This window comes from Lytechinus pictus, chromosome 14 (assembly GCF_037042905.1).
Source record: "Lytechinus pictus isolate F3 Inbred chromosome 14, Lp3.0, whole genome shotgun sequence".
Lineage (NCBI taxonomy): Eukaryota > Metazoa > Echinodermata > Echinoidea > Temnopleuroida > Toxopneustidae > Lytechinus > Lytechinus pictus.
The window spans coordinates 6,746,738-6,818,826 of NC_087258.1; positions in this window are offsets into that span (position 1 = coordinate 6,746,738).

Consider the following 72,089-nt stretch of genomic DNA (forward strand, 5'->3'; position numbering starts at 1 on the left):
CCGCCGCGCACAGAAAATTCAAGCCATAGAAGTCGTGGACCCAAGAAGTGAGATCCCAGCACGCGCGACCCACTAATTAGAAATCCACTGCCAAACGCGGTTCGTGGTTAGTATACTAATACTAACCTCGCAATACGTACTAGTAGTATACTAATACTAACCTCGCAATACGTGTGAGTGATTTTGGCCAGGAATCAGGGTAATCACTGCTGAAAATTTGTCTGGCTTCATGACATCGGCATCATGGTGTGTAATTCTGTGTATAATAAAAACTTAAACATTCCTCTGAAACAGCAGATTTTCAGCCATGGTCCATACCACTCAGTGCTCCTAAATAATTTAATCGCCTGCCTGAGTCCTGACCAGTTTTAGAAATCTGAAGAAAAAATCTGCTGGAATTGTGCCACTCACACGTATTAAGTATACTAACCTCGCACCACGAACCGCGTTTGGCAGTGGATTTCTAACTAGTGGGTTGCGCGTGCTTAGCCTGGAGGCGTCTGGGATCTCACTTCTTGGGTCCACAACACACGACTTCTATGGCTTGATTTTTCTGTGCGTGGCGGCAATGATTGTGCAAAAACATTATTTCTAAAATAGAAACTTTTTAATTTTAATAGTAGTTATGCCAAAATGCATGATTCTAAACTTATATCAGATCTGTATCTGTCATCTGACCTGAATGCATCGTCAGAACAAGTACAGTTTCCAAACATGCTTACCTTGACTTTTGACTGGATCAAACAGCGTAGCCTGCAACATGCATCGGGAGCAAGTGAATGGGACCGTGCAGCTTGGAGTTTTTCAATAGTTAGTAGAGCAACACAACGAAGACTGTCGAGTGGACAAAATCGATCTTTCCAGTTCACAATTCAATAAAAAACGGGCAAAATAACACAGTTCTGGTTCCCTTATAGTCTGAAGTTGTCGAAAACAGAATTCGGATGTCACATTACATGAAGAAAACGGTAAATTCGGAAGATATTGAAGAGGTCAGTAAGGTGATTCAGTGTATTATGCACAGAGGGATGATGAGCTCGATTATTGTGTGACGTCATTATTCTCGACTGTTTTCACTGCGTGAACTCATCGGTCTGGGGGCGGCTGGGGGGCTTAGAATGGTCTCTAATAATTTCATTTCTTGCATTTCCACGACATCAATAAGACTTTTTAGTGACATATTTGTGTATAAAAAGACAAGACCTTTCCATTCATATATAATTTGTCTATAATCATCACAAATCGTGAATTTTCTTTGGATGTATACTTTAAAGAGATATAGTGCATCTTTGTACATTGATGATAGGGTCAAGGGTGGACAGCATTGACCTGAGAATTTATGTTTGTTTTTCTCATTTTAAGATTATGACATTTCAAAAACAGCCTTTTGTTTATTTTGATTTAATAGGTCTCTGTATACTTAGGGCATGACAAACAACGGAAGTCAATAGACTGCGAATTCATAGATATTGGAAAATTTTCTTTTGAGGACAATGAGTTTTGTTTAAAATTATGTTCCATTTAAAATAATTTGATATACATATTTTCATTTCAGACATGCCGAAAGTGGACCTCTTTACACTGACTGAAAGTTTGTATTTCTAACTCCTCTTTAAAACTTAAAGTGTATGACATATCTTGAAAATACCCTAATTTGTTATGAATTTAACAAATCATAGTATACCAAGGACATGTGGATAATGGATATCTTTTAACAAACAATTTATATTTTGTTTTGTATTGTTGATTTGATATATGACATTTGCTCAAAATGGACTTTAAAAAAAATCAATTAAATTGACTGCCTTTAAGCTAGTATTATAATCATCATCATCACCACCATCGTCATCATTACCATCATCATCATCACCATCGTAAACATCAACGTCAACAACAGCATTCTCATCCTAATCCTCCTCATCATCATTATCATCAAAATCATCCTCCTTATCATCCTCATAACCATCACCAACTGCCCTATTCTCCATCTCCTCCTCATCATCACTACATATATGGGTCATCCCCAAGACTCATCACAATCCCTTTTTCAACCAAGGTCTGAACGGCGCTGCTCAAATCCAGACCGTACTGACAGAGCACCAGTTCACCACCCCAATCAACATCATTCACAATTCCTCTTGAAGCATCATCTGGATGATGATGCATGCAATTTGACAACAAAATGTGTGAGAAGAGTCCAACAAAGGGGGTGGTAAGGGTGTTCAGGAACATCAGGATAGGGTAAGCTGGTGACTTACCATACTGGCAGCGAGGTCCCTGGAATCCTGGTTGACAGCGGCACATCTGAGAATAGCCACCGGAGCAAGTACCTCCATTGAAGCACACTCCGACACTGCAGGTGGCTGCAAAAAGACAAAGATAAAAAGAAAGATTTATTAACTTTTCAATTCATTTCCATTTCACTGTATTCAACCATATGAAATAGCCAAATATTAACACTTTTTAATTTAGTACATCATCAAATTGCTTTCAAGAAGAAAATAAATGTTAACATATTTCACAGCAGCACTTACAAAAAACATTTCTTCTGTATAATATTGATATCTACTTTAGATGAACATTCTATCACAGAATAAAAATTTAAGAATATACATTAAACAAAACCAAACTTCCCAATTACCATGATTTGTTCCTGCTATGTCATCTTTTTTTAAAGTTATCTACCAATGTATTTCCACTGTCAATGATTGGCAGCTCAGTGTCACAAACTACCCTGCTTATTTGTACACTCGAATAATATAAATAATTAACAGTTTGGTGTTCAATATAACACCATTCTCCTCCAACAAAGAAAGGTTTATCTCCTGTGTCATTAGCACCCAATCTTGTTTCTACATTGAATAGGGTGTAAATTTTTAGCATCAAACAATAGGTAGGTAGCAGTTTACAGTTACATTCATTACAACAATAGGGTATTGTTTCCTAAATCTATTGTTAGATTAAACTGCTCTTCTTCAACTATTCAGTGTTGTGTTCTATTTATCAACTGCAACATCACTCCAATGGGAATACAATTGAGAGTATATTGGAGATTAATATATCTGAGAAAGAGGAAACAACAAATGAATTTATACCATCACACAGCTAGTGCCCTTACATGGTGAGATTTAAACTTAAAGACTACTGATAACCAATGCTTCACTGAAAAATGGTGAACTCACTTCTGCTTACTTTGAAGGTAACACCCACTTCCAGGTAGCAACTGATGATTAGTTTCTATCAATTATTATTGATAATGCAATATTGCTCAAATGATAATTGTATTAAAACTTCTTATATACGAAATGCTAAAAAACACATGCTAAAGAATCAAGTCTTCTCACAATTTGAAACCAAAAAGATAGTGACTTGTGAGGAGTCTTTCTGATTCTTAAAATGGTAATATAAACCAAATGTGCTGAAAATCCAGAAAAAAGGGCAGACAATGGGAGGTGGTGACATGTGAAAACGTATCAGTATTGTGAGAATAAGATGCAATTTGTTCCAATCCATATCCTCTTTAGACCTCAAGCAAGGCATGAAGGATGCTGCCTATTCAGAGCAAGAAGGTAATGAAGTTTGAAGGGAGAGAGATTAACACCTTTCTCCCACTCAAGATATTTTCAGAATGGTAGCTTATATCTCTATAGTCAGTTTATGTCAACAGATGGTTCAGCATTATTCTGAAGTCCAATTCGGAACTCTTGAGTGTAACCTGGGAGTCTAACTAACTAAATATGGAGGGTTGTGGCCCAGTGGATTAGTCTCGGGACTTTGAAACAGAGGGTCGTGGGTTCAAATCCCAGCCATGGCGAAGTTTCCTTGAGCAAGTAATTTATCCACATTGTGCTGCATTCAACCCAGGTGAGGTGAATGGGTACCTGGCAGGAATTTATTCCTTGAAATGCGTGTGCGCTGTAATCTGAGTAATTACGGCTGCCAAGCTACAGCTGGGGTAATAATATCCAAGTCCTTTGGAAGCACATAAGGCGGTGCTACACCATCCCGAGTTTGCTCAATCTCGAGATTTTAGCCCGATCAGCCCTCTTCGCGATTAATCTCGAGATTCAAGAAACCCCGTCTGCACCATCCCACGAAGAGCGATTCCTGCTCGAGCGAGGCAACAAGCCCGATATTACGAGCATGCGCACTTTCGGATCTTGGAGTTTCAACGGCCCGCGCTTTTGAATAACTTCCCGCGATATGCAAGCAATGTACTCCTTTCACTAGCACTTTTGCCGAATTCAACCGGTGTTATGCAACAATCCTCTCAGCTCAGCGAGTGAAGAAGTGATGTATTCTTCGTTAAATATGATGGCGGAGTAGGAGGCAACGACAGAGAGAGAGAGAGGGAGAGAAGGAGGAAAGAAATGCTATTTGCTCACATTTTTCGAAGGAATAAGACAACACTGCTGTCAGTGTTGTTATTGAATATGACCATCGTCGATGAGCGCCTCCCCCTACGGTCTGGTCTCTCCCAAAATCCATTCACTGGTGGGACACCATCGTTGCTTATGAACGCTATTAGCATGTATAAAGTTGACTTTCGCACGTGTTTATGTTTTGACCAAGGCGGAAGTGGAACGCGAATTGCATTATGGACTGACGTCATGAATAAATTACCCCGAGTCCAATCTCGAGTGCGTCTGCACTGACGAATTAGCGGGATAATTCGTAAAATAGCGCGCTATTTTGCAAATAAACCCGAGTTGACTTGGGATTGCAATCTCGAGATTAATCCTACGAACTAGCGCGATAATTGCGTCTGCACCGCCAACTATCTCGAGATTTTTCAGATCGGGATAATTTGCCGGATCAGAAATAGCGCGCTAATTTGAAAACTCGGGATGGTGCAGACGGCCCTATAGAGACATTATTCATAATGTGATATGCGCTATACTAGAACTGTATATTATTATTATTTAGTAGCGCCCCTTCTTACATCCAAAGGGGACGAGCACTGAAACAGCACTCCAAACTTCCAAACAGTTCTTCAAGGAAATACAAGGAGTTATATCTACCCTTTTCTAAATTTCTGATGCCAGAGCTTGTTAATCAAATCAAACTTTTGAGGTTATTGTTTCTTCAAACTCTCTCTCTCTTGCTCCTGAGAGCAGATGCCTAGGGAACAAGCCCCCTTCCTTCTTCCACCTTTTTACCAACTGAGAAACATGAAGGGGAATAATAAAGCAGGTCGGTTGCTTTTTTCTCTGTCAATGTTACCACCTCCACAAACCCCAGGGTGCAATACAAAACTTGGAATCTATCCTCCTTATCACCATGGAAATGTGTTATTTTTGGTTTCACCCAAATGTTGTTCCTCGCTAAGATGTTGCAAGAGGAACTCATGAGCTTCAAGTCCCTGGCATGACACCAACTCAAAACAGATGGAACAAGCTTTAAAGAACTTTTGCGACATGGTGTGATGTGAAAATGTGCTCAACATTGTTCTAGAAGCATGTTCAATTGTGGAAGCGTCGTGGTGTAGCGGTTCTGACTCTCGCCTTGTAATCAGAGGGTCGTGTGTTCGAATCCCTACATGGCCTAGCGTCCTTTGGCAAGGCGTCAATCCACAATTTGCCACTCTCCACCCAGGTGTTAAATGGGTACCCGGTAGGATGCGAAAGCCTATGTAGTATGCCTAGCAATTGAGTCTTGGAACTCTTGTTGGAATGCTCCCCAGGGAGTGGAGAAGGTGCATACATTGTATGCGGGCATGCAAGGATCCGATGACCGGGGTAATGATATATCTGTAAAGCGCTTAGAGACGTTGTTCCGATGTGTTAAGCGCTATATAAATGCGGAATATTATTATTATTATTCAATTGGTTTTCAAATTGAGAATCAACAATATGAATCACAAATAAAATGGCAAATTTTACAAAACATGGTTATAATCAAGTGCCTGTATTATGGCAACCACCATGGAAACCTTGAAAGTGATTGGCTTCAGAGTCCTATTACCATGGTCAATGGCAAAATTACCATAATAGTGCGTTTTTTTTATCTATCTTTTAAACCCCACCCACTGCACATCATAGATCAATGACATTGACCCTGAAAGTAAAGGTCAACTTGGACAGTATAAATTACATATTGCATATTAGAATGGGGGAAAGTCCCATCTAGAATCATTCATTCAGATCTCTTTTACATTCAATCAAACTTTAACGTCGGTTCTGCATAATCACCTTTTAAACACTCCTTCTTATATCATCTTAAGCAGGCATTTTGGAAGACATTAATTTGAACGACCAACAAAAAAAAATGCAGCCTCTGACTTCCTTCACTCTCTTATTTCAAGTTCAGTAATTTTTTTCTTTTGAGAAAGGCCCCAGGATGTCTTATCACTATAGAATGTCCTGCAGACACAGACTCATCTGAATGCAACACAAGGACAAAATAAACCCTGGAATTTGACATACATGTAATTGAAACAATTCTGTCAACCACAAAAAGTGAATTATGAAAAAGTCAACATGAGGATTATGACACATAGATGAAAAGGAAGTAGGATGGATAAGAGTGAAAACAAAGTTTTGTCAGAAAAATGAAATCAATTCAAAAGGACATTAAGAGAAAAAGCACATTGTCCTAAGCAGACAATGGAATAAATATAAATCATGTTAAATGTGATGATAAGTCATTCTTGTGGCCGACATAGTGCGAATTACATAATTATCTCCTGACTCAGGAATTGGATCACCAAAGGCAAGTGGGATACATAGCATAGCGACACGGGCCAAATGAATCATCTCAATCGGGTCTTTTCTTTTCTTTCCGTTATTGAGGGATCATCCTGGGAGGAAAAGAATCCCTTATAATTTCCTGAAGGGGTGCATGATATGGTAGTAGGGGTGTCAAGGAGGGGCAAGGGAAGGGGGCTCGATTTGATGAGAGATTAGTGTAATATGCCATTTTCAAACCATTGGTCCATTTCTTGATACTGTTACATTTTCCAGTTAGTAATCATTGTCCTATCATATAGTTTTTCAATTCCACAAAAAATCCTTATATTTCATTTAGACTTTGCCATTACAGCAACGTCTATGGTATAAGGGCTCAGTAGCCAATTAAAATCAAGGTTTCCATGGTAATTACAATTCTATGACTTTATGAAACAGCCCTTGTACGGGATGAGCAGGAATAAGTTAATTTTACATGAGAAATAATAAGATTGGGAAATCAGACCATTCACTATCATGTTATTAGGGGGATTTCCCACTTTTCTTCAAGAGACAACATGAAAATAATTGGCCTCTGAAACTGAATGTTTATCTTAATGGTTTGGAGACAACTTAAGTCACCAAGAAATGTTCCAAATGTATTTGATTAGACAACCTTACATATTGAGCAAGCAATAGCTAACAGGTGCACTGTTCTTCATGTCTCCAATTCATTTAACAAGTTGGCAATGTACTAAATTCATTCACTACTTTATGCTTACAATATTAACTTGGAATGTCTACAAGCAGTTATTTGGGGGCGAGATAAGAAAATAATCTTGAGACTTAAATAATTTTGCCCCTCCTATAAACTTTAATCCAATTTTTTAGGTGTATATAGTCCTAAACAGGGGCAAATTTAGTTGAACCACTGAGGACACAGATGAACAAATGAATTGAATTTTTAGTCTATATCATGCATGACCTTTATATTCATCTGGAATTCTAACATTTATAGGTGTGACCCGGAGCCAACCCAAGTTGAAGTGTATTTTTAGTCCATCCTGCATGACCCCTACCATTTCTGATCCTGCCCCCATCTTAATCCACTCAATAGTCTCACAGAATATTTGGTGGCTTAACTAATCCACTAAATCATGGTTAAAAAAGCCTCCTGAATTCCTAGGCTATAAGTGATTGGATTAAGCTGATATACCTAAGGATAGCTTGGGATCAGCAAAGGTTAGTTGAGGATAAAGCAGTAACCTGTCCACATATTCTGAGGTTGCTACTGATTCAGAAGCTAATCTGATCCAGTGGATTTCCATAGACTTTCCATTTAGACTCCTGCCGTAAAGGAGATATGTGAGCAGACTAAAGCCATAGCCAGAGACTGACCAAGGTCATAGGTCACAGGTCGGTCAGTTCTGGATCAAAAACAGTTCAGTCAGTTCCAGTTCCTTATGGCAAGACCCCTGTTACAGGTCCAGCAAATAATTCAAGTGATTAATGTATATCATTAATGAAATATTTGCTGCAATAACCAAACCCATGTGTGAGTGGTCTAGGCCCAGAAAAAGGACCCAGTTCTGTCAGTTCCAGGTCCACCAGACAGTTCTATTAACAAAGGCTTACTGGTGCCTACTCTTTTCCGATGGACCAAGGACTATTAGGGGCTGACTCTACAGACAGGGTGCCTGTGAATTTCCCTCCTATCAATTAATATTTACAATTCAATATAAGTTTCACATACCATTGCCAGGAGAATGCCAATACAGGCAAACACATGGAGTCGCCAATATCAGCATCAAGTCAATTAATATATGAGCCAATGGCTCCAACTAAGAACAATTCATCATTGATGATTAACAGGATATTCATGTATTATAATGTCCCTTCCAGGACACCATACAGTACATATTTAAGGGCTATTCCAAGATGAACAGTATAAAAACACCTGCTTCAGAGGAGACATGGGAGATGTGTTTCATTATATGTTTTGTCAGTGATTTTCACTGGTTAATTTGCTCTGAGCCAATCAGATGCAAGGATTTCAGTAGCTTACAACAGTTGCCAGTGAAAAATCACTGATTTTTGTTTCATGAAATGCTCCCCTGATGTTTAAAAACACCTGCTAGCAAGAAGTAAGGCACCGCAAGGTGTACGGATATGACTGTTTAATTGGTTCTCAGAAAGTTACCATGGCAACATCAACATTCATTTTAGGATGAAATATTAATATCTCTCACACCCCTGCCAATTGTGGAGCTGGTAAACCCACAGGGGCCCAAATATAAAATGGTGGGCAAATCCATGGTTTGAAATAATGGTAAATTTTGTGCATTATGTTAAATTAAAAGTGTAGGTACCTTAGATTGAGAAGGTTTCCAATAATGAAGCACTCTATTGAGGCAGAGTGCCAAATTCATGCTTGTTAAGAGCAAGTTATGCAGCATTTCCGAGCAAACAGTTTTTCCGTCAGAGGATTTTTTACAGATCTTGTATCAGTCTTTATACTCATCAAGTTGAAAATCAACTATACATACAACACCATCAGATATGATCAAGCATTCTGTAGTTTGAAAGAACACTTTTTACTTCCATTTTGGGAAGGCCTAAATGCACCTCCCAATTCCATTCAGAAACTGCCCCTTTACTGCCTGCCCCTTACACTAACCCATTGGACCTGCAATGTACAATATCATGACCATCATGTCACCATGTCAAACACATAAAACTTTCTTATGAACACTGTGCTGGGCTCACAAAACAAAAGCAATGATGACAAGAAGGCCGTTCATAAGAGAGGAGTGACTGTGCAATTAGCTTCCATGGTCGTTTCACATCGGGTATAATCGTATTACACCTAACAAAGGCTGCACATGGCCTACTTGGAGTGATATTACCCTAGATACTTGAGCAGTATCATGACACAAAAATGGCTGATGGTCCAAAGAATCTTGGCAATCAGAGATATGAAATATGAAAAATTGTTTCATCTGACAGCTAAAAAGTAAGCAACCAGGGACAGACCGGGCCCAGGGGGGGGGGGCACTCAGTATATAATGCATAGTGGGTATGTGCCGCGGAGGAGACCCCCATTTTTACACTCAAATTTCCGTTCCAAGGCATAGCATTTTTGTCTTTTTGAGAAAAAGAACAAAGAAAGCCGCTCCAAGGCATAGCATTTCCTTCTTATCAAGAAAAAAGAAGAAAGAAATCCGTTCCAAAGCTTCGCATATTTTTCGTTACGCCGTTCCGGTCGCATTGATTTGCTACAAGGAGCTGCAATTTGGTGAAAAGCGGCCGTAGAGCGCTTTTCGACCACCGCCTAAGCGAGAGCGCACCCGGCGGAGGCCGCGCTATAGCTGCGTCATGCACGATTGCCCGTTCCATAGGGATGCATACGCACTCACAGAGATACGGAGATCCGTTCCGAGGACCCCCGTTTTCACAAACATTTGTAGTTCCGAAGCCCGTTCCGAGGACCCTCCTTTTTACAATAAGCCCGCTCCAAGGCCCCGTTTTTTGCCTCGCCCGCAGCACACCCCTACCACTTTTTTGGTCGAGTGCCCCCCCCCCCCCCCCCCCCGGGAGACCGGGATTGGTGCCTAGGTATGGACTAGTCCATCAACTTCAGCTCCGACATTAAATATAAACCAGTTTGGTGTTGGTCTTTTGGTGTTGACCTGAGTGGTCTGATGTAGATATGTTGATAGTCATTTACTGATCAAAGACCTGGGACTAATCCACTGAGCCAGAGTGTAACATGAACAGCTGCCCCTTTTGCTTGCTTCATTAATAGAAACGGTGATCTATGGAGCAGCTGACCAAAATCATACACTAATTTCCCCCTCTTTCTGCTTCTATTTAATTCTTTTTCCCACCCCCTCACTTCTAAAAAGGCTAAAAATACATATCTGTACCCTCAGTGTCAGGTGCATCATACATGAGTCATGTTTAAACCAACAAGTCAGAGTGTCTACCATTGAGATAGAATCTTCAAAGGTATCAACTTTCATCAAGAATGCAAGCAGGACATTTGTCACCAAAATTAAGAGTCATTAGCAACTGGACCTAAAAACACATAATAAGGATGTTATGGTAAAAAGCCAAGGGAATTCAAAAAATGGATCAGCAGAAAGCTGAAAATTTATGAGCAATATTTTGTCAGCGACCAAGCCAGTTTGTAATTATAAATGGGAGGCTTGTGTTTTCTTATTTGATATTTTTTCTTGGTGTAGGAGGGGGCATTAAAAACAAATTCACATGGCAATTGATTAGTATGTATCATACCTATCTTTTCTTTACTTATGTCTTTCCTCCTTTATTTTCCTTTTCATGATTTTTCTTTCTTTCTCTTTTTTTTTTTTTTGGGGGGGGGGCATTTTATAAGGGCCATTGCCCCCATGCTTTTTTTGTCTGTCTGTTTGGATTGGCTTGTTTGGGCTTGGCCTCTTTCTTTTCATTTCATTCTTCTTTTTCATGAATATTTTTGGGGTATGGGGCATTTTTTTCAGAGAGGGACGATATCCTGTATGCTCCCTAGGCCTACACCACAATTTGGAATACTAGAAAATAATAGTAATGTGAACAGAATAGTTTGGTTGCCAAGTGGGTCATGAGTAGGCTATTACTTGATGAAATAAACTCATTTTTAATCTGGGTCTTGCACATCCTTTGGGCAATGTTTCTTCTCAAATCATTTTGCTTCGGGAAGAAGTTTAAATGATTGGATGATGGAGTTAGTCTAGTATAAAAAGAAAGGATATCAGCAGAAAAAAAGCTTAACTGATTTTTATTTACATTGACTTGACTTCTCAAGAAAAATGATTGCCTTCCAATTTTCTTCCAGATCTGTGTAATTTTTGTTGTTTTTTATAGTCTACTTTATTTCTGATATATTTCTTTTCTCACCTGGATATTTCTATTCTTTCATCAAAACACCCTCTCCAACTTGAGAGTCAATACAAACATGAAGATTGATAAAATTTTTAAATTTCTTGTATGGTATCTATTACAGTCTATTAAGCAAATCTATCAATAAAATCATTTATTCATCAAATCTATCAATATACTTAATTGGAGACTCACTGGGGGCTAGAAAAGTACCACATTATATAATGAGCACATCCCCCAATGGGCCAATACTGTTGATTATATCAGGATTAAATCAATTTGCCCCCAACAAGCAGAGGTTAAAGACCCACTCCACAGTTAATTGCTGCCTAGAGTCTGCGATAACAGACAGGGGTTGACCTCAATTGACCTGTCTGATGAACTGTAGCTTTTCACATGTTCTGAAGTAACATTTAGGTGCTGATGAGCAAGACATTTTCCAGACAGGAAAACAAAATGGATTTGATTTTCAAAAGTTAGCAAAGGACACACAGAAACATCTAGTAGGCCCACAAGTGTTAATTAACTATCATCGGCAAGTGCCTAATTGTCTGCTCAAACATGGACCTATATGGCAGTATTTCACATGTTCGGAGGCAACATTTAGGTGCTGATTAGCAAGATATCTGCCTTACAGAAAAAAAATGGATTTGACATTTAAAAGTTGGCACACAAAGTTTGCGTTTGAGCCACTAAACTTTCACTTTCGATGCTCTTCCAATTCCACAAGCATATATTTTTTACTTAATTTAGTCCAATTAGCCGATCTGTCAAGAGGTCATTGCCCTTTGAACAAACCTGTCTGAGTAGATTCCTTTCCCTCATTCTCTACTCTCTGTGAACATGTGGGCAATGATGTTCGGTGGGGGTTCGTCTGTGCTGGAGTGTAGGAGGAAACGAGACTGCACCTATTTAATTAGCGCCGTTCAAGAACATTGTCTACTTGTCAGTTTTACGATGAGGGAAACTGAGAAAGTTTGTATGAGCATGCTATTACAAACTATTGAACTATTGCAGGGAGTCTCGGATAAGGCAACATTATATGCTCCTGCGACATTTGCTCCAGTGAGTCCAGTCTTAATATCTCTAAGTATGAAATAACATCGACTTTGCATTTGCCTGCATCACAGGCATACATGTATAGATTCAGGGGGAGGGAGAGCATAGGTTTAGAGTTAGGATTGTAATAGAAGTTTTGATGAGCATATTAAATGTGAAGATGAGGATAAGGGTATAGGCCTATTTAGTTGTGGGAATCTGGGGTGTATCATTAACCACAAGAAAGGATCACCAGTAGATTGTAAAGTCATTCATAACCTATGAACAGTGAAATGAAAAATCCATCTGCTACAGCATTTGGAATCAAAGCCCATATAGTCGAGGGGTTAACACCTATAGGATATACTTGATCTGATCAATAGCACTACCACTGAACTTAACAGCCTCCATGTTTTTCTTATCGGCTCTGAAGGCAAATCAGAAGGAATGCTCTTTACTATGAGTTGAAATCATCTAATAATACACCTCTCAGCATAATGCAATTTCCATCCAACGGGACTGAAGATGGCAAACCGTTCAGGCTTTAGGGATCCAGAAAAAAAAAATTGAAGACCCAAAATAGCATATTGTATGCATTCTAGGGTCAGCTAAAGTATCACATTTTAAAAACTTTCATTTTCTAGGGACTTCAGTTGATTTTCTTCAAGATTCACAAAACAAAATGGAAACATAAAGAATGGTCACTGCAGGCAAGCGTTTAAGCAATGGTTTTCAAAGCTGATTCTTCCCTATTTCAAGCCCACCCAATGCAGTTTGACCAAGGAAGCAAAGGTCAACTTCGTTGAAAATACATAATCTGATCTGAATGAAGGACCATTGTAAAATCATGATTGAGAACTCTGTATCATTCAGGTTAATGTCAAAGTCCATGTCAAATCGCATTTCAAAAAGCATCTTTTTATGTTTTCCTGATGACATGTTGAAAGAAATTTATTTGTTGTGACCGATGAAAAATAGCTTCAATGTAGCAATTATACTAAAGTTTGGAAACCCATTTTTAGGGTGAGTGTCAATTGAACACATTCCTCGACTTCAAAGTGGATATACTGATTCGACAAGATCATACACTACAATTGCCACTCTCCATCCAGGCGTTGAATGAATGAATTCGGAAGCTAAGTACTAGTAGGCACCACAAAGACGGACATCACATTACCATGACAATGTTACTAGTGCCATTTGGCAATGAGCTGCAAACAGGTGCATGCTAATGATCGTTGCCCTCGACAAAAATGATTGCATCCGTGAGATGAATAAATAGAGATATACCTTTTCAACACATTCAAGGCTAATTCATCTAAAAATATTGAATATCTCAAGGCAGGTGCCACTCTACTAAAACATGAACATTAACCCATAATGAATGATATCCACATTTAGCAGATGCAACATTTGAAGCTCATGGAAGTTGGCAAGGGTATTATAAATGGAAATGTTCTATTTGAAATAAGTTGTTAATCCAAAAGTTTTGGCGGATAATTAAGTATTGTAATGGTTGGTTAGGCATGAATTAGATGTATCCCTTTCCTATCTGTTAATTCAATTCCTCTTTGGCCTTCTGACACTTTCCTTTTTCATTTTCATATTCTCATTTATTCATCACTGATCTTTATCTATACAAGACAAAATAAGTTGATTCTACTCTTACCATCTCTCTCTCTCTCTCTCTCTTCTTTTCTTGTTTATTTCTTAATATTTGATCTATTTATCTCTCTCTTTTTTCCCCTCTTGTTCTCTCAAATTTCTGCCTTCTCTCCCTCTCTTGGCCCGTTCCTTTTGCCCCCCTGCTCCCACTCTTTCTCTTTCTCTCCCCCTCTCTCTTCTCTTCTCCTCCTCCTCCTTTTTCTATTAGGATGTTGCTTCATCTGGCATTACAATTCCATGCTCATCACAAGTGATGTTTATGATGACATAGTTTTGGAGATAAACATCTCCTAGGCATTCCAGGGGCTCCTTCGAATACAAGTTTAAGCACCGAGCGAGCGGTCCAGATTGAAACTATTATAAAAGAGTTTCTTATCCTCAAACAATTTAAAGGAAAAAAAATATTAGACTACTATAATGTATATTGAACAACACTGTTTTCAGATCTACTTTGGATAAGAGCTACATGATAAAATCAAAATAAAATTTAGAGTGACAATAAGTTTTTGTTATTGAGCATGACAAATAGACCTGTATGACTCTTCAAATGATTCCAGAAATTTCTGTTTGACATTTTCCTCTGGAAAGATTTTTTTCAAGAAAATCTTGCTTTCTATCGAGCAATACGTAAGTAGATACCTTTATTAATGTTTCAAGTACCCAAAAAAGGTTATCCCTTTTGGAGACTGTAGAAGATAACCCTGGTCTCTTTAAAGGGATGAATTATCTTGCAAAATGTACTACAATTTGCTTCTGAATTATTTTGATGGAATGATACGTGTATCTTATTTTTCCTAGTGTATCAACAACAATACCTCAAAGATTTTGATAAAATGGAAGTCATTAACTTGAAAAAGCAACAAAAATGACATTGGCAACTCACGAGCATCAAGCAACACACAGAAGCTATATGCCTACCAGAAGATTTCTTCATAATATGGTGGTATGCTATTGATTGTAAATATCTTGATAAATCAATAACTTCTTGATCTTTAAAGCTCACGATTCCTGTTTGACCTAATTGAAATATTGCAATTATGAATATACCAGAAGCTGGAACAGGAGTTTGAATCCAATTGATCGTGATTTGTAAGATTGATCATTCAAAATAATCAATGCAATCGATCACAAATATTAGCCCGACAATCAATCGCTAGGCTTATGTTAAGAGGCCCAGGACAAAGTTACTAACTGCCTTCAAAAGTGAACAGAGGGGAGAGGTGGTAAAAATGAGAAGAGGCGCTCCTCCAGGGTGAATCGTTTAACTCCTTGGAATAATTATGGAATGCCGTCGACCTGTCTGGCTTGGAAATGACCTTGAGGGATGGTGCTGAACCTAGTACTTGAACTCCAATTGACTGAGGAGGGTGGGGTGCTGAGGGCAATTAGTGGGGTAGGGTTATGAGTATGGATGAATGGAATAACGTCATCAGCCCCCCCCCCTTCCAATCTAACAATCGAGGGTGGGGTGCTATTACGAATTAATGAAGTAAGGTAAGAAGGATGGATGGTATTACCACATCACCCCCCCCCCTACTCTCCATCCTTATAAGATGGGGTTGTATGAGGGCTGGGTATACTTGTTAGTGAGTAGCAATTTTGTATGATTCTAGCAATTGAACTTTAATCGTATTGACAGGGTAAGGTTTTCATTGCACTTAGTAAGAAAGGGTCCTGCTAAAGACACACCGATGGAACCGACCCAACAGGACCGATGGTATGTCATTGGAAATAACGTAATATATTTGGTCGGTATGGAATCGGTTTCACCATGGCCTGAATTCACAAAAGTGGTTTTGAAAACCCACGGTTGAATCCATGGTTTATGCAGATTTCCTGTACAAATTACGCTTAATTTAGCGTGTATCGGGCGCGTGTATAAAAATGTCCAATGCTGATGCGCGCTTTTGTCACAGTGTGCCAAATTGACGCCTGTTACCATGGTCAGATACGCTATTTTATTCATGAGTCCACTGTTTGAAGAGTGGACTCATTAATTCAAAACAGTGGACTCATGAATAAAATAGCGTGGATAACCACAGCAACAGGCGTCAATTCGTCACACTGTGACAAAAGCGCGCATCAGCATTGGAATTTTATAACATACGCAGTAAAATAAGCGTAATTTATACAGGAAATCTGCATAAACCATGGACTCAATCGTGGGTTTTCAAAACCACCTTTGTGAATTCGTCCCATGTGACTGTGGCATGAGATATAGTTGATGATCCCTCGCCCTAAAGTACAGCTGATGGCACCCTGCCCCAAAGACGGCAGAAGATGGGTGTCACGATAGGGGCGTCACACTGTCCACTCTGTTGGGCCAGTGAAAATCATAGTCAAAATGGGGTTTATAAGAATGTTTTCAAGATGTCTTGACCATTTCTTCATAGGAATGATCCTATACGGGTGAATCATTGCACTTGGCAATGGCACTTAGATATTTAAGAAGCAAGAAAACAGCAGACAATGAATTTCATCAAAATAATACACAAGGGGAGACCCGGACAAGTCAACGGAAATTATTAATGCAACCTTTATGCACTGACACTTGAGTTTTCCTCAGAAGGCATCACCCGGTTGTACAGTAAAGAAGGAAGGGGGAAGTGCTGATCATTTTTGTTCTTTCTATCTTTCTTGTCGTCGAAGATAATGGCAAAATGTCAAAAGCTTCATTCTTGGTGGGCAGGAAGGGAACTATTTGGGAATGGTTTGGCGACGTCTTCAACTGTCATCTTTGCTCAGGAAGACAACGATGACACGAGAAGGTCATATGGCGTAAGAATTACAAGCTCATTTGAGAAAGATAGAAAAATAAAGACAAAGACAAGAGAGAGAGAGAGAAAGGGAGGAAGAGAAGAGTGAGATGGAAAGAAGGGAAAATTATACAAAACGGTATATACCCTACATCCGAAGATTAAGTTCAATTCTGAATCATACAGCAAAGCAACCTCAAAAATGTTGTGACTTCAAACTCTACAGTAGAAAAATTAAAAGTGTAATTTTAGAAGGAAAAAATAGAAACATTGAGAAATGTTAAAAACTGAATATATATTTATTTCTCTCAAAACAACATGATAATAAGTACAAGGGAAAGAGGAAATGTAAGAAATTAAGCAGATAAATAAGAAGAAACTGCTAACTTTCTCCAAGGCCATGGTTAAAAGCACGGAAATCTGAAATCACAACACTGTGAGTAGAGACCTAATAATAGACTATTGTGGTCTGGAGGGAGAGGGACTGCTTCCGATTTTCAGGCAATTTACCAGAAAGCTTGAGAGAAATTAGGGGAAAGACAGTAATGTGCAATTATTCAATTTGTATTGTATTCATTCTTTGCAATAAAGTTATCTCTGATTTAATAAAACACACTTTGTGAAAAAATCTTGTAAGTCAATCTTCTCATTGGATGTTTTGAATTAAAGAAGATTAGGAACGGATTTCTTTGCCAACTTAAGAAGCCAAAAGTCAGCGAGACTTTTATGAATAATTGGTTTAATAAATGGGTCTTTCCACGAAATTGGGGCACAAATTTTGATATTTAAGCATAATAAAATACTAAATGATCCAATAATGAGATAAAGAGGAATGAAAAAGTAAAAGCTACAAAGTCAATCTTCTCATTGGATGTTTTGAATCAAAGAAGATTAGGAACGGATTTCTTTGCCAACCTAAGAAGCCAAAAGTCAGCGAGACTTTTATAAATAATTGGTTTAATAAATGGGTCTTTCCACGTAATTGGGACACAAATTTCGATATTTCAGCATAACATGATACTAAATGATCCAATAATGAGATAAAGAGGAATGAAAAGGTAAAAGCTACAAAAAAAAATGATAAATTCAATACACAATCAAATTATTCAACTTAATGCAATAATCCCAACCTAGGCAGTGTTCTCTATTATTCAATTAGTGAAACACTTGTGGAAATTGCAAAGAAAAAATATTGACAAGACCATGAGATTCAAAGAAAAAATATACAAATGAATCTTTAAGTTCAATGTCCATCATTGACTATATAACCGATCACTTTCTTAATAATAATAACAACTTGAAGAATAGAAAATCTCAAAAATATTTCATCTTTCCCAGATTTCCCATCAGTCATCTTTGCTGATAAATGTAATATTCCCTTTGAGCTGCAGCCGGCCAACAGCAGTTTATATGGATGGTAACATGGGTAATTTAAGGCACATAACTCAGGAAACAAGATTTAGAGATCATTGCCAATTGTTTTTTGGGGGCCTGATGAAGGAAATCAGCGTATGCCTCAATCTCCATGATAAAAACCAATCTTGAGGGCAGGGGGGAAGGAGGAGGGGAAATATAAACCCAGGAGAAAAGCATTTGAAAACCAGTCACGATTTTGTGACAGTTTCCGCAAGATAAAAATACCTTTTGAGGTGTTTGGACTGTTCTTGTTACAGACGCACTGTCATTAAAAGCATGTATTTGTACTTCAATGAAGTTATTTTGTCTTTAATATATCTGGGCAGTGTTATTTTAGCATGATATCTCTTCAAAGAAGAAAACAAGGACTAAATCTTCTCGAATGAATTCTGAAGTTACCACTTCAAATGTTCATTCATAATAATATTCGTTTTTTATGTAATACTTAATACATCCGAGTGGAATCTCTCTGACTTGCATACACAATGCATGCACAGTCTCCACTCCCTAGGGAGCATTTAAGCTCAATTGCTTGGCATACATCTTACTGGGTATGCATTTAACACATTCATTAACAGGCAATATATTTATTTTAAACATGACCTTGTTTTTGTTGTCACATGTTTTCATAATCAAAATTTCATGAAGTAAATATCCTGTATAGATGTTTCAAAAATTTGTTATAAGGCTGGCTTAAATCATGTTTCCTTGGGAGAACCAGCACCAACTCCACTTGAACTCATTCCCGAAGTATCCTTCAGCAAAATATCTCCTCTGCAGTCGTTTAAAAAATGATATGAAAACACATGTAGCCACGATGACACGAGATACACCCCCGAACATCCAATCCTCGCAATAGAATGATTCCGCAACAGTAGACCATTCCATAATTCCGTGTCTGACAGGGGACTCACAATGATCCATCATCGGGCTTTCCCAACCTGTTTTGATATGAAAAACTCTCCAACTACCGAATCAAATACAAATATGTTTGGTGAAATATGAGATAAAATTCTGTGGGTGATTATTCTTCCATTCTACTGTAGAGAGCTTGGAGCGTCTTCGGCAGAAACTGGAGATGGACGTTGCTACGAAATGCTAACTATGGGGTTAAAAGGCTTAGGTTGTTACTGTACTGAATTCTGGACCCGTCTTGAGTTTCTGCGATGATGTACGTCTGTATGCTTCGTGAAATATATTTTGGTATACTAGGAAGGAGTTGTGAAGGTAGAGAAATATGGAAATATTGGGATGAGGGGAAGATGAAACAACATTAGGTAGTCCATTATAACAATCTAGATCAAAGAATAGGCCTATTAAGAGGGACAATGATGGAAGAGGGAGCGAGAGAAAAAGACACAGACAGAAAGAAAGACAGAAGGAAAAAAAAGAAGGCCTAATCTGAGACAAGCTTATGCAAAGAAAAATAAGTAAAACAGATGAACTGGTGAAAAGTATAAAAGAAATCATAAAAAGGTTATAGAAATTGAATTGGAGCATAAACAAAGTCTGGTTATATTTTCACATATTGCTCCACATTTTAGAACTCAATTTAGCATCTGTACCCAAAACCATCAAAATCTATTTTTGAAATATGCTAATGAACCTGTTTTAAAATATCAAGACCCCCCCCCCCCTTAAAAAAAAACCATCTATTTAAAACCAGAAAATTATTTTATTTATCGGTTAACTGATTTACAGATGACTGATTATTTGATTGACTGATTGATAGATTGATTAATTGATTTGTCAATTGGTTTATTGAATTAATGAATGACTGACAGATGGATTAAATGATTGAATGATAAATCAATTATTTGAATAAATAATTGATAGATATGAGATTTTCCAAGCCATGCCCCACCCCCTTAGAGAGAACCCAAGCTGGACCCTTTTCGATACCAGGTAGAGCAAGGAATGTGACTGAGACAAATAAGAAAACGACAGATGAGTAGCCATGTTACACCATGTTGTCACATGCCTTCATGTTTACATCACGCACCTTGTGTTACACGATGAGAGACATTTCAAGCCAACTACATCTCTTACAATGAAAACTGATTTCCCTTGACGAAATAACAAGTAAAGAGGAAAATAGGCAAGAATGAAGATTGTGTTCTCATCGAGGATTTAGTTCAAATCAAAATGATATCTGTTTGATCTCTAATACCCTTTTTACACAGGATTTTCTTAACCCCGGACTATCGCTAACCCCGTACTATCCTTAACCCCGTACTATCTTTTTTTCCTTTTCACACATGCCAAATCGTTATTGCTATCCCCGGATAAGGAATGCTTGCTTTTCACACACGAAACTCGCTAACCCCGGACTAGTGGTAGCTCACGAATATTCACGAGCGCACTGAGGGTTCATTCCTTTTTACACACGCTAAAATTTCCTTAACCCCGTACTATAGGTGGGGCTAAATAGTACGGGGTTAAGCTTAGCCCACTTTCGTTTTACACTAGCGATCTTAACCCCGTACTATCGCTCTTAACACCGCAATTGCTGGGATAACCCTGCTTTTTTGCAGGGCCAAATAATCCCGTACTATAGGTGGGGTTAGCCCACTTTGCAAAAATGCTGTGTAAAAAGAAAGTGGGCTAAGCTTAACCCCGTACTATAGGTGGGGCTAAATGGCAATTTAGCCCCACCTATAGTACGGGGTTAAGGAAATTTTAGCGTGTGTAAAAAGGGTATTACTTATCCATGTTTTATTAGTATGGTATAGGATTCTTAGCTGTTTTATTTGGAAAATTGCCACTTGGTCTACACCCACTTGGTCTAATTTCCATTTGGTCTCAAGACTGTTTTATTCCATTTTGTATAGTAACCATTTGGTCTAATTGCCTCTAAGTCCATGTACCATTTTGTCCAATTTCTGGTTAGTGACCATAAGCCTAAACCCATTTTGTCTATAATCCACTTGGTCTATATAATTAGACGAACTGTTTTGAACCAAAGTTTAATTCGACAAAGTGCAAAAAAGTAAGAAAACAGAGGAAAATAAAACATCTAAGCATCAGACTAAATTACATTTTAGCTCAAGTGAGTAATTAGACTAAGTGGTGGTTAGACCAATCAGCAATTAGACCAAATAAAATGGCGATAATACTGACTCACATTGTCTTGTTTGAAAAGTATATACCAAAGACAGCTTTGTATCCCCAAAATCATTTTTCATGCTTCATCTTGAACCCTAAAAGCAACTTTCATGACTACTCCACATATGAAGGATATCGGTTTCACGGCATCTAAAATTGGCTAAAGACACTAGATGATTCACTGATCTAAATGAAGTACAAAATGTTACCCAAACAAAGCCGCCTGAAGACCGAGGCCTTCGGTGGCGAGGCGTGACATGTGTAACGATAAAGACGAACAGGGAAAAAGCATGCAGCATGTCCCAGACAACTAAATTGATTAAGATTCCCCGAACAACATGCAAGCGCTCCTGGCGAAATTAACTCTCATCTCGGCATATTTTCACACCTAATTAGAAACCCATCCCGCTTGACCCGGGTCGGGATTCGTTGCTCATCTCGCTGCAGAAGATGGCTACTCCCGAGGACGATCTAGTCCAGGAGTCTAGACGAGAAATGAATCACCTAGGGATCTTCAACCCCTCTCTTGGAACCGGTGAGAGCCCCAGGGGTGCGCAGGAAACCACCAATTGGGGTTAATGCATTCTTACTTCCATTAAATGACAGACTGGTATCAATTATATCGGTTCTATTTCCTTTCATTTAAATGAATGTAATTAAGATCACATGAAAAGAAATAAAGGGTTTTCATGCTAATGAACGGCCTTGATGTAACGTCACGTAAGCTTTCGTTTTCAGTACCTCATAAAGTACATGACAATTGACAAATTAAACTCGTTACTTTGGGACAGTATAATGTAGAATTTTTCTTCTCTTCTGCCATCATTATTTTATCAGATGACCGGTCATGCGCTTACCAAGGCTTTTGGTTAAGACATTAATCCTTATCTTGTGCATATAACACTTTTAAAGATATTATAATTATACAATTCCTATTTTTATTATGATTCATTTGATTTTCTAAAGCACAAACATTATTACAATAACAGAAAAATGGCAAATATATGCTGTACAAAGGATACGTCAAAGATTTATGTTATTGTAAAAGGTATTTTCTTGAAAGTGTAATTTACCAAACGTTTAAGCATGCTCATTGCATAACTTAATTGCAGCATTGGACAGTATATATTTTTCAATCATTATGACCTGGCAACAAATTTTCCAAATTTTCAAATGTGTTACATGATGAATCTCATTTACATTCCTTTACACTCCCCTCCCTCAAAAAAAAATTATGAGCATCGATCACGATAGTTTTGATTTTTTGAGAGTTGCCCCTCCCACCCCATCTCTCTCGCGCTCTCTCTCAAGCAATCTTTCTCCCCCTGATAACCATCTCACTCTGAGTTCAAGCCTTCCTACTCTCTTGTCTCAGAAGTATGAAAATTACGAACACATATAGTTTTGTAGCAACAAATTTCAGCAAAACACATGTGTTTTTGGCACCCCTCACGGAATACCACGGAACCACTGAGAATCCTGTTTAAAGGTCTTTGAAATGTCACCATTCCAATATTTAAGACCCTTTGTTTCTCTAGAAATCTCAACTAAAAGATTGCACCTCACTGGATCTTATTAATTTGTTGATAAAGATCGGATGCATTTCCTGTGCTTCGTTTGAAGAGTAATTTCAGACTTTCACAATGAAGTTGTTAATTGTCTTCAAAGTTCATGACTTATAATTCGATGAGTATAATTTGGGGAGATAATTCATTTGCAACATTTTCCCTACTTTTAAAGCGCACCCACCACCCACCACATATCACAGATCTGTGAGTTTAAGGCAGGAAGAAAAGTCAACCATGGAGTGTCTGCAATACAATCAATTTTTAACCTCATGGTTCTGCAGAATGATCTTTCAAACATATCTTTTACAGAGTTTCATGTTTGCATTCTGAAAGATGTTCATTTGTATGACCAATGAAAAATTGATTGAATGCAACCGTAATTTAAACTAAACATCTATAAATCAGTGTTTCTCTGGTTAACAAAAAAAGGTTGATTAAGCACAGCATTTCAGTGTCAGTGCTCAGCTGCCTTTGGTGGATGCGGACTTGATGCCACAAGTTATTTTTATTCATGAAAGTTTGAGGACCAGAGAAATTTGAGTCCTGCTATTATAAGTATTCCGTCCAGACTCAATCTCAATATCATCTTTGAATTCATGAATTTAATTCTCAAATAATGAACATTTCCAAATATATGAATGCAATTTTTAATGGCATGTGAAATTACCAGGTCCCCGCTCAGTCTGGACCATTTGAGGATGGGTTCATGAAAGTGATTTAACTGTTAGGTTGAAAGAAAGTGCATCTCAATCCAGGAAGACAAGATAAACAAGAATCCTACATTCATCTACAAAACCAGACAGGAGATAAAAATGGACCAAAACGGGGTCAGAATAGTCCTTGTCCGGAAGACAGCGCAGGAACTGGAAACCATTGCATGAATCGACTAACAAATCCTTCCTGAGTGAAGGCGAAAATATTTATTTAAACTTTTACACTCTCTTCAACCGGTAGATTAGAATGGGATATTTTTATAAGGAATTGCAAGAAGGAAGTGTTGGGCCTGGATACATGGATAAAATGGTTTCCTCCAAACTACCAGCCAGTGTAACTACCAATGACTCCCTATCAGTTATATAGGCCTAGCCGCTGCTTAATGCTATCCTCAGAACATTTGCATACTTTCCTTTACTTAACCAGTAACAACCAATTCATATAAAAATCATACAAAGACTGTTACCAAAATATAAGCAAATTTGAAATTGAGTTTTCGAGATATTGTCTCATTGAATTTAAAAATCCTTCTAGGGCCAGTGTTTCTCTCCTGCTTCGAGAAAGATGAAGGTTGCACTTCACATCCCCTGTGCCTGTGCAGAATCTTCTTAAACTCTTTTTTTACTAGTTTGTAATTTTCATCATCTTTTTAAAAAATGAAATATATCGGAACATCCCCCCAATGAGTATAACAATACAGACAATATCTGGGTACAGTAACAAAAAGCCTTGCAACTAATCATACAATTGAATTTGGCCATTGCATTGATTGCATATTGTAACCAATTCAATCAATCATAAAACTATGTTCAATGATCAACTGTGAAGCACTGTGTTACGGGGTCCCATATATGGATGTCTTTGCCTTTGAATGTGCAATAACCTTCTTATCAGTTCAAATGTTGTTTGACGTCGTCCTACTTTCACTAGAGGTTGCTCTTTGCTAGGACATGACCTACAGAAAGACATTCATCACAAGATAAGTCTACCATTTACAGAACAAGGTGAATTTGGGTAGGCCTTTGTACTGGGGTTTTGCCCAATTACAATAAAAAAATCAAGAATTATCTGTGAAGTACTAAGGCTGATATTCAATTTCATAATTTTGTCATAAAACTGACAGTGGCTATATCGTTATATTTCATCTGATTTGGTGGACTTCTGTTAACGCATTTCAGCCCTATGCCCAAGACGACTCTGGTTGTGGCCTCTAGAAAATGAATTATACCTTATATCAGATCTTGGTCAATCGGTTTACATTTTTTAATATCTCCAGCAAACTTTGCTGATTTGTACTATGGACTGATTTTTTAAAGCTATTGTACTTAAGATAAATCGTCTTCATTTAAGTTAATAATTCACTTAGTTGGAAAACAAGATAAGTGTGTAGTTCTTTGTTTATACGACTAATTCTAGTCTAACTTTGACAGAGTAGGCCAGTAATTATGATCAAATAAAAGTTGTTAAAAAGTTAAAAGAGAAATCAGAACAAGCTAGCTTAGAAAGAGTTGGAGGATCCAAATACTAATACTTCAGATCTGAATCTTTCCCATCAGTCATCATATATATTAGTTAAAGCAAAATACTCTGGTGCCAAAATTCCCTAAGTGAGGTCAACCTAAATATGATTTTATATATGGTTGGTGGTCTAAATATACAGTGTTTTTAAGTATTTTGGTTAAAGTTCAAGCTTGGCGGAATATTTGACCACGAATCGTTGCAATCTAAGAGATCTGGTGAAAGGTGGCGAAATAACCAGGCAGTAAAATTGGGACTCGTTTTTGGTCCCTGGGGTGGGGTGCATATCACTTTCATATTTTTCATCCACAGGGGGTAGAGTTTGGGGGATCTTCTTATCCCCCTGTGATGAAGACTTAAGACTTACGATGATGGATGAATAAAGATAATAAGAATGAATGCAGATTAATGTAACAAAAATATTGAAATAAGAAATGAAATAGTACAAGAATTAAAGATAAATTATAAAAAATTAAATAAAATAACTGACTATTTTGAAATGAGGCATGAAAATTCAGATTGATTGGGAGAAATACAGAATACAAAACCTGAAATTTAAAAAGGTGATCTAAACAAAATTTCCGAAAAATAGAGGAACTCTGATGGTGATCTCAAACAAGTAACACACTAGAATCTTAAAAAGTTAAACTATGTGTTATTAACCTGATTGATATTTTAGATTCTGATATTACTCTTAAAAATAATCTTTTTTTTTTGCAAGATTGTTGTAGTTTAGCTGCAAGTTTGGTGTCACTTTGGAAGACACAAAAATGTTTGATGTATCATTTGTATGTATGTATGTAAGTATGCATATTGTTTTAATATGACTGCATCAAAATGTACAGTTGGTAAAAATACAACAGACCAAGGAAACATAGTAAATGGTTAATATGAAGCCACAAAGACTGCAAAGATGTAAAACAGATGAGCGGAACATGGATGAAATGCATGTTGACTGACGAGTGAAAATATTTAGATGATTAAATGGATGCAACGAAAAAGAGAAAAAGATCATTTTACGAAATGGATCATTAAGTACACAGCTTAAAAATAATCGAATGCACATGTATCTACATCAAATCTGAGTTTGGATTATGTGAATGATTTGTGATGATATGCCGCATCTGTTAGCAAAGATTGGGGAATGGAAGTTATGTTAATGGTAACGTCATTTGATTATGATCATGGCTAGCCTTTGGTGTATCTCTTTATTTTTTCCTAACTCCGTTCTTTTGGGGATTATTTCTCCCAATATTCTTTGTATTTCGTTATGTATACTTCACTCCTGATGTTGATTTTTAGCTGTATCCTAATTATCTTGTAATTTTTCTTTCAATTCCCAAATTAAGAGAATTGACTATAATTCAATATTTCTTTGCAATCATCTATCCATATCTATCCATATCCATCCATATCATCCATCTATCTACATATACCTATCTTTATATCTACATATATATCTACCCATCCATCCATCATTTTCTCCATCAATTAAATCATTCTATCTTTCTATTAGTTTATTATTTATAATCATTTATTTATCATTTTTAACTCATTCATTTATCTTTGCCACTCTCCACCCTGGTGTAGTAAGTGGGTACCTGGTAGGAAGGAAACATTTGTATCAAGTGCTATATAAATGTTGCATATCATTATTATTTTCTTATAATATCATTCTCTTCAGACCATCATCATACAGGCCCTACTCAGCTCCTCTATGGATCAGAAAGGACCAAATAGTCCTAACATCCATCCACCTATCCCTCAATCATATACTATTCTATCGTTCTGTCTATCATTTCTATTCTCTCAAGGTCTTCAAAACCAGTCTGCTCTCTCGTCCCAGATGGTTCCCTGTCTTACAGTCCATTTAGGAAGAACCATCCATCCTTCCTTCCCTCTATCATACTATCGTTCTGTCTATCAAATATGTTCAATCCAGGCCTTCAAAACCAGTCTGCTCTCTTGTTCCAGAGGGTTCCCTTGTCTCACAGTCCATTTAGTAAGGACCATCCATCCTTCATTCCCTCTATCATACTATCGTTCTGTCTATCAAATATGTTCAATCCAGGCCTTCAAAACCAGTCTGCTCTCTTGTTCCAGAGGGTTCCCTTGTCTCACATTCCATTTAGAAAGAACCATCCTTCCTTCCTTCCCTCTATCTATCATACTATCGTTCTGTCTATCATTTCTATTCTCTCAAGGCCTTCAAAACCAGTCTGCTCAATCATCCCACAGGGTTTCCTCGTCTCACAGTCCATTTAGCAAGAACCATCCATCCTTCCTTCCTTCCCTCTATCTATCTATCTATCTATCTATCATACTCTCGCTCTGTCTATCATATATGTTCTCTCCAGGCCTTCAAAACCAGTCTGCTCTCTCGTCCCAGAGGGTTCCCCTGTCTCACAGTCCATTTAGTAAGAACCATCCATCTCTATTTCTCTCAATATCCCAAGGTAGCTTGTTATTGTATCAGATGTTTCATTGGAGAAATTAACATCATAATCCTTATCTCCCAACGAGGAATGACAGCTGAAACAAGAAAAGGCTTCGCAATTGTATAAATCAAATCAATCAGCAAAATATTCCAGATTTGAGTTTTTAGGAGATAAAAGGTTACCTGGTTGGTAGACTAGATTCGTATCCAGTCGTTTATATTATATTAATGTAGTGTTTCAATATCATAGTCCTATATATCTAATCCCCCAGCAGTATATATGTATCTTGTTGTCATTCTAAAGTAATTTAATTAGATGGTAATTTCAAATCATTCAAGGTATTAAATCATTATACAGTTTTTCAAGTTGTCTGAGCACAAAGATTGATAAGTCAATAACTTTTTTTTTTAAGTTTTGATTTTGTGACATAACATGTGAGCAAACTTCTCATATATTACATATATATTTTTCAATGGTTTATGACTAAAAAACATTTTCTCATTGAAGTTTGTATGAAATAGTGAGTGTGATGATATAGGCCTATTGAATGCAGATTTAAAATCATTCCAATTTCTGTGAAATATCATGTAGTTTACATAATGTCTTGAGGGAGATGCTCACAAAATAAAAAAAATAAAAAAATCTAAGAACTCTGTAATTCTTCAACTTTGGATTTTGTCAAACGTTTCATTAATCTGTTTCTCTCATTGTCTGCTTCTTTCACAAGTAACTCGAAGTCAGCGTGAACTTTCCCTTTAACCGTGGTGTCATTTCCATACCAGTCAAACAAATGTTATTCAGAATAGAGATGGAGTTTCTCTCCCTCCTCCAAGTAAATATTTACCCTCATCCCTCTTTAGCCTCATTGATTGGTGGAAAAGTAAATGTTGTGTTAACCTGAATTTCTTCCTTTATTTGTCTGAATCTTCAAGTAGTGTGGGTGATCATTCAGTTTATAGGTTTGTGTATGGGCGCGTTCAAACCATCCTGGCCACTTGTTATGCATATTAAGGTCTGTATATCAAGACTACATTGATAGTGTGGTGGACACAGTTTGCAGATGCAAGCACCCCCCCCCCCCCCCTTCAAAGAAAGTGGTCTGAAATTATAGCCTACAGGCCCGGACTGGGATTTCTGTAATGAAGGCCCCCAGCAAGCTAAAACTTTCGCAAGGCTGGTTGCAAGACCAACTGGAGCACTTTTAGCTTCTTCATTGCAGAGTTTCACAAAATAGATTCTGTTGAAGGTCTGTCACAATACTTTTTTAAAAAAATTAAAATAAACAGAGGGGGAAAAACACCATTTGGAAATCAATGTCCTAAAAGCAAAAGACACAAACAAGTCCCTCCCACATACTTTGTGGAACCAACCAAATCAAAGTTTAACACCCCCATTTGACATTTAACATTGCTCAATTATTTTTAAAGACAGTGAAGGATGATTGATTGCCTGTTATTGCAGCAAACTTATTAATAAAACACTTTATCAAACTAACTCAAAGACAAAGGGACAAAGAATCAACAACAGTACTGCTTTCACACAAAAATTCCTTTAAAATCTTTACACAACTACAAAAGTTACTGGCAGTTATGATGTATTGCTTGATATTTTCTTCAGCAAACAAGCAAAGTGATATCTTTACAAATTTCATCACATAAAGGGCATATAAAATTGACTTTTCATGACCTCAAAGGGTATTTATCATCCAGAATATTGATAAACTATACAGTGAATTTGATAAACCAGCAGTGGGAATAAAAAATCATTTTGCACGCTACCTTGCTCTTAGGTAAACAAATCCCATGTGCAACCAGATTACTATCAGGCATAATACATCCATTTTTTCATACTTCATTTTTCATGATTCCTTTTCCATTCTTTATTTTTCATAATTTCAGAACCAGCAGTCACTTGGAAGTGTGAGTTACAGCACTCTTGTATCATGTCAAATGAGATATTCAATGAGCCAGAACTGGGTCGGGCGTAAAACGGCATTTTTAGAACGATTCTGGAGGGGGTACAGAATAATTGGTTGAGTCAACTGTACTGGGTTCAATTTAATTTGACAGATAATGGTAGAACTAGGTGACATTTATGTTTGCACATGATCAATCATTCCTGATTTTCTGACCTATCTATCAAGGTCTCCTCTGTTTTGCACTTTCGAAGGATAATCAATTACATTCTGTCATGTTATAGAGTTGAAAATGTTGCAGAATTAATCTTTAGGATCTTCCTTATTTGCTTTAAATGTTTTTTTCACTCTTGTGTCTTCTCCCCCCCCCCCCCCCTAGAATCCACCACACCACTGCATTAGGTCTTACCCTATATTTAAACAATGCTTCTTCATTTTAAACTTCTTTGCAATGAATATAATTCTCAAAGTATGAGAGAGCCAGCTTTTTTCTCTGTTATAATACTTAGTTCATTTCATTTTTTGTAACTCAAATTCACTTAGTGTAACATGAATTTTCTACCAAACTTTTATTAATATTTATCATACCTTCTTAATATATTCATTAACTGTTCTTGAATGCTAAATTATCAGTATTTCTGAATGGGAGATAAATTGACTGTGTATGTCCCATTGTGATTTTTGGACATCCATATTCTTGTTGTTTATAATCAAAAGGCATCAGAATATTGCACTGTTTGCTTCTGTTTCGGCAATATATCAGTGACCCCCTCCCCCTTCTCCTCCTCCTCCCTCCCCCTAACCCAATAAAGCTTGTACACAATTCAAAATTCATTACAGATAAAAATTTAGGTTGGTTTGAGTGGTCAAAACCCTACATCGCAGCAAGCCATAACTTTAGTTTGAGAGTTTGAACAGCACAAGGTATACACACAAATTCATCTCCTTGACCTTTTTCTTTCTCATTACGATCAGAATGATTGGAAATGAAATTAATCTGAATGAAATTAGTGAAACCACTGAAAATGCCCCACAAGGACAGTGAGTGGGCAAATTTTTTTCATATTTTGTTTCTTTCTCTTACGAGATGGAAACCAGATAAGGTACAAAGTCTTGCCCTGGCATATGAACGGATATTGAGGTTGATACAATCCTGGCAACCCCTGTCATCTCAATGCAGGACAGCGCCGTTAAGAAGATAATTGTCTCTTGTCTTTTATTAACATTTAAAGCAGATACGAACCAATGGCGCCATCTCGAGTCCTCAACTACTGTACTCATACCCGGCCAGTTTCCTGACCCATAATGCTAGTGAAGTCTGGTAATATAGACCCACTTGAATGATAACATGTTAATTATCTACTTTATACATTTATACCACCCATTATTATGTTAATAAGTAGAAAAACAATTACTTTTCCTCTCAAAACATTTTAGTTTCTCTATATAAATACAATTTTAGGTCAATTTATTCTCTGTAGTATTGTAGATATCTGAAAACTATTTATAACTCACAGTCAATGAGAGACCACACACAGTTCACTCCTCGTTTAAGGGGCTGCTGCATCTGTACAATGTAGCGATGCTGACGTACATATGTAATAAAAATATGAATTCTACACCAGCTTTAGTAAATTAAGTTCCCTGAAAATCCTGTCTAATGCTACGGTAAAGATTCAATAATGTAATAATATCAAACAACCAAGTATGAAAATTATATTTCTATCACATTATCTAATTAATTTATCTATTTTATTTTTTATGGCATATACTCTTACCAATTGTGATTCATAATAGATGCCAAACAAACTTTTTCTATTCTCAGAAAGTACCAAAATAGTTTGGTAAAAGAATATTCAGATTATTATGCCTTCCTTCAATACACACATTTATTCCCCAATAACTAATACAATAACAATTTAAGCTTAATTTATAGGCAACTGATTATTATTTCAAATTCATAGAACCAATACAGATAATGTACTCTGTATTGTTCTTAAAAAGAAAGATCTAGGGGTACCAGTTGGCTATAGCCTATAAACCAATTGATTTGAGAGGCTACAGCCTCTTTGTGATTAAACCAATCTCTTAATTATTAACATGTGCTTAGTAAATGTTATTGAAGCTAGCCTGTGTCAAAATTTTGTTCATTTTGACTAAGCGGAATTTGTGTAGTGCGCTTGTAAAGTTTGATAAGTTTCTTTTGGAACCCAGTATAGTTCAGTGTGTCATACTGCTAGTAGCCCTGTAATTAACCCTAAAACATTGATTTACCATTATGAGAGGAAGCAGATTATCAACATTCAAATGTTTTTCCTTCAATTATTAGATAAATACATAATTAGTTATCTTCATAATGAGAATTACTATTGATATTTCAACAACGTACCTGCCCTCAAGAGTCCATCGTCAATAATATTATTCTTTAGCTAATCTTATGGCATCAGTATTATCTTCCAATAATTAGAAAGAATGTTTATATAAATCACGAATTGATTGAATATTGGCTCCAGACTTGAGTAGAATTTCTGTCATTACAGGCTCAGAAGCCATTTTTCATCAATAATCAAATATTTATTAATTGTAATTATCATTGTCATCTTATCAATTTTGATAAGGCTAAGGATTCAAAGGAGTAATTATTTCCTATATTTACATGAAAATTATCTGTATTTCTGTTGATACAAGAGCTGTTTAGAAGCTTGTAAACATGTTTTGTTATCTAAATACATATTGTTGTGTGATAGTGTCAGGAGAGACATAAGACATACTGACATCTCATATCCCCAACACTCAAAAGTTCATCTTGTTCACTTATTACTACAACTGTCTAATTGGTCACAGGATTAGAGAAAGGTATTCATTTTTACACCATGTTAAATGGTGAAGGTGAACATTGAATGCCATACTGGTATCACTCAACCTTGGTGTATTTTTAATTATCTTTTCGGCAAACTCCACGGAAGACTTCTTTATCAAATTAATACAACTGTAACAAAAGATGTAAATATTCTTCTATGATCAATCATTCATTCAGTATGGTACTAGAAAAAAAAAGGTAGAAGGAAGGAAAGAAAGAAATAAAAAAAAACATCCCAGTTCTACTGCTGCAAGTTCTTGTGCACAGATTTGCCTGATTTTGACCATTTCATTTCATGCAAATCATATACAGAAGATAATAGTGGTAGGAATGAAAAGGATTTATTTGAACCCTCCTTTGCATCTATTTAAATCTCTTTGAACCTTACTTTACCTTTTTCAGGATGTAAAAAAAAACCCTCTCTAAATGAAGTAATTTACAGTTCTGAAAATGTTTGCTCATTCCGAGAGTCTACAAGCTACGTCAAGATATCTACTTCATGTTTGCAAATAAAAGGAGGGATGATGAAGCCTGTCAAATGAATGGACGCCCTTCAAAATAGATCAGAGTTCCAAGATGGACTACTAATGGGAAGAAAAGAGCAAGTTCTTCCTTCATCTAGGGGTTTTGCGTCATGCTTTAGTTTAGTGAGCTTTCAAGGCAAATCTATGTCCCCATCTAGGGTTTCCAAGACATATCTGTACACCCACAAGACACTTGTGTGCTCTAGTTAAGAAAATAGCCCCATCACCCAAACATGGTTTGTATGTACACTCTTCAGATGACTATATGAAAGAGTCACATGGGTGTTGACTGTTATTGTAGTCATATTTGACTATTTTCTAGTCACATTTGACAAATAGTCTTTACTGAATAGAATATGGCAAGGAATATTTAAGACATACAAATCACCTTCACACTATGAATACATTGTGTAACACGTGTGTTTTTCAGCATTTTTTTTTTTTGGGGGGGGGGGGTTTATCCTCAATCATAAGGAAGAGAAATAAAAAGAGTATAAAGCACCAACCACTAAGTCTCATCATCAGCTTAGTGGACTTGCTGCCAGGTAACAGTGTACACACCTGTAAAACCTCTACGAGTATATTCAAAACTGAATTCTTGAAAATTTAAGAATAGAAAAGTGTGTTGTTTATCGTGGAATTCCAAACCTCACAATGGACTTACTCGTGTGTTTCTTCTCAAAATAACAAACAAAAACCTTCTTTCTTATTAGAAAGCTATCACTGTATTTCAAATTTTTGCTTCAGTGACAATGAGGTTTTTTTTAAGGGCATGCAAACCCATTCACTTCTGCAGGGTTTCATTTTATTGTTGTAATTAACCTACTTAAAGGACAAGTCCACCCCAACAAAAAGTTGATTTGAATAAAAAGAGAAAAATCCAACAAACATAACACTGAAAATTTCATCAAAATCGGATGTAAAATAAGAAAGTTATGACATTTTAAAGTTTCGCTTAATTTCACAAAACAGTTATATGCATATCCTGGCTGGTATGCAAATGAGGAGACTATGACGTCATCCACTCACAATTTCTTTTGTATTTTATTATATGAAATGTGAAATATTATAATTTTCTCCTCATTGTCAAGTGATACAACGATTAATTCCTCCCTGGACATGTTGAACTAGCATTGTTTGATACTATATGGTTCATTCAAGTTGGTCCTTATTGTCAAATATATAAAAAATGAAATATTGTATAATTCAAACAATAAAAAACAAAAGAAATAGTGAGTGATGGACATCATCGACTGACTCACCTAGTTGTGCATATCACTGTTTTGTGAAAAATAAGTGAAATTTTAAAATGTCATAACTTTCTTATTTTACTTCCGATTTTGATGAAATTTTCAGCACTAAGTTAGTTTGATTTTTCTCTATTTATTCAAGTCAGCATTTTCCTTGGATGGACTTGACCTTTAACATATTCATTAAAGAGAAATTCCAGTAGTTGCAGTAAACACTGATTTCATGAGAAAGTCTGTAAAACAAGGCTTAATTGTCAGTATATCATCGAAAATCTAGATCTGGTACAGTTACATAAAGTGAACTTCGTGAAATCTTGAAATCTACGCTGAAAATTGTTCAGACTGAAGATCCCCAACACAGATAAGCGCACGTGGGACAGTGTATAATTATTGCTTTGAATGTCGTGCCCGACGCTCTACCCGAATCCTGTGCTTATTTGCTGATTTCTCAGCAATTACACAATTTCTTCCAGAATCCTTTGGCACATACGTTTTATTTATACAAACAGACACTTTGGTGGTCATTTCATTGGATTCTGTACGAACTCATTTTGATATCGTTACCAAAACTAGCATTTACCTTTAAGCTATTTTTGCCATTTTTTCTTTCACTAGTGGCCAATAAAAGTGGAATTTCTTGATGTGGGCTTGACAAAATTGAAACATTTTATTACATTCATAGGTCAATCATACACATTTTAGTGACTTACCTGTGATGGTTGAATGTAGTATAAGGAGCAGTGTAAGTTGGTTGGCAAGCAAGATGATGCACATGAAAGACAGAAAAAAAATGGATAACGTTATTAGATTGATTGATCAAAAGTATTCTTTTTAAAGAGTAATGGAAAGAATGAGACATCGGACATGATGGGTCAGTGGTAGAGCACACACCTAAAGAACGGCAGGTCGTGGGTTCAAACCCCAGCAGAGTTATACCAGAGTTAAAAAATAGGACCTTCTGACTTCCTGCCGGGTGCTCAATGCTTAGAAAAGATAAAGGTAATGGCAACATAGTATTATATCATGCAAGGCATGCTGGGAGAACAATAAAAAACTTCTACCTGTGTAAATAAATATTAAATATTATTACTATTATCAAAGACACACATCAAGGTACATTATGGGTCTTTATATCTTGGTCAATTCCCTTTGGAAATATTAATTTTTCCTCTGTGGAATACTTGGGAGACTACACAAACCTCAGTTGAATTGATGCTGATAGCTGCGCTAAAAAGCCTAATATTTACACAAGGTCATAAGCCAATATTAAATGAGGTTAAGCCACAATCCCATGATATACCTTTCATATGTACCTGCAAATTTGCAAACTTTTACATCATCGGTGTAGTTATACTTCAGTCAGTGGAGTGACCACAAATTTCTGCCTACAGCACTTTTCATTATATCTTTCTGCTATTTTAACTGTTTCCTCTTGCAAAATACCTATAGACCCTCTTTCTTAGGGCACTACAAGTGGTCACTTACAAAAGATAAATTGTTTATTACGAGCCAATCTTTAAAAAGCTCTTTAATGATGCGAAACTAACGACTATTACAAGTTTGAAAAAGACGCCGCCGGCGGGGACAAGGTTTGATCGACCAACACTGATACACATTCCTGTTCATACTGGCATAACTGTTTGATTCTATGCAGTCAAGATAAGAAGTAATCAAGCTTATTTTACCAATGAAAAGTTACTTTTTAAGATGGTAGGCCTAGTCAATTTGATTTCCTTTTGACCATGGTTTGAGCAGTAGGATCAATGGTTTGACACACAGTGGGAGGTATTCTGCTGTCCTGTACTTGCCCAACATAGCATTTCTCACAAAGGCTAAACTACGCTGCTATGTTGATGTACAATATGTGTGTCCAGCAAACACGTAAAATGTATATAAATTTTCTATGGACATGAAGCCATAAATGCACTGTAATGTTTATAGATAGAGTATTTTCACAATAATTCTAGTTCACTTTTCCATCAGAATTAGCTTTTCAAGTTTGTCTGGGGAGAAATTTCACATAAAACAATTAAAAATTGCAGAGAATATCAATCAAATGAAGAGGCCGTTTCAATTTTGGGAAAATCCATTCGTACTCTCCTCTGCATTCATTACGACAGCTAATAACATACCCAGCACATCATCAAATATTTGAGGCTCATTTTAAAGAGCCTCTTGTGGAAAGAGAACAAAAGGAGATGAATTCCTTTCAGATAAAGCCAAACAAAACCATGCACATACCGCAAGAGCTTGCTCAAAGAAGACAATGCAAATAGAAAAATGTCATCAGTTCTATCTCTTGAAAATCTCAGGTACTTCTTATAAAGCTGGCACAAAGAGGGACTTGTGAACATGCTAAGATGGGGGGAGTTTTCAAAGAAAACTGACATGCCTTATATCTTTTTTTGACAGTGCTTCAAGTGAAAGAGACTGATCCCTGTAAAAATCTGCAGAAGAAAGAACTTCTTCACAACTCACAATTGGGTGTGAGCCTATAAAGAACTTTCAGTGTTCTTGGTCTGGAATGTGCATGTGGGGTAGCACAGACATGAAATGAAAATAAATTACTTCAATTTGCGAGTTAAAATAATGAAAGATATGCTCCAAAAATATCTATAGATTAACCATTTTAACTGAAAGAAAGCAGGGAAAGTGCAGAGGACCAAGATTGTATGTATATAATTCATGTGATCGCAGACATCATCAATTTCAAAAGCCATTTTAAAATGCAAATGAACACTATTGACATTACCCTCAAAGAAGCAGTTCAGAGGGCGTCAAGAAATGGCAATGTTTGCTCTGTTTTACATTATAGGTCATTTCCCAGATTTTATTGATTTTTTTCGCAACTTTCATGTCCCCCTTCTTTTATCCTCAGAAAGTGTGTATAGATTACCTCAATTGTTAAGAGGAGAGCATATTATGTCATAGGCTAATAAATGCTACAATGAATTGTCTTGTTTTTTATTACTCATGAGTTCATCTTCATTACCTCCCTGAAGTAGCCAACCCCTTTATCACAAGAAGATAGTTGAGGGCCTCAGAGTCTAATGGGCAACAACCAAACGAAAAGTCCTAATAAAATATTTTTTAAAGAAGTTCCAATCAATTGTAAACATGAATTGAATCTTTTTGTCACTTGGACAACCAAGAGGGCAAAGCTTGTTGAATCTCAAGATGAGTTTTCAAAGTTTTTTTTTATAACTAAATACCCCCAAAAGAAAGAAAAAGAATGAATGAACGAATGAATGAAGAATGAATGGATGGATGGATGAATGAATGAAGAATGAACAAAGAATGAATCAATCAACAAATATAAAGAGTCATAATAGTCCTACATTTTTATCTGATACTGTCACTATCATTTTCAAACCTTAAAAAAATCTTAAACATATCTAGCCCTAAGTCTACATCTACCTGAGCTTCAATAACCCTAAAACTGAAGACATTCGAATCAGATAAGATAGAGAAACTATTTTACAGGGAGACAACTATTCTTTAGGACAGATGACAAAGAATGACGATGTTGGATTAGGGCCATTGGTTCATGTAAATAAGAGTGAAATCAAACTTAAGTCAAGCAGTCACTCACAGGAGGATACAGCAAATGTACACTCATCAACACATTTCAATGTCGACCTATTATCAATGGAGTATATGTAGATGAGTGGCATTTGCAGAACGCTTATCTGCAAGGCTATGGCATCTCAATACCCACAAATATTATGCAACAAAAATATCATTGAATTAAAGGTGCCTATATCAGAGCAGGACTGTATGAGCTTCCGTCAACAGATGTACATCAGAATCTTTCATGCCTTTTGGGGGAGGGGGGGAGCGGAATAGGAAGAAGGGTTAGGGGGTGGAGGAGGGGAGGGGAGGGGGAAGGTAGTCTAGGGATACAGACTGAAAGATACAATACTGATACTGCCAAACACAAAATATGCCTTTTTTATATATAGCTGGTTTACATAAATACATTCTTGTTTTTTTTAAGACATTGTTTGGTGCTGGGGTATATGAGCATCATAAACCATAGCAGTATAGTAGGCTTAAATCTTTGTATGTAGGTCCTATATACTACATTTTTTATTGAGTAGCATTAGGCCTAAATACATGAATATTGAGACCAGTTAATACTTCACTAACTTATTTCCAAATCGAAATTCTATTTTCAAATTCAAACTTCCATGAGGAAAAGGCTTGAACTTAAAAAAACTTTTGAAAATAGTGATGAAAATTCATGATCTATGAAATTAGTTAATTTTGTGGTATACAGTATACGCCTACCCATAAAGTCCTGTCTCATCATACAAATGCCTTACAACCACAGTCAGCCTTAAAAATGCAGAGGCTAATAATGATATGAGTCATCCTGCACTGAAAGTGAAAGGACCCATGAATAGATTTCTAATGTTGAAATGTTTGTTCTTGCAGTGTTTGACTCGGTGCTAATTGCCTTCTGTGACCTCATCACCGACTCCCTAACCCATCTTCAAACATGGCTACCAACAAAAGATACGTCAATCAAACCGACGTGCTCCCTCCCTCCATTCAAGTCCTACATTCTTGTCCAATTCACACATCGTTGCGAGGTCTTCTTGTTTTCCACTCATATAATAATTGGGTTGTTAACCCTTTAATATCCGCAAGCAGCATTCAGATCATGTTGATTTAGTTTGCATGGTTGGGTTTATAAAATTCAGACTTATCGTCACGCACTTATGGGTATTAGAATTGTATCAAGGAACACTTCACCAAGGTAATCAATGAAAGATGTTTTAACTCCATAGTCCCCCATCCCCCCCCCCCTCCCCCACCAAAAAACTTTTGGAAAGAAGGACATTATTTGAAAGTTTTAATATCCTTTTCTTTCTAGCTCAGTATTTTAGCTGGACATTATTTGTCCAACAGGAAGTCCTGTAAATTATCAGAAATTGGGCAGGCCAATATTATTGAGATCATCATAACATTGCTTATCTGAATTTTAGCTGGTCAAAACATAATTTGAGCCATCCAAAGAGCTCTAGGAAATGGTAGAGTTTCTCATTTAACAACAAATGAAGAATGTTTTCAACAAAAAACAGGCCCAAACCTGAAATAACCTTTAAAAACTTTCAAATATGTTTTTCGACAGAGCATGAAACAAACAGAAAACCTGTGAATGTCAAGGCTACGATTCCAATACCCTAAAAATGAGTCAGTTGGAGCAGAGCTAAAAGGCATAAATCCACCGATTATTCAGCCATTAACAGTTTCCAATCATTTCCGTTATGATAATTGCAAAAGCTTACAAACCAGAGGGGGTACCCCCTTGTTCATTGACAGGCAAAAGATAAAAAATGAGAGAATATTCACTTTATTTGTGCAATATGGTATTTCCTGTTGGACAGAGTAGTGTTTCAAGAAGCAAATAGTCCATGACTTTCACTGACTGATTTGCTCTGAGCCAATCAGATGCAAGGATATCAGTACTTATAACAGTTGTGATTGAAAATCACAGACTATTTGTTTCATGAAATTGCTACCCAGGTCTTGGTATTACTATACAATCAAAGTCATGTTTACAATCTTCTAAGAACTTAAGAACATGGGTTTAAACAACTCAAAATGTATAGGTATGCATCATATAACTATATATATATATCTAGGGGTGGAAATGCAACTCATCAGTTTATGATTCTGAATTATTTCATCTGTTAAAAACTGCACTAAGCAAATGAGTATAGATAATTCAGGTCAGTTTGGTCACTTTTTAAAGCAAGAAATTTGTTTCATTTATTGATGTTATCACAAGAACTGGAACAATTTACAACACCCCCCCCCCCCCAATGAAATTCTGGATTTGCCCTCTGAACTCTATAGAGCAAAGGGGAGGGGGAGAATGCTGTTGCTGTTTTTTCTTTTTTAAAGAAACTGCTATATTTCATGAAGAAATCAAAAAGACAAACAGGCAATAATGCTTAACATCTGATAATAACATTAGAAAACTTCTGCTTTACTACAACTTAGAAATAATTGTTCACGAATAACCTAAATTGGTAGCACAGATCAGCATAACCACTAATGCAATAAAGCTTTTCTTAATTTAATTCTGTACAATCTTTGCAGACATGACGCAAATAAAAAGTCATAATTTGGGGAAACATTTTAAGAGAGAAACTGTCACAAATATCATCACCCCTGAATGGATCACATCCTTGGGTGTCATCTCTACACATCATTAGTAAATCAGTTACCATGGCAACGGGTTCCTGTTCAGGTGCACCGACATGGGCTGGGGTAGACCACAAATTTTGAATGTCAATTAGAATTGGTGGGAGTTGGGGGTGATGGTAGCTTTTAAATTACATTAATGTCTGGTTATAAGGGTAATTTGAAGGATGTGGAGTCATGTAAGCTATGTCGGTGGGATGATTTCATTCTTGTCTTGGAGAAAACCTCAATAACCATCTCTCATCACCCTCATCTGCTTCTTCCCTCTATCTCTTGCTCTTTTATCATCATCATCTCTTCCCAATCCTCTACCTCTTCTCCTTCTTCTTCTTTCTCTTCTCCTTTTCTTTCCCATCAATATTCTATTTGTTTTCATTTTATCTCTATTTCTCCCCATCTGTTTCTGTCTCTGATTTATCTATCGGTCTCTCTCTTTCTATTTCTATCTGTCTCTCTTCTTTCTTCTGTTTCTTTTTCTACCTTTCTCATTCAATGAGTCACTCCCTCTCCCAATGCCTTTAAAAACGTTCATTCTAGTATTACCTTGTCTTCTAACATAGTTTGGTTCAGTAACCGGTTCAGTAACCACATTAATGTCATTCAGAAACACAGACAGAGCAGATGGTTTACTCATCAACGACAAATATATTGGGGAAAGTCCAATGTTATTGTGAATGGCTTCTAATTTTCGAGGTTGTTGCCAGACATTGTAATGTCACTGAGGTCAGAATGAAGAGGTATCTTCCTGTTTCATGGGGGGAAAGTGAAACAGAAAATATATAAATATGATGGCTAGATCGACAATGAATATCTGATAAACGTGATCCATGAGTAACAGAGGGAATTTGGGAGAATCATTTCATGTATACTCCTATCCCCACGCAGCACCGGCATCCTTTGGCAAGGCATTAATATACATTTTGCCACTCTCCACCAGGTGCTAAATAGGTACCCAATAGGATTAAAACTTCAATGCTGTTGGCCTAGCAACTTGACTGACTTCTTCAATGCTGAAAAAATGCCCAGGTAGTGGAGATAGTGAATGAAATGGGATGATATTCAACAAAATCAAACATGCATGTTCACCGTTTTACCCTAATATTGGATTAAAGTTTAATCAATATCTTTTAGATTGCTGTGCTGTGTAAGTCAATATATAACAGGATAGACCTTATTATGACAATGAACATTCAACATTTATGTTCACAAGGTCATCACAATGTCAGATTGGTAGACAGTGGCTCGAAGGTTTGTTGTTATATGTCAAACAAGACGGATGTCAGGAGTACATATCCTCACCGTTCCAGTGGTGACACTTTGCACGAAAGAACGTCGCTTTGGGTCCCATTTGTCAGTGTGCATTTATCTCTATTCACAGATCTCTCCACATCCTTTCTTCATCCCCCTTCCCCACCATTCAAGCATCCCCTCCCCCCTCTCCCTCCAAACCCCTCCTGCACCGTGTGGTGACAGAATGTTCCATTTTACAATGTTTTATCTTTACGATAGGAGTGAAAAATCTGAATGATAATGTCAAAATGTGATCGTTAATAATATCACTCCAAACTGAAGTGAAATTAGGATTGAGAATCCATTCTCATTTTTTCCCATCATTTTCCTTTACACATCCAACCACATACAATAACTAAAAGTATTCTCTTATTCCAAAAGTAATGACTCCAGAGTAGCAGCTTTTCTTGTTTCTTCAACAAGACAATAAATACAGCCCATTGACTGGCGTAGCACCTTCGTTGCTGATCTCCATATTTTGGGATCTAAAAAGCACTTTTGACGGCTATATCCCCTCTTCACCCTTCTATTGAATCCACTTCCTCAGAATTCCTTTTAGTTTGTCTTAAAGGATAGAATTCCTGAGCTTATGGGTCAAGTTTGTTTAGTGAGGGTTTCCTTATTCACACACTTCCTTCCTCCATCCATATCTGCCCCACTTTCCCCCAAAATAACTCCAACTCCTACTTGGTCCTTTATATAGACTCTGCACCCACTTTTCATGTAGGCCTATATAGCTTTCCCATTTTACAACTGTCTGGGCTATTCATTCTATGAAAATTTTGTTTAAATATGGTTTTCCTACTTCTGTCAGCTGTGTTAGAGGAAAAACAACTTATATGCAAGTATTTGCTAGACTCCCAGAGACATTTGTATATTCAAATGATGAATCGCTTGATGTGCATCCCACTCCCGGGGGGGCCACTTCCATTCACGAGTGGATACCATGCGCGACCATGGGGTCTCGAAAAGCACCCTAAACACGTAATTTCCATATTCTGAAAATGCACCCCTTAACAAGTATTGGCGTGTGAAACCCTACCCTTAACAAGTATTGGAAACAAAACGATACTCTTGACAAATATTCCCTGAAATGAACCCCTAAACAAGTACAGGAATGTTTTATTGTTACGGGTCCTTCGGTCGTCGGCTTTACCTCATTTGGTTTGGTACGACCCCACCTTCCTCACCTCGCGCAAATTGGACTCTAAACACGAAGTGTTGGGGCAAAAAGGACATCCTTTATAAAACATTTTAATTTTGTTTTATCATCCCCGCAAATTCGACCCTAAACACGTAATTGTCCTAGCGAAATAGATACCCTTTTTTCATTATTTTTGTGTTTTTGACACCCTTATCACGTTACGTACGTAACGTGCCCTATCGTGAAAAAGACATCCTTTTTACGTGTTTTTTTGGTCGCGCATGGTATCCACTCGTCAATGTAAGTGGCCCCCCCGGGATCCCACTTTGTCTAATATGCCAATTTGGTATTACACCCTATATCCCTCCCCAATAATCGTTGATCTAAATTTTTATTGCAAATAAAGTTCATTCAATAGGCCTAACCAGCTTTTTGTTGTTTAAAACAGTAATTTTGGAGAAGAAAGAAATCCATATCTCTGTATTGTAGAGCTATATTTTATCCAGTTATTTACCAGAAAGAGAATTAAAAATGTATCTTTTTAAGACTATATTATTTTCTATTAATCCTCAAGAACTAAGCAAAAAAAAAATGCAGTAAAAACACTGCAAAATAAAGAGTGCACATCTCTGCTCCAGCATACAGAAACAGAAAAGATTTTCATACATTTGCATTTTCCAGAGAAAATGACGGGGGGGGGGGCTTATTGCTCTACTTTTAAAAAAAGTTCAATAGACCCCTTTTAGTTCCTTCTAAAATTCAAAAAATGTTTTGTTCAAGAAAGAACCAAGAAAGGTCTTTGATCTCACTCTTAATAGGGTAATGCCTGTGTCCCTTTTCTCCAAAAAGTAATCAAATAAAAGTTACACACCTAATTACACATTATGATCACCAAATCTTCTACCTTACTGCGCTATTACACCTCTATGCCTCACATCATAAACATCAACCCAAACAATACCTGGAAAAAAATACCATTCTTAAATAATTTGGCCAACTCTTTATCACTCTACTTACAAGGTAACTTGAGCCAACAATTAAGGCATCGTAAAAATGTCATTTCCAACTTTATTTGAGAGAAAAATTGTCAATTTAAGAGTTTTTTTTCAATGGCTTGATATATGCTCAAGGGAGATGTTCAAATTGGTATAAAGATGGCATATAGTAAATCTGTCATCATAAGGTACATGTACTTTAATATTTTGACATGCTTGTAAAAAGATAAGCTAATGGTTTATTAATTAATTTGACATTGATGTACAGGACGAAGAAGAAATTCTACAAGAATTTACAAACAATGCCAACAATAGCATTTTTTCAAAAAAGAATAACACAAATTATTTCATAATATAATACAAGTGAGTCTAACTCATACCATCTGCAAAAAAAATCAAAATAACCTTGCTGTCAATAATTGCTTGGAATGGATACAGAAATAGAAACATTGTCTATGAACTTTAAATTTATTATATGTTGGGGGGCCTCTCATACTTTCCCATTTCAAAATAGCATTTTGTGACCTCTACATTACAATGGGGACACAGTAACAATAGAACGTACCACTGATTACAAGTCTATTGTCTTCAAATGAACAAACACTATAATAGATTTTATAAAATGATGCCATGGAAACAAGTTAAGGTAACAAGATCAATATTTGACTTCTAAAATCCCAAATATAGAACATTGAAAATTTTAGAAACGGCGGATAGCAAAAAATAATATTGAACTTTTAAAAAGTCCAAATATAAAACATTAAAATTAGATCACAAAAAGGTTCATTTCTGTAATGGGCTTTAGTTTCAAACTTCATAATCAAATTTGCAGGATGAATCTATCACATGAACAATTCAATGAGAAACAAAATGGCTGGAAATTGAATTTGGGGGCTGAAAAATAATGATTCAACTAATAAAATGAGTTTACCCTGTACCTTTTTGGCTAAATCTTGTTACAAATACAAAGATATCTTGTGAACAAAGTGTAAATGTAATAACTGCAAAATAATAGAATTATTAAATAATACATTTAATCATTGATATATTAAATTCAAATCAAACTGATCAGTGCTTTGCATTCTAAGAAAAAAAATGCTTTCAATTATGGTTCAAAATTTGGTTTGGAAAAAAATTGTCACGAAAACTGACCTGAGTCCAACACACAATTTAATTGTACATTTAAATTGAAGCAATATTTTCTGGTGCGCTAGGACGAGATACACTTGGCATGAACATTTAATTTAGAGGCCAGCAAAAATGAAATATGATATCAGCATATTTTCTCTTTGTTCTATAATCTTATAATTCAGAATTGATATATTTGGACACTGCTTGAATGACAATAAATTCATGAGATCCTAAAAAGAAATCAGACTTTTCATGACAAGATGATTATTGATGAATAAATACTACACCCCCTCTGTAATGGATCGTACCACCTGTCAGAATCATCTCCCATCCAGATGAACACACCTACATCCAAACAGCTGACATGGGATGACCAAACCATTTGATTGACAGGTAAGCTAAACTCACCCTGAGGGGCAAACAAAATTCAATTATCATTTTTCATAAATAGAGTTATCAACCTTTTGCTCTTTCTTGATATGATGGGGGGAATTCTTCGACCTTGTTGGATAAACAATGCTCTGTAGCAAGCGGGCATTTGCTTCTGAACTTTGTGGGAATTTACCTATCTCGCCTGCAGGTACTGGCAGGGGACAATAGACCGATTCTTGTGTGTTTGATAAAATAGGATTATGATGTACATTAGGGTGGTTGGTGTAGTAATCTTATGACATTTTATGAAAATTGATTCTTGGGATGACCAGTGTGGTGACTTGGGGGTCAAGGGGATCAACAGGTCAGAGATGAAATACAGTGATTGACTCATTGGAATGGAAGCAGGGGGAGGGGGTGATGATAGGTATGGTGATGGAGATGATGATGATGGAGATGATGGAGAAGATGACAATGATCATGACAATGATCATGATGAAGAAGATGAAGGTGACAGTAGTGACTGACGATAATTGTTACGGTCATGACGAGGATGATGAGGGGGATGATGATGATGAAAGTAATGGCAATAATGATACTGATGACAACGACGGCGCAACTGCAACGATAATAATGATAGTAGTGATAACAATGAAAATAACAAGGAGGATAGCAATAATCTAATCCATACATCGAAAGAAGATGCAAGACTACTGCTCTTACAGAATCAGATTGATCTACATATCTCTGTAACCATGATCCCATTTCTGACCTCTTTTTTAATGTAAACAAGCCAACATATCATTTTTTATCATCATCCACATCATTACCCAGGGAGCAATTTCATAAAAAGTTTTGTCTGTGAAGTACACTAACTAATTTGCTTTCAGCCAATCAGAAGCAAGGATTTACAGTAGCTTGTAACATCCATCAGTGTAAATCACTGACAACATTTTTCATGGAACACTCCCCACAGGTCATATTTTCCTTTCATCATGAATAATAAAACTATGATCAAAAACTCTATTAAATCCATCATCTAGATCATTGGTCTAATTATTGGCCCAAACAAAGCCCAAGATAATCATTAATCTAAAAAATGCAGACTCATAATCGCAGGCAAAAGACAGCGGAGGGTTTGTCCACTGGCATGTGACCCGATTTTTTTGCTGATCATTATCAGACACTGTCTGTAGGTGGTTTTGAAAACGTCCCAGCAGACCTTGGAAGGATGCAGAAAACTGTCTGGGAGCTGTCTTAAGAATGTCATCATTCACCTTCTAGTGAGCAGCATCCAACTATGGGCCCTGATCCAACTACCCATGGCCTAACATGAATATGTTTTTACTACATTCAGAACTATACATCCTACACTTAAACATAGGCGGTTTCAAACCGCCTCGATCACAAGAATCCCCGTTAAATTACGAGAACATTTTTAGGCTAAAAAATACCCATGAATTATTCCTGCATTCACACCGCCCCAAAACATACCCTTCGGAATAAATTCCTGAAGTTAGGAGCATGCGCAGTATGGTCTAATAAGCAGGCAAGGCGCGAGATTCAAAACCACTAGCCCAGCAGCCACCCACGGCGTCTGCGCCCAACGACATGCTGGGCTAATAGTTCCCGTAAATTGCTTTCACATTGCCAAAATACCTGCGACCTTGGAAAAATCCCGGCGAAAGTTCTCGTAATTTCGCCAAGTACCTACTATTTAGCGGGTATTTTCTTTCGGGGAAATTACGCGTAGTTTGCTCTCACATTACCAAAATACCTGGTATTTTCTGATCGGGGTAAATTTCCCGATCAGAGAATACCTGGAACTGACGAACTTCGAGGCGGTCTGAAACCACCTCATGAGACAAATGTAAAGCTATTCCTCCCTGGTCCGTTAAAAACCTTATATCTCAAAATTTAGAAATTTTGAGGAGGGTTCAGAAAACCATGATTACAGAGTTAGGACATAAGCAACAAGCAACCTTCTTTTGCCTGGAAAGAGTTCTCTATAAGGTAGGCCTACGAGGAGAATGTTTTCAGGCAATATAAGGCTGCCACCATAGCCATATATTTCTAAAATACAGCATTTTCTGAGCTGCCCTCAAACTATTACATTTTAAAGCACAGGGTGTTATTATAGCCAAGCAAGGATGTGCACCTTCAATATTTCAAAGGCATGCTTGAGGGAATGGGAGAATATGAATTGCATAACTTTCATCATATAGCTCTAACACTGAGTTGCATATCAGTATCAACCTATTTATACATGACAGAAAGAGATAATTCATTAACCCACCTTCCAAGCCTAAAAAGGGCACGAAAATACAAATAAATATCAATACTGAGAAGTCCTGCTATTTGCCCTTCTGCACTCGTGTAAATATGCATTATGTCTAATGATGTGAATATTGTGAACTACAAGTCCTTCAAGTCACAAGTGCTTATTTACATAGCATCTATTCAACAGCTCTAGCCATGCAACCATAAGTATTATTTTAACATGGCCATATCTGACATCATATTTGCAATGGCTTTGAACGTTTAAGGAGAAAACATGGTTACAAATGGAAAGAAAATAAAGAGCAAATTATCTTTGCCGCCTGCTTTGATGCAACTGAAGAAATCGGAGGTCAATTGAAAGGGCTGTGTCGATAATTGACGTTTTGAACAAGTTGTTGTTTCACACCTAGGCTTGTCCATCATTCATATGAGTGGCAAAATCATACTGTTATGTCAACATACCAGTTATGCAGTGGCATAGAGGGGTGCAGGTTAGAAACCAAGCGATCAATGTAATCTTCAGTCTCTGGAAGAGGCTGGAAAAAGCACCACCAATTCCCCCCCCCCCCCATACCCAGAAAGTTGCGTTACACACATTTTTCTTGTCGGTCCTTGCCCCCCTCTACCACATTTTGTTTTACCCTCCACTTAATTGCCCCATTCCCCCCCCCCCCCCCCCATTCAAAACTCCTGGTGCCTCCACTGGTCCAAGGGAGCATTTCATGGAACAAATTAGTGGTTTCCACTTATAACTGTTATAAGCTACTAAAATCCTCTCATTTGATTGGCTGAGAGCAAAACTCTTCATTAAATGCTCCTCTGTCTCCGTCGCAACGAACGGCAAGTTGCTGAATAGTTATGTGGCTCTTAACGTGTGAGGTTCACAGAGAGTTTCTATTCATTATGTGAATTCTGACTTCTCAACCTTATTCTTCTCTCTTTCACAAAAATTACTGAAAAATGTTTACTTACAAGTTCAAAATGTCATGTCAAGGATGATCACAGTGGGATTCTTTATTCAAAGCAATGTTAATCTTTTGAATTTAAGTTTCCTATAAAGAGCAAATGCTCATTATCATCAACCTTTCCATTTAAAAATGATTGCCTTGCATTTTTGCAAACAGTAACGAAATATCGTACAAAAAGAAAACTCATGCACAAAGAAATACTGATCAGAGTAAAATATGATAAGGAAAGTTCATATCATACAAATAAATTTAGATTCCATGATTCCTATAGGCCTACAAATCTTTGGAAGAGAAAACATTTTTACACTTTTTTTGCTTAGCAAGCATTTCAGCAATTTTCATTTATATGTAAGATTACAGGGAGAAGAGCCCACTGTAGAATCCTGATTAAACTCCACATGACATCAAATAGAAAAAAAAATAGAGTAAAAAGTTAAAAAGTTATTGTCATTAAATATCTTTGAACACCTCATTGTGTGGGGGAAAAGTGTTGTTGGTGTTGATGTTAAAGTTGGAAGTGTTGTTTAATGGTGCTTTAAATGGCTTGTTTCTAGTGCACCATTTGTTGCAGTGATCTTTTTTTTTACTTCGAAAGCAGCTCTTAAGTCTATAAACTAAAAAGTATCAATATTATATGGTCATTTGATAAGTTCATGACTTATGCAGTATTTGTTGCAGTGATCACTTATAATGGTAACTGTAAACTCATCCCTGCCGCCTCTCTTTGATCTTGCAAAAATCGACAAGAGCACATCAGGCTTAGGATCCATTTTATATCCAATGTCACAAGCATCATAAAAAAAAAGTATACCATCAATCACATTTTTTGTCTTTAAATTGTTGCATTTTTTAACCAAAAGGACATTCAAGGGTGAAAGGATTTGTCAAAGGAATTGCTTAGATTCCTGTAACAAAATTGACCATTTTAGGGTCACTTTCTTTCATTCCTTTGAAAAATTTTGATTTCCCATGGAAGATACCATCAAAATACTTCTGAACCAGTCAGAAAAGGATTGGTCAAGAAGTTTGGCCTTGGCGACAAAAGTATCCATTTCATACTTCGTGTGTGACTTTTGATTAGTTCCATTCATTCCAAAATGTAATTGTAAAACTCTTTTGAGGAGGACAATGACACAAGTTACTTGGTGAAATATGATACAACGTTCACACTGATTTGTTATTTAAACAAAACGTAAGAGCCTTTTTCACTAAGTAATACTAAATATAGTAACCAAACACATTTTGTCAGGAGAGAGGGGGAATGTTACATGAAAACGTTTGTTCAGATTAGTAAAGTTATGCATGACTTTACAAGTGATGGGCATATGTAAAGTGCCAGAATGTGAAGTTCTTCATGATCGACACAGCAATAAATCATTACCATTTATTAGTTTTCATTGTAATAAAGCCAGATAAAAATAATATAGGCCTTCAGTTTGCCCTGAAAATGTGTTCTAAACAAGAAATGTTTTGAAAAACTAAAAAAAAAAAAGTCTTTTTTTTCCATAATGCAACTCAACCGGCAACACTACCATTGTAACTGCATTTTGGGGTCGAATGTGTGCCTAGTAACACAGATGAATAGCAACCCCCCCCCCCCCCACACATTCAATCGTCCATAAAAATTATGGCAGATCTCTAGTATTCTGCTTGTGTAAACACACGTCAAAAAGATAGAGCACTATTAAATCACTCATTAACCATTTATATTATTTCTTTGTTGAGTAATGCTCATTGATTGAGCTTGGAATTGGTTACTCATAGGCATGCAGAATAACTGGACAAGCCCTACGTGAATGTACTTTGCGGCCAAATTATCTCTCCAATCACATAGCTTATGAAAGAGAGGGAGAAGGCCCCCAATATCAAAATTGGTCATTATGTATTGCAATAAAATTGATAATTGTGTCTTACAAAGCTCTTTATCAGTAACAATCAACCAAAGTGCAAGCAATATTATTTGACCCTTGCCCTTGGTGTCAATTTTTTTGTCTATTTATGTCTTTAAAAAGACGCAAACTTATAATCGGCAAAATTTTAAAGGTATCAAGGTAAATAACTTTCCTTGATATAATTACTGATTTACATTCCTTTATTTAAAAATTCCAGCGATATTCATTCAAAATATTATTCACATTCTTCAACCTACTGATATAATCTACGAGTTTTATAGCTCGCATATATATTTTGTTATCGTTTGATATAGATATCAAATAAATAAGGGTCATTGAAAGGCCATGCACCAATTATATCTGATTCAAAATCTTACCATAAAATATTGGGGTCCGGTTACACAGGGTATAGCAATATATCGTACAATTGATTTGAGTCCTCAATTGCAAATAATGATCAAGTATTTAGTTTCGTCTCACAGGGCCCAATTAAGACCCGATTATTCAGTTATGGCGGCTGTCACAGTTTCATAAAAAATCTTAATTTTAATGGTCTGATGAGCAATATTATCATAGTAATTACCATTCATGGCAGAACTAACTATTAATGGTAAATTTCATGAAAAGGGACAGAGTGGATCATTGTTAATTCTCTCATGGGTATGAATCGTCAAAGACAGATTGATGTCAAGCCAACAGAAGTAAGCGCTATGAGCTGGAAACCCAATATTTGTCTGAATAGCTGGCAAGCATTTTAATTTCCACTGATAATTGTTATAAGCTACTGAAATCCTTGCATCTGATTGGCTCAGACCAAAAAAACAGTCAGACGAAATCACTGAATATTTGCTTCATGAAACACACTGCGGATATCTCAATAGCACATCCCCCTAAACCGGCAATCATTCCAATTTATGATATAAAAGATGGATTTTTTTTTTCTTTCTGCAAGGGTTGGCCTAGATGACATGAAGTTCAAGCTTGATCTCTCTTGCTTCAAGCTGAAAGATTGTCTTCAAACTTCAAGGACATTCCCACCCTCTCTTCAAAGCGACAGTGTAAATGATTTTTTTCATTGAAATAAAGACCTGACATCCTGGGAAAATTAATGTTTAAAATTTTGGCCTTGACTGCTTCAAGCAAGTTGAAAGATCTCATTGCAAACTAATCCACTCTTAGGGCATTTAATGCTCTTTGAGATGTTTCAGACAATCCATCCATCACAGTCTTAATGTTTTATACATTGCCCCTCCCCCTATTCTTATGATTAAAGGTCAAGTCCACCCCAGAGAAATGTTGATTTCAATAAATAGAGAAAAATCAAACTAACAAAATGATGAAAATTTCATCAAAATCGGATGTAAAATAAGAAAGTTATGACACTTTTTTAAAGTTTTGCTTATTTTTCACAAAACAGTGATATGCACAACTCAAATGAGAAAGTCGATGATGTCCCTCACTCACTATTTCTTTTGATTTTTTTCTTTATTGTTTGAATTATACAATATTTCATTTTTTATAGATTTGACAATAAGAAACAACTTGACTGAATCATATAGTATTAAACAATGCTCATTCCACATGTTCAGGGAGGAATTAATCGTTGTTTCACTTGACAATGAGGAGAAAAATAGAATATTCCCTATTTCATATAATGAAATACAAAAGAAATAGTGAGTGGATGACATCATCAGTCTCCTCATTAACATACCCACCAGGATGTGCATACAATTGTTTTGTGAAATTAAGCAACACTTTAAAATGTCACAACTTTCTTATTTTACATCCAATTTTGATGAAATTTTCAGTGTTATGCTCGTTGGATTTTTCTCTTTTTATTCAAATCAACGTTTTCTTGGGGTGGACTTGTCCTTTAAGATTGATTTAACCAGACGTCTCAACTATGGAAAGCCACACCGCAATTCTTTATTGCATTTGTCCAAAGCAGTGTCAGTGAGAGATGAATATTCATGCATGCATTATCAATTCAACCAATTAGCACACTCCTTTGTTCTAGAGTCCTAAAGGAAATGTACACTTAGATGACAAATGATAACATTTACTGCTTTCCATTGTTAGATATTGTTGGGTATAACTGAGGTATAACTGATTTCATGATTTATGTCAAACACAAGCCTATGGCAAGCCAAAGTGGAACTGAACCAAATCACCCTGATACTCATTCCTCTTATCCTCCCCTGGGAGTAGAGTTTGTGCATTCAATCTATGCAGGAAAGACAGAATTGGATTATCAGGGGTATTAATATAGGCCCTATCTGTAAAACACTTAAAGACATCATGTGATAATTGCATATCAAAACAAAATATTATCGTTGTGAGACCATGAGCGATGGACCAAATGGTCAAGTAATAAAGTGATATATACTCAAGTGCAATTCATCAATATACACCTAGCTTGCTTGTTCTGAGCAGACAATAATGTTCCTGGACTAATTTCAAGCAAGGCCAGATTTAAACCCCCTAGCCTTGTCTGAGGTTTAATGCGTCGACGTGACAGGATTTTATAATCATACACGCTTCCAGGTAACTGATCACTCTGCCACCCGGGATCCCAGATAATCATTATCCAATATATCACAGGTGCTTACTCATTAGCCTCCAAAACTCCCCCCCCCCTAAAAAAAATGATGATAATAAACACAAATAAAAAAAATAGAAAATTATTTCAAAAAATCAAGACTCACTTCTATAACTTGAAAAAATCAGATTAAAAAAAACCTTAGTGTGCAATGACCCATTCTATTTCAATTTCATGAATTAAAAAATGCCCTCATTACCAGTTCAATTGCTTTGATTTCTTACTGCTCTGCTTCAAGTTGAGTTTATTTTCAAATAACATATACATACATAGAACAAAATTAAATTCTTACTCCTCTCCAACCCCTCCAAGAAATTTCTGCCTGATGCATTTTTTTTCATTCTCCTTGGGTCTTCTTGGAAGTGCTCTCAGAGGTAAAAACTGACACCTTAACCTCTTTCCTGATTCTATCATTCACCCCTCTTCTAACCTTCTCCCCCCCCCCCCCCTTCATCTCCTCCTCGCCTTCTTTCATTCTTTAGCAATGTTCACATCAAAGACTTGAAGTTCAAGAATTGCATAACAATGGCTATTTTCCTCATCCCCCTCCCTAACCTTTTTCTTTACCATTCTTTAAAATGAATAATGATTTTAATTTCAATTGTAGATGAAATCGCAACTAAATGTGTAGTGAAGCTATAGCAATTATTTCTTTCCAAATTCACATTGCCAATATCGTATCTGAATTGTTTGCTAAGAGCTAGGGCTGAAATTTTGCCTCTTCTAATATTTCATGCCGACTGCTTCTTTCATTGATTATCAGACTATATTTTTATTCTTTTATTTAGGTTTTTTTGGGGGAATCAACTTCATATTTTCCTTTCCTATTTTTTTCTCTAACTGCTGGGATATGTGCACCCCTCCCGCCAGAAAAGCCACTGCACATCACAGATGATCAATCTATCTAATGTTACGTGGGTTTAAATAAGAACACTGTCATATGAACTTCACTATCAATTTACCATCTTCTTCTTTTTCTATCACCTTTGCACCCTTATGAATACCTGAACAGCATAATACTGACCTCCAGACGTTTCCCCTGAAGCATATAGTGTTTGGTGACATTTTGACAAGTACAAGGATAGCGATAAGCCATATGAAACCTACCTTACCTTCCAGCCTACTTCTGATTTTGTAAAACTGTTAAAAGCTACTGAAATTATGACATTTGATTGGCTAAGAGAAAATTAGGAGGAGATGATGTTGAATACCCACAGTAGATTTCTAACTCATTAATTCAAATAAAACTACACTCCAAAAACAAAAAAAAAGTGAAAGGAATAGAAAAGGTGGGAAAAGGCTAAGGAGTGATAGCGTATTTCAAACTTATTAAAAATGCTGTCCTTCTGTGGTCCTTTTAAAAGGTGATTTACCCCCCTTTCATTTTCATTGGAGTTTATTTTTCTAGATCAAATTAATTAGTTACTTGATTCAATTATGACTTGTGCAAAGCGCTAATCCAGACAGTTAATATGGGACTTCACACCAAACTTTGCAGACAACACACATGGGGTTCATAACCCCAAAACTGTATTTATAAATGATTTAATCTCAAAAAATTATTTCTTGTTTACCTAAAATCTACTCAAATCTACTGGTAATTGCTGCACTTGACCCCTCACTATTTTTCAAGGAGTCCAAGAGAGTGTTCCTCCTATAAACACCACAATTATTAATGGTCAAATGTCTGGAGAAGATGTTCTAAGTTGACCCGGTGGCTTCGTGATCAATTATCTGCAATATTGGTATGTAATAATGATATTTCAACACGACTATCAAAAATAGACAAGTTCACTGAACTTTTCGCAAATGGGAAAGCCGACATGGTGTCTGAGAGAAATCATACGTAAATCGATTTCAGTCTGGTTTAAACGAGACTCGTCAATTGGTTGTATCAGTTAAGCAAGCCAGTGAGAACTAAATTGAGAAGTTAATAGATTCAAAGCAGGTCAGTCCTCACCCTCCCCTCCCCCCCCCCCCCCCGATTTTCAAATTTTGTACAGAAGTCTATGAGAGAGGGGCATCTCATACCAACCCCCCCCCCCCCTTCCCTTCCCAACCATTGCCATACCTGGGTTTATGCATTATGATTTTGGTTATCTGATGACTCTGGAATTCATGCAAACCATCTTGAGCCTTGGTGGACACCAATCACCTATCCATACTTGAGCCTTGGTGGACACCAATCACCTATCCATACCACTTGCTGTAAGAATATTAACCAAACTATTAGGTATTTGACAAGTTCAGGGATTACAGGAGATGAAATAGATTGTTTCAACCACCTGCAATTGACCTGGAAGGGTTGATTAAAAATGAATCACTAATTTCATATTTTTCATGAAGGTCAAGCCTGGCCAGTTCTGGTCAGGGGCAGTGCCGGTCAGGGGCCATGCCATCAAAGGTGATGATGAGAAAGGCCTGGTGATGCTCTTCAAAGTCATTTTAAGGTTGTACTATAAAAGATCTTAGACCTACTTTTTAATATTGAGGGCATCTGAGGTTGTAAACTTTGAAACACAATGTTATATACAAGATGATACCTGTAAAAACAAATAGGCCTGTATTGAGATATAATCTACAAGAAATTGGGTATATACTCCAAATCATCTTGTTAATCCGTTTCTTCAATAGCCTCAATGAGATATAAGTTTATTTTAACTTTTGAAATAAATCACAGTTTAACTAGTAATTAATAATTTGACCAAATGATATAAAACCATGTGATGGACAAAACTAGCAAATATAATTATGCAAAATCCTCATAGTTCTGCTAAATGGAGTGATCCTTTTTATGTGGGTGGCCTTTTCGTAAAATTTAACACCATAACTATGGGAATCAAGTCATTTCTACATGAAAGCCTGTGGAAACGAGAGCATGCGGTACTCGATGGGTTAAATGAGGAGGAGGCGCACTATTCCTATGGCAATTGCAATAGAACTCTGAAGTACAGGAACCAGGTACCAAGGCTGCTTTTCATTGTTTGTAATTACAGCGGAAAGGGGAGATGATGCTGATCTAACTGGCTGTCAAAAACTTAACCCACAGGAAACGGCATTTATCATTGTTTCCTTATTTTGTGGGCAGAGATTATTTATTCACCTCCTGGTGATGGAGTTAATTCTTTTCCATTTGTTGTTCAATCATAGATGTTCATTTTCTGTTCTATGTTTGATCTCTGATTGAAAGATATTTAGCTACTCAAAGGAACTGAGAGAGAGGGGGCACTGAACTAATATAATGCCAATTTGTCAAAAAATAAACTTCTCAGATTTCATTTTCATTACTGTACAAACATACCATCATATATTCTTTCTCTGAATTACTTTGTGGCAATAAAGGTGCCTGGTACTTTTCTTAAAGGAGAATTAAACCCTTGAAACCAGCTGAATCGATATCAAAGAGAAAAATCAAAGAAACATATTGTTGAAAGTTTGAGGAAGATTGAATGAATAATAAGAAAGTTATAAGCATTTGAATATTGAGATCACTAATGCCATGTAGATCCTCCTATTGGCAATGCGACCAAGATCTGTGATGTCACACACGTACAACTCCCTCATTACTTTAGTACTTATTTCACTTATATTCCCACTTTTATAGTGTCTATCACAAGGTGAGGTGTTCTTTTTATGAGAGGACAAGTACAGAGGTTTCACAACATTATATCATTGATGAATCGTTTGTCATATGATTAGAATGAGCAAAAAGAGATGTTTTGGGGTATATTTTCAGTGTCCAAAAGGGGAGAGTTGTTCATCTGTGACAACATAGATCTTGGTCGCATTGCCAATGGGAGGATCTCCATAGCATTAGTGATCTCGACATTCAAATGCTCATAACTCTTCTATTGCTAGTCCTATTTTACTCAAACTTTTGTTGATCTTATTCTTTGATTTTTCTGCTTTCACAAAAGCTAACTTGCTCCAAGAGTTTCATTCTCCTTTAATGAAATAATAACTTTATGACTATCATTATAGTATTCATGGAATTAAATGAATAGGTAAATTATATTTCATCATCTTTTTTTTTCTATCTGAAGTTCTTTGTACCTACAAAAACTCTATACCTAGCTTGAATCTGATGTAATTTATGAGTCCAATATTTTAACAAAATTCTAAATTTATAAAATTAAGTGAAAAGTTCAATTGTTATATTCATTTGACTATTTTTCTCCTTTGAAGTTTCTTTGTGGTGATAACAATCTTTGCCCAGCGCAGTATTCTGAATTTTATAATAATTATAATAATATTTTTATAAGACCAATCTTTTAAGAGCAATCAAGTTTTAATTAGAATTATATTTATTTCATATTTTTTTTCATTTTGAAGTTCTTTCTGGTAATAAAAGCTCTGTATAGCCCTATTTTCAATACAATAATAATAACTATATGATACCGATATTTCAAGGACAATCCTATATTCACAGAATTAAGTGAAAAAGGAAATTGTGTTTATTTTATTATATTTCTTCTTTGATGTAGTTTCTTTGTGGTGATAAAACTCTTTGCACAGTGTACTATTCTGAATGAAATAATGACAGTTTTATAGGACCAATAATTTAAGTACACTCCTATATTCATAGAAATATTAAGTGAAAAGGAAAATCATATTTATTAATATTATCTCACGTCTATCTGAACTTCATTGTGGCAATGAAAAACTATATGCCTATGAATGCAATAATGATAGTTTTATGAGACCAATATTTTAAAGCAAGCCTACATTCATAGAAGTAAGTGAAAATGTATATTCTCATATTTATTCAAATTTTTTCTCAGAAGTTCTTTGTGATAATAATGCCTCAGTACAGTACTAAATAAAGTAATAACTTTATGAGACCAAAAATTTAAAGATAAATCATATATTCATAGAATTATTTTATATAAAAGTAAATTAACAAAAAGCAAAATATCAATCCCCTTCTTTTAACCAAGACCTAAGGATGATAGATGGGACTAGGACTGAAAAGGACACAATAATAGTAAAATGCTTGAATCTCCTGAAACTTGGACCAACAAAACATGGTTAATCAATCCTCAGCTGTTATTTAAAGTAAAAATCCTCTTTACACTAGTTCTTCCAAAAAAAGATGTATCAGACCGACTCCAATTCTCTGATCAGAAGATTTATCTGGGCCCCGTCTTACAAACAATCCTGATTGATCCGATCAACCACAACTATGGAAAGCCCACAACGTCATAATCTAAAATGCATGTTTATTCAAAGTATTTTCTAGATATGATGTATATTACCACATTCATCGTTTTCTTGACAGTTCAGTGCTTATCTTTGTTCACAAAGTACATTGTGCAAATTTCCCGGAGAACAAATTATGGCATTGATGGATTTCCATATACTTGAGGTTGATTGGATCAATTGTAACTGTTTGTAAGACAGGGCCTAGATCTTCCTTCCCTGGTCAGAAATAATTTGAAGGATGAAGGAGTATAAGAATGGGTAATCATCAGCTTTATAAGTTACAGTAAAAAAAAATCTTTAAAGATGATTTCTCCAAAGATACTCTATGGAATGTTGGGCATATCATAGGACCAGTGAATCCTACCAAATGCTCTCATAATACTAGCTATACCAGTTAAGATGGACCGCATCCATTATCAGGGAGACCGAGATGCAACGCCCAATTACGTAATGAGCATTCTGGCTTTCTAGAATACCTGTCACATATATCATTAAAAGTACAACTGATCTTGGTCTCTTTTAATATGGACACCATACATAGGTGTCCCTGACCTTCTGAATGCAGACCAATTAACCCTCTGACTACTGAATCCTGTAATTTCCATAGACTTTGTACAGGGATCATCGGTTCCAGTAGGCAATGGGTTGAGAAGTGATAACTTTAATATCATGCTTATACAGAGGCTCGCTTGGTCGTACAGTTGCTGTCAATGTATGCAACCTGGTGTAAAAATGACAAACCTTTAAAATATGGCAAATATGTCATTGAGGCTGGGCTTCGAAGAAATAAAAATATAAAGCATTCAAAACTGCCTTTGATATCAATTTCTTCATTAATTCTACCACATGCATTGAAAGAATGCTGCTCATACTAATCATATTTTCAAAGACTCAAATTCTTTGTTTTTGTGTTCAGACTTACCTGATTGGTGAAAAGTTGATAAAAGAAGATAGCAGACATCAAGATGGACATGGAAAGAGAAAAGAAAATATGAAAACTATTAGAATTTCAAAAAAAATGGTGTTAGATCGAATATATTTCATTTGCATTTCACTAGAAAACCATTACCTCTTTGATTTGAATTAATGCCCTTTTTGCTCTGAGTTTGTTAATTGACTTGTCTGAATTGACAATCAGATGATATAAGAGATCAAATAATCAAGATTATTCATCTAAAATTCATGATATTTGGCTTTTCATACCAAAAGGAGCATTACTCCAATTTAGCATACACATGAGAAGGACCATACACTTATCACCTAATATTTAGGATGAAAATATGAAAGATATCCAAATAGGCCTATTCTTATCTATTTTGATTTTTAAAATGAGGATGATGATGATGATGAATATAAGAATATCAATGCTCATAATGATATAATTTGAATAGTGATAATAAATTATAATAATAATAATAATAAAACATTGCTTATATAGCGCATATAACGACGATAAAATCATGTCTCTATGCGCTTTAGAAAGAAGAATAGAAAGAATGGAGAAGAAAGAAAAGCCTGTTCACAGAGGAGCAAATATATAATATCAATTAATAGGTACATGTATATCTTATTTTACAAAAAGGAATGTCTTCAAAAGGGACTTAAAGGATTCTACAGTATTAGCTTGTTTAACAATAACATTATGAATTGACCAGTTCAGATTTAAATCTTAATAAATCATTGATCTGCATGATATATGCCTACTAATATCAATAAATCAATTCTATTAATCTTTATTCAATACATCCTCTCAGGTAGGTCTCCCTCCTATCTTTCTAGATGTCAAAATGAGGTCAGATATGATTTATCTCAAATATTTGGAGACAAAAGAAAACTTAAGCCGAACCCCATCACCCATTCAAGGAATGATAAAAAACAACATACAGATGCGGTTCTTGTATGACATGAAACATGAAATGAAACGCGATATCAAATGTAATGATACTGACATCTGTCTGCTAAAATGAGACAACATTACTCAAGAAAATACTCTAGTGTGTTCATATTAAGGATGGGTAAACCTCTACTGTGGATTAGTTTTACATGTGGAGGCAGCCTCATTGATAATAGTGAATGACTAAATTATTCAATTATAAACTACACCATGTTCACACTTTAAATTGTTTGTATGTATCAACAAGAAGGCATTGCAGATCTAGGTAATATCTCTGCACCAATTGGGGCACAGGACACAAGTTCGTCCAAGCACCATTAACAACAACAGCATGAAGGGAGGCAATACACTTGGTAATAAAATATGATTTCAAATCAATTTTAGAAGAACAAAAATTAATATCACAATTCATTTGGTATAATGATAATGAGATCAATGAATGTGAATAATACTCTTTGGGCGGGCAGTCACAGATGAATCTTTTGCCTCATTTAAAAACAAAATGGAATGACATAAACTCATTTTATCATAATACAGAAAAACAATGGGATGCGTGTAAACCCTCTGAACTGTTAACAATATCTCTAATACACGGGTGTAATATATCTGTCAACAATTTAAACAATTTCACTGAAAAACTTCTCTTGCACAGGTAACCATATAATGTCTACACCCCCATATCCCCTTCTCATCTCAATCATATCGACCACACATGAACTAAAAAAATGAAAAGCATAACTTCAAATTGACGAGGACAGGCAATGAGTGCTTTGGGAATAACATAAGAGATGTCACAGTATGAAGGAGAAGTAAGAAAGGAGTCATTAAAATGTTGAACTTGTAACCTCATAAATGATCATGTTGTGGTGATACATGTTGTCTTGTAAATCAATTGGACTATATATGACATAGTGATGGCACAACCGCACAAGTGCAAAATATGCAAATCTACATCAACTGATTAAACAGTAATTTTAGAGATCCTTTATACAGTACCCCTAAAATTCAAGAAAATGAAGGAGAAATGGTCAAATATGCACACATAAAAATAAATAAGTGTTCAGGAATGTAATTGAGAATGAAGAATAGCCAGAAAACAGCCTTTGCATGAAAGATATCAATCGCCCTGATGGACACAAGGTAAAATAACACTGGGTCAGAATGACCAGCTTGTACTATTAAAAAAATACCAGCTCATACTTCAAACTCCATTGAAGCAGTTATTTTTCAAATAAATGCATCCTAACATATATCCTAAAACAAATCAAATCGAAATCACCAAGTGCAGATCTTACAAGCTGTGTGGTACAACATCTAGGATCTAAGGTCGATTGGTCATGTTTTGAGGCCAAACACACCCCTAAAAATAATCTTTGATACCCTCTATCCCAATTCTCCCTTCTATTTCTTGATGGAAGCATAGCAACACACCTGTCTACAGTTTTTTGAACAACTGCTGAGCTGTAAAGTAAATTGCCATGGCAATTTCTCATCATGAAAAGTTTGAAGGCTCCTTGGGCCTGGTGAACTTATCTGCTTATGAATGGCATTTCAATAATATCACTAAAACAAGCCTATCAACTTTCTATTTAGCATAGCTTTCTTTTGATTTGTTTCTTAATACAAGCAATTTTCCATTTGATTTTAACAATGATAAAACTCGCCTTCAGTAATGAGTGTAGAATTAAGCAATATATAAACATTGAACATTATTCCTGTTATTATGTCCTATTACTACTATTAGTATTACCCTAGGATTACCCTAACACCCCACCCCCCCCCTCCTCCAATCCAAATATGAATTTACAAACACGCTGACAGCACTCAATTGTTGGTTAACTACATCCTCCAATGCTATGTCAAAACTGCAAATGAATAAATTCAAAATAAATTTCTCTCTGAATTTTTTTTATTAATCTCTATTGGAGCCAATAAATAGGGCCCATTAAAGATAATAGAACTGAAATATGTTGTTATCATATAGAGATACCTCCTTAGATAAGAAAATCTTAAGTATTTGAAAAAGCATCTGAAATGAAATGATATCACAGTAATCATAGCCCTTTTCATCTCCATGGAACCAAGGGGGGCCTTTAGTCCCACTTTCTTCACTGAAGATGTACAAAATTGTATTTTGGGGAGTATATATACCCCCTCCTCCACTATCCAAGATGTACTGCACCCCCCCCCCCCCTGATCTTAATTGAGAGGCCAACTTATATGAAGAAGGGGGACTTACATCAATTAGATATAAACCTAGACTCTGAAAGCAAACGAATACATCATTATATACTCTTCCCTATTACAAGGATAACATAGAAAGTTACCCCTAATGTGATCTGACACCGCGAAACCCTAACAGCCACCATCCATCGAAAAGCAGGGTGGGGAGAATGGATTAATCCCGTTTTAATTCCAGAAGGTATGCTACCAAGGAGGTGAAAACACACAATGTTCCTTTGAAGACCTTAATATCTCTGATGGATGGATAAGAATCCCGCAAGGTGACAGCAACATTCCAAAATTGCAGGCAACAGCACAAAGCCCCATCAAGGGCATGTTACGGCTTGGTCTATACAGTTGGCAGAGTTGGGTCCGGTTTAACACAAAGGTTGGTGATTGATCGTACGCTTGATTTTTACGATTGATTGTACACAGTAGTCAATGCAATCAATCGTAGAAAAAATGTTCTACGATCATTGCCAAGTTTTGTGTTAAGGGGCCACTGGGCTACTTCTAAATTAGCCTAATATAAAGCCCATAAACTTGGTCTACTATCAATTTGCCATTTGGTCTACACTACACATGGTCAAATACCCACTTAGTCTAATTCCCATTTAATCTCATACCCAGTTGGTTTAATTTTCACTTTGTATAATTACAGTTTTTTACTTTGCCAAATGAAAATTTGGTTCATAAACACTTCATTTGAACCATGCGGACTCTTTGTTATTTAGCGAATAATAGACAAAATAGGTATAGCCTAACTGGGATTGGACAATATGGCATACGGGCTAAATGGCAATTAGACAAAATAGTAGATGAACTGGTTATAGCCGAACTAGGATTAGACCATGTGGGATGAGACTGAACAGAAAGTAGTCCCATACCATTGGTAGAGGGGGGGCCATAGTCACACCAATAAAATATTGTACTCTACTACCTTTATTAGCCTGCTTTGTGTTTATGCTGCTTTTTGCAAAAATGATCAGCCCCCATCTAGTCCAGGGGCATGTCCTACAAGATAGAGATCAAACGCAACTATGGAAAGCCAGCAAAGTCAACATATGACATGCATATTTGTTCAAAATATCTTCTAGATATGAATGTATATCCATAAATTCATTGTTTTCTTGACAATTTGGTGTGTTCTCCTTTGTTTACAAATGACATTTTGCAAATTTCCTGTAGAAAAAATTATGGCACTGATGGATTTCCATAGTTATGATTGATTGGATCAATCGTAACTCTTTTTAAGATGGGGCCCAGAATTAGCTGGCAATGCAAGAAAGCAGGGCCAACTCAGCACTAGCAATGCTTTCATAGACTTCTCAAGCACAGTGAATGGGGAACCTCAATCTTCTTGTCACCTTAGTAGAGATAGTTAAAGGTAAATGCTAGTTTTGGTAACGATATCAAAATGAGTTCGTACAGAATCCAATGAAATCACCACCAAAGTGTCTGTTTGTATAAATAAAACGCATGTGCCAAAGGATTCTGGAAGAAATTGTGTAATTGCTGAGAAATCAGCAAATAAGCACAGGATTCGGGTAGAGCGTCGGGCCCGACGCTCAAAGCAATAATTATACACTGTCCCACGTGCGCTTATCTGTGTTGGGGAAGTTCAGTCTGAACATTTTTCAGCGTAGATTTCAAGATTTCACAAAGTTCAGTTTATGTAACTGTACCAGATCTAGATCCTCGATGATATACTGACAATTAAGCCTGGTTTTACAGACTTTCTCATGAAATCAGTGTTTACTGCAACTACTGGAATTTCTCTTTAACAACTTTCCCTTCATCTACTCAAACACAATTTTTTTTATTTGACAAGATTCATTCATTCCATAAATAATAACAATATGACACATTCAAGTAAAACATGTGTATCACATTCCTTGTTAACCTATCTCCTACGTTTTTACCATATTAATTTCGCAGTGATTTCACAGTAAATGAATATATAATACAGAAAGAGGGAAATGAAAATTCCTTTCCAGTTCATTATGACAGAAAAGTTTCTATTTATCCACTCAAGCAAAAAAGATATGTGCAGTGATGCATATTGCTAAAAGTATAGCATCATTAATTTCCAAGGGGATCCCGTCTGTTTGCTCCTTTTGTATCAATTTCTTACGTAGGAGCTAATAGTTGAGGAACTCGGGCACAATAGCTGGAAAGGGATTTTGCCACGGAAAGATACCACTTTTACTTTACTTTTTAAGACAGGAATGTTTCAACCTAAATCAAAAATACAAACACTGTGTTAATGAAAGCTGTTAGTAAACAGAGCTTTAGCCCAGATATAAATTTTTCACATATCAGATGTTCCATGAACCATAATATTCTAAGGAGCTTTGGATAATTCTTCCGAACTTTTCCTCGAAAACAACACATAAATTATCCATTAATAGCCTACCAAATTCTTTAAATGAATCTATGGCCCAGGTCATCAACCTATCTAACATCTTACACATCTTTACCATGACAAAAATGACCAGTCAAAAGTAAAAACTATATATCCTTGCGTTTATTCTATTTATTTGATAGGTATAAATAACAGCTTCTTACAAGTTGATTGGATAAAATACCTCATTTATTGTATAAGTGTTATCTGACTGTTATATGAAAAGGGAAATTTATCTGTAAATCTAAAAAAATTGCAAAAGGCATAACATTCTTAATTTTTTTGTATAAAAAAATATTTAAAACAAATTTCAAAGGAGGAATGTTACTGTCAATGTCGCGAATATGTTTCTGAAATAAATGTTGAGACTCCATATCCACAATCTTTTATCGACAGAAAACATATAGGAATGTGAAATCGCTTGCAGCGTTATACCGGCAGGAAAGAGGGAGATTGAAAATAAATTGAAAACATTACTGAAGAAAGGAAACATTTGACATACATAAATTAATCACATGTAAATATCCTAACCAGATTTAATGATAATGGGTAAATTGGCCCATCATCTGGCAACACCCACTGCCCGAGGGCCCCTACAAAATCTTGGCACGTCTGAAAATGTTCCCCTCTGACCTCATTAAAAAGTCATTGAATAGCCTCAAATTTTGAGCCCATACAAGTCATTTCAGGTATTTTTCAAAAGGAATACTTTAGAAGGGATTAGTTGGAGGTTATCTTTCATGCGTCTTCACCAGTTGATATAAAATCTGGGGGGAGTGATTAAGGAGCTATTTGTATTTGGTGTAAAAAAGAGAAATAGAAAGGTATAGATTTTCAATAAGCTGGAAAATTTGATAAAACCTACACTGCAAAAATGAGTGCTAAATCTACACCGGCGTTTACATTTTAAGGCGCTACGTTCAAACCAGATAATGTATTGCTAACACCCAGTAGGGTGGTGTTTTCAGAACACTGACTGGTTTACTCTACAATTTTTACAATACAGTTTAGAATAATACAGGATATAGATGAATATATTTGGAGGAGACAGGAGAATATAAATCAGTCTTATTCTTCAAGCTAATAGTGAAAACATTAGTCCTAGGCCTTAATGTTATCTTTCTTTCAATCTCAACAAATATTTCCCTATTAACCTTAAGAAGACTTTGATTGTGCTCCTACCCTAGTTAATGTACAGCTTATATAAATCATCTTTCTATTTTTTTAAGATTTAGAGAGCATTCAAATTATTCTGTACTTGTTCATTGTTCATTTCCTTTAATTCTTCAAAAGGTAAGAGAGGTCCACATTTTAACCTCAAGAGGGAGTATCCACACGCAATTTCTAATTGTTTCCAAAAATAGATGGGGAAAGGGGGAACGAACAAAAGAGACAAGTATCAGCTTAATCTTAGCTTTGGGATGTTAGCTGTATTATAAAAGGTTTAAGAGGTACAGTAAACAAGTGTCATTTGTCTGCCCAGAGTGGGATCAAGGGGGGCAGAACGTACCCCTATGGGGACCAAAGAGGGGGCGAGGAGTGCTGGATACAGTCAAAATAGGGGGTCCCATCAGAAAGAAGAGTAAAAAACATGTTTGTTTCCTAGATGGACATTTTCGGCTGGCCAGGGGTGCTCGGATAACAGGTGAACTGTTGACTTGAAAAGGTCAGAAAGGCTGTCGATTCTTCATTGTTGTTTCAGAAATTTCACCATCAATATTTACAATGATTCCAAACTACCTGAAAATAGCCTGGATAGTTTCTTCACACATTGTATCCTCATACAATAATATCTTTCTTCTCTCTTTCTTTCTTTGTGAGAAAGGAATGAGAAAAATATGTGGTGACAATACCTGTACCATAAAACATCCACAAGATTTCTGATAAGTATAGGACCTTCAGGGTTTTACAATTGATGAAGACATGGAAGAAGGAAAAAATAGAAGAGATGGCTACAAAATGAGTGTTAAAAAACACAGGATACCAAACCTGCTAAGGTATGACCAGCAAAAACACCTAGAAAAGCCATGCTAAAGCCTTCCTGGAGAAATTTGAATAATAAAGACATTTGAAATTAGCATGCTTGATCTAAAAATGAATAAAAATCTTGAAACCAGCTAAATTTGAACCTGTTAGCTTCTGCTTGCTAGGCACGATTTTCTTTAAAAAATATATTTCTCTTTTCCATTTGTGAATCATTTTAAAGGGCATATAAGGGTGAAATAAGACTTATGGAGAGGCACATAAAAGGGGTTCAAGAAGATTGAAAAGATACAAAGAATGCGAAACAAGGGGATGGGGTAAGACTTAAATTGGTACAATGAGATAAAAAGTGGAAGAATGGGATTAGATAGCATCTCCTTTAAAAGGTTGAATGAGGCTTGAAGTGGGGAGCAGGGATTACATAAATCTACATTAGGGACTCTTCATTTCTCTCTTTAGCAAGTTGTTGTCATTTAAGTAACAGAACGTAGATCACACTTAAAACAGACATCATGCATGTCCATCTATAAGCCTTGGGTCTATTATACCATGGACCAAATGGAGGTGTAAGGTTGTTGGGTTGGGAATATATCCAATAACACATATTTAAAAAAATACTATTAATTTCATAGAATCAATAATTAGGACTTTATTATTCAGTGTGGCTCTTTCAAAAGGCAAAATTTAATCCGAGACTTCATATTTAAATTCTTTTTTAAAATAAATGATCTGTGATTTCTAACTGGAGATGGTTTCAAAAAATCATTTTTAAGACATTGAACAGTTGAATATTCATGAAGCAGATGGATCTGGACATTTTGATTTTCCAAAATAGATTATCCTTTAATGATTGAATATAATTAGTTCTGCAGTATTAGCAATTGTGAACAGAGTGAATAAGCCCATCCTTGGTATTACTGCTGTGTAAGAATCTTCATGATTCAATGAAGGAGCCAGTCTAGCTCAAAGGAGTAGAAGAAGAAAAAAGCTTATCACAACTTTTCATTTCATTTCAATTGAACATATATCTTTCCTCCCATTTGACCATAAATGGCTGTATGAAGCTGCTTTACTCAACATCACATTAAAAACCCATTTAAACATTTGAATTGACCAACAGATAATGTAGTATAATTTGAGCTCCTGTCCGATTCCTTAATTGACCAGGTAAATGATTTGAGATTGTTATAAGCCACAGACTAATGGCTCTTAAGTACTCATTATGTATCAATGCAAGATCCCTCAAATCAATTTGAAGAGTCTACCCCCAAGAGATGGGATAACATACCACCCTAGAGAGCAAAGAGGGGGACAAAGCATTACCCCTATCTTCTTCAATTATACCACATTCAATCTCTGTAATATGTTACCATTACCCCTTTTAAGATTCTTTACTTGGACAATTTGCCATTTTCTATACCATTTATGTTTGATACCTAGGGAACATGAGATTATTGTAATTTCTGAAGGTAATTCTAACATAATTTCTTTTTCTCCTTTAATGAGTTTTCCTATGAGATTGAAAATGGTCAAAACGACTCTTCCACATAATCCTTTTTACCCCTCCATAATAAGAGTGGTATGTATGACAGGGGGGTAACAATGCACCCCTCAACTCTTCTTCAATTAGGATGATGGATGCTTTCAGGAAACAGGTCATGGGTTTTGTACACGTTTAATCAATAAAGATGCAATTTAGTGATTCCCTCCGTCTCTACCTCTTGAGAGCATTGCGCAGAAAATGACACAATGAAGACTTCCTTTTTTGCAAGTAATTGTCAAAGTTGGCACAGATGTGCGATTCACAAGTTTGATCAGACTTCAATGGTCTCTATACAAGGATCTCCAACCACAGAATTAACCCCTGCCATTAAGTGCAAAAACTGTTAGTCCTATTAGCATATTATTCTCTATCAAAAAATCATCAATGATTATGAATTTGCGACATATGTTTCAGAGACATTGACAAATGCGACCAACAGCATTTCTTCTTGTTTGCTTTCATCTTGCCCCATTTTTGTGCATATCCTACCTCACAAGAAGAGGGTATTTTGTAAGCCTGAGTGGTTCTAGACCTACTTCTGGCCAAGGTGGTAGCCGGGAAGGCTGCAACGGGGGTCAAAGATACCCCCTTCCGGACCCGTGATCTCAACAAGCAAACCAAGATTGCGTGATAGTAGGCAACTCTATTGCTAATGCCCGGTGACAGTCGTAGTTCAAAGATGACAACAGGAGAAATTATGAAAACCAATCACAAAGGACGGCAATCAATTTGCCCCCAGCTGAGTCAGATGATCATGGGTCTCATTGCTTGGCCTCCTTCAAATGACCGGACTGACTCTTCATTCAGACCAAACTAATTCTATCAAAACGCAAATATGAAACACTAAAAAAGATGGATTTGAAAGATGATTCAGCTAAATTATTCTATAAAATGTTCAATTAAACACAACAAAGATATTGATCATGATTCTACAACGCGCTTCCTCCTACTAGTTTGGACATGTGTTAGACACAGTCCAATGTTGACCTGTACTTCCAGGGTCCTACCCATTAATGTGAAATGTGGTGGGTGGTCTTTAAAAGAGAGAAAACAGTGAGATTGAATGCTCTCCTAAAGTTAACATACTTTGGATCTGCGTTTTGATTTTTTTTTCCAAGTTTATGATTCTTGCTTACAAAAAGAGCTTGAATGCAGCCTAAAATACAAAATTTACAAAAAAAGACTTCATGTCTGAATTAACCTACAAGAACCACTTCTTCATTGTTTATTTTCAAACCTTGACGGCGCGACTTACGATGTACACCAAGCGTTTATGACAAACTTCAGTTCAAGGGCAAAAAGTTGGAAGGAAGTGGTGTAATGAAAAAGAAAAAATAATGGGTGAACCCTGACTTTGGAACATATATATAACAATACAAACAAGGATATATTTTGCTCAATGTTGGATCCAATGATAACCTCCCACTAAATCTCTAACAGGAATATTTTGGAGGAAATCAACTAAGTACCAAGTACATATATCATGAAAGCGTATGCCCTTCAAAGTTACATTGTATTTTTTTGTTTAAAAAATGCTTCAATTTCCTTTTTTTTTAATCCATGTACATATAATATCTTCAATATAATGCTAATTTCTTTTTCCACAGGGCCCTGTAGTTGTTTCTATTAAAGACTATTGGGATAAAAGAGTTCACATAGTTTATTTTTATCAAACTTTCCAGACGAAGCCTGGCCAAGCAAACAACAAGTTCATCAACAAAGCCTTCCATTATGGAGAAATTTCAGTCATAAACCTTTACAAAGACCATCCAACTTCTTGACCCCATGATCAAACAATTTGGAAATACCAAGATTTTTCTTTACGACTTAAATGGAAATCCAGAGTTTGACTATGAATTAAATATTCACAGATGATCGGGATTTATTACAAATTAATGAAATTAGAGTGTAAAAAGCAATGGCTAACAGAATCATGTGGCCAATTGATAACTAAATTTCATTTGTGAAATGCCATATTTTATATTGTACAGACCACCATGGTTATAAAAGTTCTATAGTCACCCTAAAATCCCCTGTAAAAAGGGGAATAAGCAAGAAATAGGAACTAACTTCTCATCTTCATAAGATAACTCAATCTCAGACTCCATCCCAATTCATCATTTCAGGAGAAAGGTAATGCAATTGTAGATTCTATAAATGTCTCAAATATTTTTTTGCAACCAGCATAAATACATTATTGAGTGAAGTGATGTATGTGATTCATACATCAACTTTATGAAATGATATAATATCATTTCTTCTAGAAGAAATTTTAACTGATTTAGTTACATACAAGCCTATTGTTCAATAAAAATAACATATATCTTATTTCATGATGCAAAGAAGTACAAGAAGTTAATTTTCAAGTGTGAAAAGGGCACATGTGTTTGTACAGGGGTCAAACCACATGCAAAATGGAATTTGATTGTTGTGGTTAACCCCGCCCTGGTTAGCCTCGCCACTCAATCACCCTTTTGACAAGTGATTAATTAGGAGGAAATCATTTTTTCATCTTTTTTAGAGATGAAAGGGAATTATTGCCTATCAAAGGATGAATTAACGTCCTTTTGGCACTTCTGGAAGCTGTTTCATAGAAGACTTACAACTAAGGTAACTTTGCCATTATTGCATATGACATGGAAACCTTGATTGTGATTGGCTGCGGAGCCATGCTACCATGGAAGCTGCTATAATAGAAAAGTTACAGAAGTAGCCTCTCTTCCTGAAATGACCCCCAGAACGGATGTCGACATAAAACAATACTGTCTATCACTGGAAAATGTGCAAAGCATGAAAAGATCATTATGGTTAATCTTCCGATCTGAAGAGTATATACTTATTAATTCCTTTCACATTATTTTCCCCCATGTATTTCAACAACAAACAAAACATCACATGGATATTACAAGATGTTTTGAAACATCAGTAAAATGCATCTGAAACAGTCATATCTTTATAATTTCAGTTTCTGAAAATTACCAATAATTTTACAATCAACATCCAACCCCTTTGTACTGTATCTTTGAAAACTGACTAGAACTGAACAATGCTGACAAAATCCCAACAGATTAGTCTGGGAAGTAAACTGAACTAAAATCATCTTTTATGGACAAATTAACCTTGTTTGAACAGTTGAGATAATATTGAACAGGAGTTGAACCCTGGGTATGAAAACATAAACTCAAGAGTCAGTCACATGTCCTTCTGGAAGAAAAAGCCAATTTATAGCATGTCATATAAAAAATTATAAAACTCAAACAAAAAGCAATCTAATCACTTCTCATCACTGATGCAGTTGTATAATCTGAACTATTTCACTCTTCAATTGTTGTCATGTGATTACTGAAGAGTAGGAGTACAGTTTCTTTACCTTGTATTTGTACAGAAAGATTTTTCTTTATCTATTTTTATATTAATGAATGATTAAAGTGAGAAAATTACCCCCATTTCAAGCTTGAGATAATTTGAAAGTAAAAGCCACTCCCTGAGAGAACATACTGATCCATTTGAGAAAAAAAATGATCGCTGGTTATACAAGGACCCACTGCGATGCTTTCGCAAACATTTCCACGCCTTTGGTACTCCCAATGACGAAGCGGCTATTAAGAGTAATTTAGGGATT